The sequence below is a fragment of the Mya arenaria genome, chromosome 8, assembly GCF_026914265.1.
Source record: "Mya arenaria isolate MELC-2E11 chromosome 8, ASM2691426v1".
NCBI classification, from domain to species: domain Eukaryota; kingdom Metazoa; phylum Mollusca; class Bivalvia; order Myida; family Myidae; genus Mya; species Mya arenaria.
This window is the reverse complement of record NC_069129.1, coordinates 41,514,912-41,575,859: the sequence shown is the minus strand read 5'-3', so window position 1 is coordinate 41,575,859 and position 60,948 is coordinate 41,514,912. Positions and strand designations below refer to the sequence as shown.

At 39.5% G+C, this 60,948-nt stretch overlaps 5 protein-coding genes and 1 long non-coding RNA gene across 7 annotated transcripts; 4 read left to right on the top strand and 2 right to left on the bottom strand.

The window, feature by feature from the left end:
* Positions 1-205: 205 nt before the first annotated feature.
* LOC128242842 (uncharacterized) lies at positions 206-9,201 on the bottom strand. Its single transcript, XR_008262724.1, has 4 exons — positions 9,084-9,201; positions 6,080-6,167; positions 3,192-3,265; positions 206-326 (listed from the first exon to the last, which is right to left on the bottom strand). It is a non-coding gene; the product is annotated as an uncharacterized LOC128242842 (long non-coding RNA).
* A 6,738-nt stretch (positions 9,202-15,939) lies between these two features.
* On the top strand, positions 15,940-21,201 carry LOC128242835 (uncharacterized). The gene is made up of 3 exons (XM_052960193.1): positions 15,940-16,017; positions 16,408-17,302; positions 20,060-21,201. Exons 2-3 carry the CDS (start codon positions 16,408-16,410, stop codon positions 20,884-20,886), a joined length of 1,722 nt encoding a protein of 573 aa, XP_052816153.1. The 5' UTR covers positions 15,940-16,017; the 3' UTR covers positions 20,887-21,201.
* Positions 21,202-21,640: 439 nt separating this feature from the next.
* LOC128242841 (L-fucose kinase-like) lies at positions 21,641-32,121 on the bottom strand. Of its 2 annotated transcripts, XR_008262723.1 has the most exons (10): positions 32,042-32,121; positions 30,464-30,557; positions 30,070-30,221; positions 29,660-29,710; positions 29,014-29,139; positions 27,688-27,760; positions 27,103-27,197; positions 25,326-25,448; positions 22,645-22,718; positions 21,938-21,995 (listed from the first exon to the last, which is right to left on the bottom strand). XR_008262723.1 is itself a non-coding variant. In XM_052960201.1 (9 exons), exons 2-9 carry the CDS (start codon positions 30,537-30,539, stop codon positions 21,839-21,841), a joined length of 804 nt encoding a protein of 267 aa, XP_052816161.1. In that variant the 5' UTR covers positions 30,540-30,557; positions 32,042-32,121; the 3' UTR covers positions 21,641-21,838. The 2 variants fall into 2 exon arrangements, 1 of the variants encoding a protein (XP_052816161.1); XM_052960201.1 differs by lacking the exon at positions 25,326-25,448 and having other exon boundaries at positions 21,641-21,995.
* A 95-nt stretch (positions 32,122-32,216) lies between these two features.
* On the top strand, positions 32,217-37,327 carry LOC128242834 (E3 ubiquitin-protein ligase TRIM71-like). Its single transcript, XM_052960192.1, has 3 exons — positions 32,217-32,308; positions 32,734-33,613; positions 35,469-37,327. Exons 2-3 carry the CDS (start codon positions 32,734-32,736, stop codon positions 36,314-36,316), a joined length of 1,728 nt encoding a protein of 575 aa, XP_052816152.1. The 5' UTR covers positions 32,217-32,308; the 3' UTR covers positions 36,317-37,327.
* Positions 37,328-42,904: 5,577 nt separating this feature from the next.
* On the top strand, positions 42,905-49,533 carry LOC128244201 (uncharacterized). Its single transcript, XM_052962218.1, has 2 exons — positions 42,905-43,025; positions 48,707-49,533. The coding sequence occupies exons 1-2, from the start codon at positions 42,905-42,907 to the stop codon at positions 49,531-49,533; spliced, it is 948 nt and encodes a 315-aa protein (XP_052818178.1).
* A 3,977-nt stretch (positions 49,534-53,510) lies between these two features.
* On the top strand, positions 53,511-59,040 carry LOC128244200 (protein wech-like). Its single transcript, XM_052962217.1, has 2 exons — positions 53,511-54,405; positions 58,223-59,040. The coding sequence occupies exons 1-2, from the start codon at positions 53,511-53,513 to the stop codon at positions 59,038-59,040; spliced, it is 1,713 nt and encodes a 570-aa protein (XP_052818177.1).
* Positions 59,041-60,948: the final 1,908 nt, after the last annotated feature.

The following is a 60,948-nucleotide window of genomic DNA, read 5'->3' as shown; positions in this document are numbered from 1 at the left end:
AATTAAAGCCATCAACTACCGAGACTAGGATAAGCAGAATCTACATTCGTACTGTCTTGATCACCTTCATTTTTGTCAACTTTAAAACTATCATTGTCAATATAGACACCATTTTTAGAATCAGAAAGAGCCTTTCTCTTTTTTAAGTGTTTATGTCTTATTGACTATACGTGACGTCAATATCACATGATCTGAAGTGACAACTCCATGCCTCAGTAACATCATCATTTGGGCTAGTTACGTCTGGTTTTCTTCCGTCTTCTTCTCCAAGAACAGTAAGACCAACAATGGCAGCTGCCTCCTCTGCAAGCTGTTTAGTTTTCTCCCTGAAACAAGAAATATTTGTTGTAAAAAAACCCCGAAAACGACATAAGCCATTCTACAATGGAAATCACTCCGCGTTTGAGACCAACTACACTAAATACTAAAAAAAATCATAACTTAACATTCAGTCTTCAGCCTTGAAATGGACTAAATAATTTCTTAAATAAATTTAATTTGGCTTCCTAGGCTAAATTCAACTAAATTATTATTATCCAAGGCAAAATCAACTGAATTATTACTTCACTGAACAGCATACGGCGTTCAATGCCAAACAGGACAGAATTATTACTGCAATGAGCAACATACGGCGTTCAAGGCCAAACAGGACAGAATTATTACTGCAATGAGCAACATACGGCGTTCAAGACCAAACAGGACGGAATTTTTACTGCAATGAACAACATGCGGCGTTCAAGGCCAAACAGGATAGAATTATTACTGCAATAAACAACATACAGTGTTCAAGGCTAAACAGGACGGAATTTTTACTGCAATGAACAACATACGGTGTTCAAGGCCAAACAGGACGGAATAATTACTGCAATGAACAACATACGGTGTTCAAGGCTAAACAGGACAAAATTATTACTGCAATGAACAACATATTGCGTTCAAGGCCAAACATAATAGAATTATTACTGCAATGAACAACATACGGCGGTCAAGGGCAAACTGGACAGAATTGTTACTGCAATGAACAACATGCAGCGGTCAAGGCCAAACAGGACAGAATAATTACTGCAATGAACAACATGCAGCGGTCAAGGCCAAACAGGATAGAATTATTACTGCAATGAACAACATGCAGCGTTCAAAGCCAAACAGGACAGAATTATTACTGTTATTAACAACATACTGCGTTCAAGGCCAAACAGGATATAATTATTACTGCAATGAACAACATACGGTGTTCAAAGCCAAACAGGATGGAATTATTACTGCAATTAACAACATTCAGCGTTCAAGGCCAAACAGGACAGAATTATTACTGCAATGAACTACATACGGCGGTCAAGGGCAAACTGGACAGAATTATTACTGCAATGAACAACATACGGTGTTCAAGGCCAAACAGGACAGAATAATTACTGTAATGAACAACATGCAACATTCAAGGCCAAACAGGATAGAATTATTACTGCAATGAACAACATGCAGCATTCAAGGCCAAACAGGATAGAATTATTACTGCAATGAACAACATACAGTGTTCAAGGCCAAACAGGACAGAATTATTACTGCAATGAGCAACATTCGGCGGTCAAGGCCATACAGGATAGAATTAATACTGTAATGAACAACATACTGCGTTCAAGGCCAGACAGGATAGACGTATTACTGTAATGAACAACATACTGCGTTCAAGGCCAAACAGGATAGAATTATTACTGCAATGAGTAACATACGGCGTTCAAGGCCAAACAGGACAGAATTATTACTGCAATGAACAACATACGGTGTTCAAGGCCAAACAGGACAGAATTATTACTGCAATGAACAACATGCAGCGGTCAAGGCCAAACAGGATAGAATTATTACTGCAATGAACAACATGCAGCATTCAAGGCCAAACAGGATAGAATTATTACTACAATGAAGAACATACAGTGTTCAAGGCCAAACAGGACAGAATTATTACTGCAATGAGCAACATTCGGCGGTCAAGGCCATACAGGATAGAATTATTACTGTAATGAACAACATACTGCGTTCAAGGCCAAACAGGATAGAATTATTACTGCAATGAGCAACATTCGGCGGTCAAGGCCATACAGGATAGAATTATTACTGTAATGAACAACATACTGCGTTCAAGGCCAAACAGGATAGAATTATTACTGCAATGAACAACATACTGCGTTCAAGGCCAAACAGGATAGAATTATTACGGCAATGAGTAACATACGGCGTTCAAGGCCAAACAGGACAGAATTATTACTGCAATGAACAACATACTGCGTTCAAGGCCAAACAGGACAGAATTATTACTGTTATGAACAACATACTGCGTTCAAGGCCAAACAGGATAGAATTATTACTGTAATGAACAACATACTGCGTTCAAGGCCAAACAGGACAAAATTATTACTGCAATGAACAACATACGGCATTCAATGCCAAACAGGATAGAATTATTACTGCAATGAGCAACATACGGCGTTCAAGGCCAAACAGGATAGAATTATTACTGCAATGAGCAACATACGGCGTTCAAGGCCAAACAGAACAGAATTATTACTGCAATGAGCAACATACTGCGTTCAAGGCCAAACAGGACAGAATTATTACTGCAATGAACAACATGTGGCGTTCAAGGCCAAACAGGATAGAATCATTACTGCAATAAACAACATACGGCAGTCAAGGACAAACCGGACAAAATTATTACTGCAATGAGCAACATACGGCGGTCAAGGCCAAACTGGACAGAATTATAACTGCTATGAACAACATGTGGCGTCAAGGCCAAACTAGACAGAATTATTACTGCGATGAAAATCATGCGGAGTCAAGGCCAAACTACACAGAATTATTACTGCAATGAACAACATGCGGCAGGCAAGGCCAAACTAGACTAAGTTATTTTTAATATTTTAATGAACCTAACTTGAATGAACAACAGGACACGTTCAATGCTAAACTAGACTAAATTATTGCTTGAATGAACCACATGAATCATTAAAGGCCAAGAGGACTTGAAGCCTTCTAAATATTTCAACAAACTAGTTTTTTGCTGCTATATTCACATACGATTTTTTATGTTCTCAAAAAGTTCAAACCAAATTCATTTGTACAATGAATACACATATTTACAAGTTTATATGTCTCAATATTAATATATCCTTTCAAATCAAGCACTGCCTTACCAGAAACTGGCTGTGTATTTAGCTCCATCAAGCTCCATGACAGATTTGTAACACCGATCTTCAGATCTCTCGGCCTGAAATGAAGCATGTGAGTTTTGTGTTTAGCAAGAAGCGTTCTTAATAACTTCTTTTACCAACATTTCCTATGCAATTTGGAGGAATAATACGTATTTGTTGATGAGTCCTTTCCACCTGAAACCCTGACAAATTTTGCTAAATATTCCAATTTTGGCAATAATGAGTACCAAGAATTTGCCTTACACAATAAAACGCAACTATTGACTCCTTAGAAACACATTGAAAAAGATACTTCTTTTGCACTATGAAAGAAAATTTCACTCAGACTTTCAACACTTATTTGATGAACTTTTAAGCTAGGACCTATATACACATACAACAAGGACATACATACACTTACAGCTAGGACTGACTTACACATATACACTTACAGCTAGGACTCGTTAACATTTACACATATACACTTACAGCTAGGACTTATATATACTTACACATATACACTTACAGCTAGGCGATAAACACAAACACATAGACACATACAACACATTCCATTCAACATTAATGACAAGACCTACATACAATTCCATTGAGGACCTACAAACAATTACAGTAATGACCTACATACAATTACAGTTATGACCTACATACAATAACAGTCAGACCCTACATACAATTACAGTAATGACCTACATACAATTACAGTAATGATCTACATACAATAACAGTCAGACCCTACATACAATAACAGTAATGACCTACATACAATTACAGTAATGACCTATATACACTTACAGTAATGACCTACATACAATAAAAGTCAGACCCTACTTACAATTACAGTAATGACCTACATACAATAACAGTAATGAACTACATACAATAACAGTCAGACCCTACATACAATTACAGTAATGACCTACATACAATTACAGTAATGATCTACATACAATAACAGTCAGACCCTACATACAATAACAGTAATGACCTACATACAATTACAGTAATGACCTACATACAATAACAGTCAGACCCTACATACAATGACAGTATTGACCTACATACAATTACAGTAATGACCTACATACAATAACAGTCAGACCCTACATACTATAACAGTCAGACCCTACATACAATGACAGTAATGACCTACATATAATTACAGTAATGACCTACATACAATAACAGTCAGACCCTACATACAATTACAGTAATGACCTACATACAATTACAGTAATGACCTACATACAATTACAGTAATGACCTACATACAATAACAGTCAGACCCTACATACAATTACAGTAATGACCTACATACAATTACAGTAATGACCTACATACAATAACAGTCAGACCCTACATACAATTACAGTAATGACCTACATACAATTACAGTAATGACCTACATACAATAACAGTCAGACCCTACATACAATTAAAGTAATGACCTACATACAATTACACAAATGACCTACATACAATAACAGCCAGACCCTACATACAATTACAGTAATGACCTACATACAATTACAGTAATGAACTACATACAATAACAGTCAGACCCTACATACAATCACAGTAATGACCTACATCCAATAACAGTCCGACCCTACATACAATCACAGTAATGACCTACATACAATAACAGTCAGACCCTACATACAATTACAGTAATGACCTACATCCAATAACAGTCAGACCCTACATACAATTACAGTAATGACCTACATACAATAACAGTCAAACCCTACATACAATTAAAGTAATGACCTACATACAATTACAGTAATGACCTACATACAATAACAGTCAGACCCTACATACAATGACAGTAATGACATACATACAATAACAGTCAGACCCTACATACAATTACAGTAATGACCTACATACAATAACAGTCAGACCCTACATACAATTACAGTAATGACCTACATACAATTACAGTAATGACCTACATACAATTACAGTAATGACCTACATACAATAACAGTAAGGACCTACATTCAATTATAGTAGGGAACTACATTCATGTACAGTAAGGACCAACATACAATTACAGAACGGACATACATACAATTACAGTAAGGCCATACATGCATGAACAATGAGGACCTACATGCATCTACAGTAATGAACTACATACCTGTAAGAACCTACATGCATGTACAATAAGGACCTACATACAATTACAGTGATGACCTACGTACAATAACAGTAAGTACCTGCATACAATTACTGTAATGATCTACATACAATTTCATTAGACCTTCATTCAATTTTAGTTAGAACCTACATACACTAACAACAATGACCTAAAACACCACCAATGAGGACCTACATACACCAACAACAGAGACCTAAAACACCACCAACGAGGACCTACATACACCAACAACAAAGACCTAAAACACCACCAACGAGGACCTACATACACCAACAACAAAGACCTCAAACACCAACAATGAGGACCTACATACACCAACAACAAAGACCTAAAACACCACCAACGAGGACCTACATACACCAACAACAAAGACCTAAAACACCACCAACGAGGACCTACATACACCAACAGCAAAGACCTAAAACACCACCAACGAGGACCTACATACACCAACAACAAAGACCTAAAACACCACCAACGACGACCTACATACACCAACAACAAAGACCTAAAACACCACCAACGAGGACCTACATACACCAACAAAAAGTATGTATATAGACTACGACAAGGACCATTTAACTAATAATGACGTACATATACTAACAACAGGGACCTTTGAACACTATCAAGGACCTACATAAATATAGCTGTTTGTATACACGATGTACTAAATGTTTGACAAAAGTAAATGTAAAGTACTGACTGTATCATAAACTGCCTAGTCGTTTTAATGTTTGACCGTCCACATGTACACCATTGGTTTTGGGCGTATACCTGAGAGATAGTCCTTCCTGTAACATAAAGTATTATTCTTGCATACAGAAAATGGACTTCTGGCCATGCACGTGGCCAGTGTTGTAGGACTGCTTTACAATTGAAAAATAAAATAGACATGTCAGAGAAAAACAAAAACAAGAGCAATTTAAATGTAAGTATAATGTAAAAAAGAAGAGAACTGCAACAGATACCAATGCTCGTCTTATTTTCTCTATTTACAAAGGGGCATAACTCAACAACTAATTCAGCAAGAATGATAGGACTACTACACATGATTGATTATTTTTAATGACGTTGCGAATATATGTTCTAAGTGTTCTATTAATAAATTTTATGGATTTGTGCAGCTACAGCCACAGCAACGAAGACACCAAGGTTAAAAAATAATAAAACATAATTGTTACAAGCTAACTAGAATTCCACTTTATCAAAAGTGTTGTTTGTTGAGAGCGCCGAAATCAAGAGGGGCCACGTACAAAGGCACAAACAACGTATACATAATCTTGAAAAAGTCATTCAAAAGTTATTGATCAGAAATGAAAGTTAACGCTGACAGCCACTCCAATGTGCCTGCCATACTTCCAAGGTGACACAAAAATGTTGTTTTCATTAGAAAACATAATATTAATAATTTATATTATACATTGATTTACTAAGGATTAGAAAAAAAGCTATTAAGTATTAATTTATTCATAATATTGTTTTTACTATAACAAAAGCCCATTGAGTTTAAATATGTGAGCATGTGTATCTAAACAGAAAGATGATCACTCACTATTGAGTCGTTAATCTTTTTTTCTGAGATGTCAAGGGAGTGCTTGTTTATTTGGGTGAATGACTGCAAATTTTGAGCTACGGAGTGATTTTTTTTCTCGACATGAATAGCCCCGCCTCCTTTTCCCTTTAAAGACACCCATCTGAAAATATATAAACACAATCGTTAGATTTTTGCCTTATAATATCTAGAAATACAGAATTAGAATTACGACGACCATTTGCTATCAAGTATTAATTTATAAGACACCAAATGAACCTTTAAGTCTGCGAAGCCTTGTGATAGTAGGTCATACTTTAAAAAGATCGGAAATGATATTAATTCAGTTATTGTTAATTTTCATGTTATGAAATGCCTAAAGTTTTTTCACAATTCGTTTCCTACTAAATTACTATTCATGAGCACCACAACCTATTCATTGGCACCATAACGTTCAGAAAATCGAGCATAGTGCAGCATGTATAACAAATGAAGTTTTAATATTTGTAACGCGGCAACCTTTTGTCAATAAAAAGCCACACACATGTAAAGAAAATGCTTAAACCTAAGGTACGAGAACAATTCTCACGAAAATCCAGATTTTTACGTTGTCAACACTAACGTCTATCAAGTTATGCAAGTTCTAGACGATCAGATATTAAATTTAATTCAGAACTTTTACATTTAGAACAACTCATGGCCATTCCTATGTGGAACTACTTTCTCCAATTTTTTAAATTTACTCGTATAAACCTCTAAAAATGAAAAATAAGAAACCATACTCACTGTTTACATCCATATTCCACTCATTGGCACTATAACGGAAGACGCGTTGGAGCATTTTCAACACATAACAAAATGTTATGGCTTCAATGATTACCCGGCGTGAATATATGATGTATTCGCTGAGGTATTTACTTAAAAGTGGTAACAAGCAAAACCTTAACCAGAATTTCTATGTCTAAAAAAGGGGCCATTATTTGAATTAAATGCAAACTAGAGTTATATAACTTGGTTAATTAGGTAGGTTGGATGGTTGAGTACTATTGTATAAAGTCTTAATGCAATACCTCAAGTAGTTGTTGAGATATTAACCTATGTGTGCTTGCATGCAAAACCTTAACCAGAATATCTTAGTTGAATAATAAAGGGCAATTATTTATATTAAATGCAAACAAGAGTTATCTTACTTGGTTAATTAAGTAGGTTGGATTGTTGAGTACCATTGTATCAAGTCTGAATGCAATACCTCAAGTAATTGCTGAGATATTAACCTACGTGTGCTTGCACGCAAAACCTTAACCAGAATTTCTAAGTCGAATAATAAAGGCCTATTATTTGCATTAAATGCAAACTAGAGTTATCTAACTTGGTTAATTAAGTAGGTTGGATGGTTGAGTACCATTGTATAAAGTCTTAATGCAATACCTCAAGTAGTTGTTGAGATATTAACCTATGTGTGCTTGCATGCAAAACCTTAACCATGGTGTGACGCCGACGCCGACGCTTAGGTGAGTAGTATTGCTCTCCATATTCTTCGAATAGTCGAGCTAAAAATTGCACAAAATGCTACCATAAAAAATTCAAGGGTCATAACTCCAGAGCGAATAGATCGATAAAGCTGTTGATTGAATCTAGTCAAGATGCTTTACCAATAAACATTGCAAATAAGTATAGTATAGATTGGATAACAAATAAATAAGTTAGAGAGCTTCAAGTTTCACACCGAAGACAACACAGTAAATATGGCTTAATTTCATAAAAAAACAACAAAAAAATCTGATCAATTTCAGGTAGAATATTTTATTGCTACAAGAGAGTTTTTAAAAACTTGTACGACACACAATAAACAGCCAAAATAATAAGAGCTATCACAGTCATGATGAATAACCCCGGTATGACAACTGGACACTTAAATGGTGAAATGTCGATTTCTATTAACAGGTGAAATGTCACAGAAATGGCAGGTGCCCAATAGCAAATGCTGTTCAACATTCCTATAAGGTTTACTGAGTGTACGTGCAATATGTCTGGTGCTACGTGTGAAAAATGATTGTAGAGATTATCTTTAGTAAGTCAAGGGCCATTTCATGCGTGACATGTAAGCATTACTCATGTTAGACAGAGTGAAGTGTAACAGAAATGGCAATATGGTCAAATAATGCCAACATTGTACCTAACTATCCAGCTTGTAGACACCGTGTTGATGACAGTACATCGGAGATGATGGAACAGTTATGGCACAAACATCGCATTTTTCCCAAGGCACAGCTGCAACACAGATGCAAAGTAGTAATTTGGAACTTAAACACGAGCGCCGCAGAGTGAAACCAATGCTCATCTGTTATTGAACTGTCAAAAAAGAGACATAACTCAACAATGATTAATACCAGATTTATGTGAATTGCTATACATGTGTGTTGTCTCTTGCAACAGTGTACTTAGTTTCATTTAAATATCATAAAATATTTTTAAGTTATTTCATATCTTAACGATTTTTAACAATGACGCCAAAGACAACAACCCTGACAGCACCAACGCCATGGATAAACCTCAACCTTTTTTTGTATTTGTTGTGATTTTTTATTTAGTTTTCTTTTTTGGGGGCATTTCTTTACTTTTAAATTTGCCTTTCATTCATGAAGTTTGTAATCTAGTAATTACTCATTTTATTGTACAATGTATATAATCTGACAGAGAAAAACAAGTTGAAAAACTTAGTTCCAAAAATTACCCTCATTGTAAGGCAGAGACAGGATCATATCAAGACTGCTGACCCAAACACCAGCTCCTGAGTGAACCCCAATCTGAAATGTAGCACAGATACGAAGATGAACAATGTAAGGCAGGGACAGGGTCAGATCAAGACTGCTGACCCAAACACCAGCTCCTGAGTGAACCCCAATCTGAAATGTAGCATAGATACGAAGATGAACAGTGAAAGGCAGGGACAGGGTCAGATCAAGACTGCTGACCCAAACACCAGCTCCTGAGTGAACCCCAATCTGAAATGTAGCATAGATACGAAGATGAACAATGTAAGGCAGAGACAGGATCAGATCAAGACTGCTGACCCAAACACCAGCTCCTGAGTGAACCCCAATCTGAAATGTAGCATAGATACGAAGATGAACAGTGTAAGGCAGGGACAGGGTCAGATCAAGGCTGCTGACCCAAACACCAGCTCCTGAGTGAACCCCAATCTGAAATGTAGCATAGATACGAAGATGAACAGTGTAAGGCAGGGACAGGATCATATCAAGACTGCTGACCCAAACACCAGCTCCTGAGTGAACCCCAATCTGAAATGTAGCATAGATACGAAGATAAACAGTGTAAGGCAGGGACAGGATCATATCAAGACTGCTGACCCAAACACCAGCTCCTGAGTGAACCCCAATCTGAAATGTAGCATAGATACGAAGATAAACAGTGTAAGGCAGGGACAGGATCATATCAAGACTGCTGACCCAAACACCAGCTCCTGAGTGAACCCCAATCTGAAATGTAGCATAGATACGAAGATAAACAGTGTAAGGCAGGGACAGGATCATATCAAGACTGCTGACCCAAACACCAGCTCCTGAGTGAACCCCAATCTGAAATGTAGCATAGATACGAAGATGAACAGCGTAAGGCAGGGACAGGATCATATCAAGACTGCTGACCCAAACACCAGCTCCTGAGTGAACCCCAATCTGAAATGTAGCATAGATACGTAGATGAACAATGAAAGGCAGGGACAGGATCATATCAAGACTGCTGACCCAAACACCAGCTCCTGAGTGAACCCCAATCTGAAATATAGCATAGATACGTAGATGAACAATGAAAGGCAGGGACAGGATCATATCAAGACTGCTGACCCAAACACCAGCTCCTGAGTGATTCCCAATCTGAAATGTAGCATAGATACGAAGATGAACAGTGTAAGGCAGGGACAGGGTCAGATCAAGGCTGCTGACCCAAACACCAGCTCCTGAGTGAACCCCAATCTGAAATGTAGCATAGATACGAAGATGAACAGTGTAAGGCAGGGACAGGGTCAGATCAAGGCTGCTGACCCAAACACCAGCTCCTGAGTGAACCCCAATCTGAAATGTAGCATAGATACGAAGATGAACAGTGTAAGGCAGGAACAGGGTCAGATCAAGACTGCCGACCCAAACACCAGCTCCTGGGTGAACCCCAATCTGAAATGTAGCATAGATACGAAGATGAACAATGAAAGGCAGGAACAGGGTCAGATCAAGGCTGCTGACCCAAAGAGGGGCTTCAATGAGTCCATAGTGAACCCCAATATGAAATGTAAAACAAAAAGAGAGAATTACATTGTTTAATTCATTTAGTTTTGATTTGTTTATCTTATACTTACTTTTTTTAGCTCGAATGTGACAACAACTTTAAGTTGATCAAATCAGTCTCTAGTCCCTTTCCACATCGGTCATATTTCAGTAAAAAAAGGACAAAACACAAAATTTGCTATGCACCACATTACTGTCTCTACCAACATGTGTACCAAGTTTCATTTGAATACCTTTAGAATGTTTGTTTTCGTTATGGCTAAGATTGTTCATGTATTGGTATGATGATGACGTACACCTAATGACACCAAGGCTATCATAATACCCCAACTTGTTTCTCTGAAATATAGAGGAGCTAATAATGACCTTGGCATATATCTTGCACACCATTTTTGAACTTGAAACCTGAGTTTTCTGTAACAATCTTTAATCATGAGTACCTTTTCAGTAATCAGCTTGACTGTAAGATCCACCATGCTGACAATCCCTTCATGGTCCAACCCACACATCTTGACTGGTAAACTGGTGAATGGTCGGCCACAGCTGTCATAGGCATAGCCCCGCCCCTGTGTTACAAGTAACAGGAACAAAGGGACATAAATCATAACAGATGTGTACTGACCTCACAAGAGTACATGTTCATAACGCGACTATCATGGAGATGGTGCCAACACAGAACTTTTGACTTATGCATTAACAGCATCTTAATACAAACTTGCACAGTTAAACGATGCATAAAACACCATTTTTCTGCCTAATAAAAACTAATACACCTTTTTCTTGTTTGTATACACTACCACTTTTTAGGCTTTAAACAATAGATCAAGGAATAAGATATGGATAGAGACATCGGCATATAATTCATTTGATTATTAAAGCAGGGTTCATGGTTTACATTCATTTACGTGTAGGTGCTGGGTAAGGATAGGCAATATGCCATTATGATAACTATCATAATTATAAATAATATAAATACATAAATAAATTAAATTAAATTATTGTTCCACTAAAACATGTAGCTGCATACATGATGCTTGTAGCATTCGAATGCTATGAAACTTACATTGTGTAAGATAAGAATGCGAGCATCTTTCAAAATATCTGTGGTCAAAACCTGAAATGACAATAGTATTTATTATAAGTATCAATTGATTACATGGATTCTACCTTAAACTCCTTTTAACATAACTTCTATGTTTACACATATAACTGCAATGGTTAAAGGTAATATTCATAATATTAAACCTACATTTCCAGCCAATTGCCCTAATGGCCTTCAATAAGTAACACGCTTAATCATTAAGAATTGCATCTTGACATACAGACATGACGTCATAATTTTACCTGCGAAAAACTGGTTGTTATCCCAGTCAGTGTGAACATATCTTATAAAATCTTAATGACTAATAAGGGCTTGCTCCTTGCGCTCACTTTGAACTTCTAATCAAAACTATAACAACATTTATGACTGAAGCGCTGTTATTACATACAGTGAATCCCCTCTGGGCACTGATGTACTCTGCCACAGTCAGCAGGGCGTTGATTGTGGCCCCTCCGCTGCCGACATCTTGTTTTGGGTCCTCAACAGCCAATAAGAACACATCCTTGTCAATGTAACCCTTCGTCTGTCTAAACTCTAACTCTGAAGAAGTGATACATGTTCATGTTAAGTATAGTTCACATAATAACCTGTAACGCAAATTAGGAAATTAATTTGAAGGGAGTTGTACAGTCATGTAATTTGAAACCAAGGCCCATACACGTCTATGTGAATATAGGCTATGATACTTTTGGTAATTGTATGTTTTAGCCAAATTTAAAACCTAGCAAAATTGAAGTTGACCAAGCCAATCCCCTGTGTATACCTCTCTGCAAAATAAGTGACCATTCCTTCCTGGGACATGTGATAACAACAGCTGTCCACTTCACCTTTGGTGTCATTTCTCTCTTCTTTCAATACTGTAAGTATAAAACAACAGATGTATAACTAACACTCTAGAATGGCTTGAACTCAAAGCCACACCAACTCTTTGCTTTTTGCTTTTGAGGTTTACTGCCCCTATTTTGGAGAAAATGTAACTGCCATATTATTTACCCTCCCAAAAAGTTTTATTTGTGTAGAAATGTTGCTTAAAATGACATAAAAAATGTCATTATTTGTCTCTGGTGATTTCAGGTACTTCAAGAGGTATAACCACCTTGATAGCTCAGTGGTAGACCATACAGTATGTTTCAGGTGTTGTATGTACATTATAGGGTCCAATCCCTGACTGAATGTGGCAGATCAGTGGTAACTCACTTGACTGTCAATCCAGGGGTTACAGGTTCAATTCCCTGCCGCACCGCTAAAAAATACTTATCGCCTTTCGAGAGGGAAATTACATTGAAGACCTGTGTGACAGTGAGCACTATACACTGATACACGTAAAAGAACAAGGGTAGCTATTCTGTCCCGAGTACTTTGCTCCACTTATATGACTAACAATCTTACCCGAGCACTCATAAAATAGGCATTGCCGGAGTGGGAATAAAAATAAACTTACACACCCGAAAAACCAACTGCATCAAACCAAATGACATGAACAATTTTTGCCAGTAGCTCCCTTTTGCTTGGCAATAGAGGGATGTATTGGGAAATTCGGACCAGTGGATTTGATAATCATGCAAAGTGATCTTGGGGGTATTTCACACTCATCTCCTTCCATTATTTATTATAATAATTGAACTTCAATTTCAACAGACTGGTTTGCAAAGTAGATCAATAAGTAGAACAAAAGGAATAAAATTGTATGCCTTGTGTAGCAAAAAGGGACAAATAGCAGTGTTGAATTGCTGTAAATGTCACAAAATATGATTTTTAGCGAGCATTTATTTTGATGCAGATGTTTGGAAAACGGATTTAATTCAGAGCGTTGGAAAAAAAATTCGAGCAGTTTACCTTCAGCAGTGCTCAGCAGTTTTTTACAAACAAATTAAAGAACTTCCAAAATAGGTCATGTTATATGAATCATGAAAGTATTGAGAGCAATCTCCCTTATCAAAAGGTATTTTTAGACTTCGGGTTTTCCGGAATTTGGTTATTCATGGGTCGTGCTAAAAGGCTGACCAAATGGCTGCCAATATAGATATAGAGGGAAAAGGCTGACCAGGCCAGAAAAGGCTGACCAGAAAAATGAGAATGGATTTTTTTTAATATTATATTATTTATTTGTTGTTTTATTTATTTCTGTGTACTTGTTTAATTATTATAATTGATATCTTATTAAAATATTATAAATTATAAGAGCGTTTTGTAGAAGATGGATGACTTTTCGTAACGTTAATGTAAGAAATAGTATCCATCTTCATCCAGGCCACACCACGTGGAGGTGCTCTTGTCATGGCCCATGTGATTGAGTTGGTTAGTGAGTGAGTGAGTGAGTGAGTGAGTGAGTGAGTGAGTGAGTGCGGTAGGGAGTGGGATTGTGTGTGATTGAGTAAGTAGGTTGGTGGGTTAGTGAGTGGGTTGGTGGGCGAGTGAGTGAGTGATTGATTGATTGAGTGATTGATTGATTGATTGAGTGAGTGAGTGAGTGAGTGAGTGAGTGAGTGAGTGAGTGAGTGAGTGAGTGAGTGAGTGAGTGAGTGAGTGAGTGAGTGAGTGAGTGAGTGAGTGAGTGAGTGAGTGAGTGAGTGAGTGAGTGAGTGAGTGAGTGAGTGAGTGAGTGAGTGAGTGAGTGAGTGAGTGAGTGAGTGAGTGAGTGAGTGAGTGAGTGAGTGAGTGAGTGAGTGAGTGAGTGAGTGAGTGAGTGAGTGAGTGAGTGTGTTGGTGAGTTGGTGGCCGAGTGATTGATTGATTGATTGATTAATTGATTGATTGATTGATTGATTGATTGATTGATTGATTGATTGATTGATTGAATGATTGATTGATGTAATGGTTAAATTAATGAAAGAATGATGGATTGATCACAAGATTGAATGAAGGATCGATCGAGTTACTGAAAACGTAAATGTCTGAGCCTAAGTTGTAATTGTTCAGTCAGTTAACAGAGTGGGCATATGAATTCAATGTCAATCTGTGATATATTTAGTAGTACTTTAACTCACACTGGCTAATAGTCTGCAGCCAAGAAACTGACTTTGATAGCTCGCGCATCAGGGAGTTTGTCTCAACCGCGACCGCTTTCCAGTGGTCCAAAAACCATGTCTCGTACGCTACGCGAGGTCCTGTCTGCTCGTGGAACAGGTTCCGCCCTCTGGGAAGGATCTCCGAATGCAGTATCATTCCATGTGGACACATGATATGAAGGGTAAGACATAACTGTCTTATGTCCCGTACAATGGCAGCTGCTGACCTACGGCCAATGTCGTTGGCGCCAACAACAAGAGCAATGGTCTAAAAACAATATTAACAACCCGTGTTGGTCAGCGATAAGATATTACGCTATGTAAGTGTTCGAAAAAGGCTGACCGTGTTGGTCAGCGATAAGAAATACATGTTTCCGATTACACTAAGACATTAAGTTTCATAAATGTTCAACTGTATCATTCTATTATAGCATACATCTATTTACATTACTTTTTAAATATTTTATTTCCAAATTAAACAACATCTACTAACTACTATCGTTGTTAGTTAGAGTTTCGAAAAAGGCGGACCGTGATAGTCAGCGAATAACATAACACTAATTTGGTTACACATCACCATTATAAAGTATAAGTTTAACACAGTGATGTCCCCTGAAACCATTTTGTAACCCATACCAGGTAGAAAAATTAAATAACTTCCGGGTTAGCAAGTTTTGTCGAGCAATTAAAATCAAGGTAAACATTTTTGAATAACTTTTATTATCAGTATATTTATTGAGCTACTGACATTCCTGTTATAATAGCAAACACAATTGAAACATAACCTGCTATTTACATGTAAAGTGAGAACATAGAAATTAAATTACTTTCGGTTTTAAAATGTTAAAATAGGTAAACATTTGACTGTTATTGCAATAAAAGTCATTTTCTTTCTTAAACAGCCGTGTTATTGATATGTATTTGGCGGTTATTATGTCAGCTGTGTTTAAAGCTACGTCAGATAGTGACGAGGTGGGGCTCCATTCCCACTCTATGCAGTTTTGTGTTTACGTTTATCTGTATCAATACAGCTAGAAAACTCCGGGTATGTAATAATTTCGTCCTTTTTTTAATTTGTCTTCATAGATGGAAGTATCCGGAAAGAGACGTGACCCTGACATTGACAAGGGCTCCGATGACACAACTGTCTACTGTCAGCCGTGTGAAGAGGAAGGCAAATGCGTTGTAGCCCAGAACTTCTGTCAGACCTGCGAGGAGTACATGTGTGATCCATGCAGCAAGGCCCATAAGAGATTTAAGGTGACCAGGAACCACATCATGTTGTCTAAAGATAAGATGCCGTCTTTCTACCCGTCCACCAAGCAGTCTGACATCGGTGTAACTGAATATTGTAGAACACATCCGAAGGAGGTGATCAAGTTTTATTGTCCGACCCACAGCGACCTTGGTTGTGGTGACTGTATAGTCATTGGCCATCGCACGTGCAAAGTCGACTACATTGCTGATGTGTCTAAAGATTTCACCAATGGAAGTGAATTCAGGGAGTTTGAACCATCTATTAAACGAGCAGAAGATCTGCTATCTGGGTGCATAAGTAAAGTTAAGGAGCTTTTTGACGAGGTCGAACACCAGTCTAAGGATGAGATCGACAGGCTGAGAAGGTTCCGGACAGAAATCAATACCTACCTGGACCGACGCGAGAAGGAGTTGCTCGGCAACATCCAGAAAATGAAGACCGAGGATGAAAGCGTGCTGACTGAACTCAAGACTGATTGTGAGTTGGCAAAAAGCGGACTTGTGGCCACTAGGACAGAACTGACTTCCGGGGACGTCTCGGATAATCAGCGATACGTGACGGCAAGGAGGGTCCAGAAGGAGCTACGAGAGATTCATGACAAGATGGAGAAGATGGCTGGTAGGATGAAGGCCCGGAAGTATCGATTTGTTAAAGACCCGAACACGGAGGGGCTGCTGGGATCGAAAATGGGCCTTGGATCACTGGACGTGGCGGAAGAGTTTGGTAGATATAGTATTGTTAATTACATGTATCACTTTATCCTAAAATAGTTTGCCTTGTGATTATTTAAGTAAAACTCTACGTAATATCCCAATAAGTTGGCCTTAGCGTAGTATATTGTGTTCTTGTTCAGAATGGGCATACAGGGTTATTGCTAAAATTAATATACAATACAGTTTTATCTTTGGTTATTTTTTTTTTAATAAAAGCTTCCTTATCTTCAATAAGTTTGTGCTGGTCAATTTGGTAAACCAGTCTAGTTTCAAATACACTGTAAATTAAACAAAAGAGGGCATCCGAGCGAACGTCAACGCTCGTCTGTTTTTCCCCATTCGGTATAACTCGGCATTTATAACAGTTATTGACCTTGCTTAATCGGTGCTTATTGTCTGTAGCAACATTGAGTACTAAGTGTCAGTTCGAAATACTATGTTATAGGCAATTTTCACTGTGTTTTTATTTTAGTGCTGCATTTATATATCCAAATTTGTCCATGGAGTAAGTTTTTGACGCGTTTTTATGGCTAATGAAAAAATCAATATCTTGTTGAGTTTTTACTGTCCTTACCAAAACAAAAATACCACAGGGACGAATTAATACTTGCATTATATATGACAAGGGCAAATTTGTCCAACCTTCAGACATGGGTTTTTGCGTTTCTATGCAGATATAATTTGAACCTGCGCTAAATCGTGTCAAAGTTGACCCCGAGGTAAATCTCGTCATAAAACGTTGTTTAAAATAGCATATTATGCCTAAAGACTCTTGATCGATTTAACAGAAAATGTGTTGAACAAATTTAACAGCAAATATTGTTTAAAGATGGTATTTAAAAGAATACTTGTTGTTATACTGTTAAAGATCAGCACTCATTTATCTTTATAATCAACATGCACCTACATACTTAAACATTTGATCGATTTAACAGAGAATGTGTTGACCACTAAATATCATAAGAATCATTACAGTTTCTTTACCATATTTGATCATAAAATGTGTAATTTTGTTGATAAAAACTAACTTGGCGTTCACAATATATGCCATACGTGTGAGTGTGTGCGGGTGCAGGTGAGAGTGTGTGCAGGTGAGGGCGAGAGTGTGTGCGGGTGCAGGTGAGAGTGTGTGCAGGTGAGGGCGAGAGTGTGTGCGGGTGCAGGTGAGAGTGTGTGCTGGTGAGGGCGAGAGTGTGTGCGCGTGCAGGTGAGAGTGTAAGCGGGTACGGGTGAGAACGTGCGCTGTTGAGGGTGAGAGTGTGTGCTGGTGAGGGTGAGAGTGTGTGTAGATGAGGATGAGAGTGTGTGCAGGTGAGGGTGAGAGAGTGTGCGGGTGCGGGTGGGAGTGTCTGCGGGTGCAGTTGAGAGTGTATGCGGGTACGGGTGAGAGTGTGTGTTGGTGAGTGTGAGAGTGTGTGCGGATGACGGTGTGTGCGGGTGAAGGTTAGAGTGTGTGCAGGTGAGGTATGTGCGGGTTAGGGTGAGAGTGTGTGCAGATAAGGGTGAGAGTGTGTGCAGGTTAGGGTGGGAGCGTGTGCGGATGAAGGTGAGAGTGTGTGCGGATGAGAGTGTGTGCGGGCGAGGGTTAGAGTGTGTGCGGGTGAGGGTGAGAGTGTGTGCGGAAGAGGGTAGGAGTGTGTGCAGGTGAGGGTGAGAGTGTGTGCACGTGAGGGTGAGAGTGTGTGCAGGTGAGGGTGAGAGTTTGTGTAGGTTATCGTGGGAGTGTGTGCGGATGAGGGTGGGAGCGTGTGCAGGTGAGGATGGGAGTGTATGCGGATAAGGGTGAGAGGTTGTGCAGGTGAGAGTGTGTGCAGGTGAGGGTGAGAGTTTGTGCGACTGAGAGTGTGTGCAGGTGAGGGTGAAAGTGTTTGCAGGTGAGGTCGAGAGTGTGTGCAGGTGAGGGCGAAAGTGTGAACCGGTGAGGGTGTGTGCGAGTGAGTATGTGCGTGTATGTGTGTGCGCGCGCTTGTGTGAGTGTGGGGGGTCAAGGGTGAGAGTGTGTTCATGTGAGAGTGTGTGCGGGTGAGTGTGTGCGGGTGTGGGTGAGACTGTGTGCGGGTGCGGGTGAGGGCAGGTGAGAGTGTGTGCGGGTGAGGTCGAGAGTGTGTGCGGGTGTGGTAGACAGTGTGCGGGTGCGGTTAAGAGTGATAGCGTGTGCTGGTGCGACTGTGCATGGGTGCGAGTGAGAGTGTGTGCGGGTGAGAGTGTGCGGGAGCGGTAAGAGTTTGTGCAGGTGCGAGATTGTGCAGGTGCGAGCGTCAATGCCTTTATGAAGTGATTTTGCAATTATGCTTATTAGACAGTAAATATGATGTTTTCGTTAGCTTTATAAATATGTGTAAGAGGAAAACTGTACTCGGTTAATATCATGTTTCGCTGACACAATGGCATTTATAGTGAAGGGAACATTGACATGTTTTTAACACAATTATTTAATTATAATAACTTCTTTGTCCTCTTCAATGGAAAAAATAATACTCAATACATGTGCTTTTGATAAGAAATTAGTATTGCTTTATATTTTAATTCTCAGTATGCAAACGTCAATTGATGAAGCGAACATGTTTCTATGTCGAAACCCTCATCATAACATGTATTTATAATTATTTTTTTAATTATTAATTGCTGTTTATTCTGTGATGTCTGTCGTATTAGTTTATTTTAAACAAACTTGCTATTGAGGTTGTGACTTTGTACACGTGTGTACACTTACATTTATAAGATCAGAGTGACAAAAAATAAACATGTAGTCCTTTATCATTTTCAGTTCCAGTTCCTGACCTCTCCACTGTGACATGGAAGAAGGAGGCGGATATCAACGTTAGAATGACTCAGGACAAGGAAACCTGCTGGATCACGAGCTCAGCCCTGATCTCGCCTGGTCTCTTCCTTATCGCTGACTTCTGGAATGACTGTGTCAAACTGGTAGACGTTAGCAACCGCACCGTCACGGCCCGCCTACAACTGCCAGGCAGGCCCTGGGACGTGTGTGTGCTCGCTGATGACCAGGCCGCCGTCACTTTCACAAATAATTCCATGATTCAGCTGTTGTCAAAAAAAGGAGGACAGTTGTCGCGTGGAAAGGAAATAAAGGTATCACTTGAGTGTCGTGGTATTACGTCTTATGACAACAGATTGTACGTTTTGTACGCATTCAACCCGCGTATTGAAGTGATGACATTGGATGGTCACATCATAAGTACATTCCAAACAGATGATGGAAGACAACTTTTCCAAGCACCATATTACCTGACTGTGTCAGCTTCTACCCAACCGACCCTATACGTGTCTGACTACTCTGGCGACACCGTCCTCCAGCTGAACCTGGATGGGAAGGTCCTGCGGGAGTACCGAGACAAGCAGCTCAACATTCTCAGGTCCATGGTGGAGGTAGGGCCTAGTCAGATGCTCGTGTGTGGTCAGAACAGCAACAACGTGATGTTGCTGACGGAGAGGGATGGCAAGATGGTGAAAATACTGGGAGAGAAGGACGGAGTGACCAATCCCTTCTCCGTGTCCTTCTGTCCTCACACACGTGTCATAGTTGTCGGGATGTACGATAATGACTCACTGAAGGTCTTTAATGCAAATTGACAGCTTTTCTGCATCACTCGTGATTTGGATTTTCTCTGACATGAATTACCATGTACTCAATAATGTTTGAGCAAGTGAAAAGTAGATGCAATCATATTTATTTTTAAACAAAGGCTTATTTATTCGTTGTAAACGAGTTTTATCAAACTAAAAAAACACTGCTTTATAATTTTTTTTTGATATTATACAGTGTTTTACTTTGTTTGTTTTTTTCAAACAGGCAACACAATCAGTTCCGTGGACTTTTGAGTTCATGGTTCAAATTTAGTGGTTTAGTTTATTGTTTATTTTACAACGATTATGAAGTTACTGTCTTTGTAAGACTGAGTAAGTAAATAACACGTCGTGTCAGGTTCGATCCTTTTACTCAACTATCATAATTATATACAAAAAACAACGGAAGTGACGTCGACGTTAAGTCATAACGCCGCAACGTCACATTACGTAAGTTCGCGCGTAATACTATACAAATACAATTCATGACAGTTACTAAGACATTATATCAATCACTCTCACTGTCACACTTTTACGTGAGAGTGTGGTCTTGTGTTGTGGGGGAAACCTGGGTATTGGGAGAAAATTAGATTTTCCGGCTTTGTGACCACAAACCAAACACACACATACGGCAGGCCAAGAATCGAACCCGTGTCGAGTAAGTGACAAGCGAGTGCGCTGACCACTGCGCTTACCGGACACCCATTTATGTGGTTTAAAGTGGGATTCAACTGTAATCATAACTTTACATAACACCATATGAAAGACATTGCTTTATTTAAAATGGAGTAAACATATGAATGGAAATTAGTGCCATCAACCGAGACTAGGATAAACAGAAGCTACATTCATACTGTCCTGATCACCTTCATTTCTGTCAACTTTAAAACTATCATTGTCAATAGAGACACCATTGCTAGAATCAGAAAGAGCCTTTATCTTTTTTAAGTCTTTATGACTATACGTGAATATCACGTGATCGGAAGTGACGACTCCAAGCATCAGCAACATCATCATTTGGGCTGGTTACGTCAGGTTTTCTTCCGTCTTCTTTTCTAAGCAAAGTTAGACCAAAAATGGCAGCTGCCTGCTCTGAAAGCTGTTTAGATTTCTCCCTGTAACAAGAAATGTTTGTTGTAAAAAACGAAAAGGACAGAAGCAATTCTACAATGGAAAACACTCCGCGTTCGAGGCCAAACTGCACTTAATACTTCCTGAAAAGAACAATAGTCAGCGTTCAAGGCTGAACTGGACTAAATAATTACTTTAATAAACAATATTTGGCTTCCTAGGTTAAATTCGACTAAATTATTATTATCCAAGGTAAATTCAACTGAATTATTACTGCAATTAACAACATGCAGCAGACAAGGCCAAATTGGATAAGTTATTATTAATTCTTTAATGAACCTTACACAGCTTTAAAGGCCAAACTGGACTTAGTTATTCTTAATATTTTAATAAAACTTACGCGGCCTTCACGACCAAACTTGGGCAAAGTTTTACTTGAATGAACAACTGGACACGTTCAATGCCAAACTAGATTAAATTATTGCTTGAATGAACATCATGCATCATTAAAGGCCATGAGGACTCTAAGTCTTCTAATTGTTTCAACGAATTTGATTTTCGCTGCTATATTTACATACAATTTTTTATATTCTCATAAAGCTCAAACCAAATTCATTTGTACAATGAATACACATATTTACAAGTTTATATGTCACAATATTAATATTTCTGTTCAATCAAGCACTGCCTTACCAGAAACTGGCTGTGTATTTAGCTCCATCAAGCTCCATGACAGATTTGTTACACCGATCTTCAGATCTTTCGGCCTGAAATGAAGAATGTGAGTTTTATGTTTAGCAAGATAAATCCTAAATAACTTCTTTTACCAACATTTCCTATGCAATTTGGATGCAATTTGGAGGAATAATATGTATTTATTGACGAGTCTTTTCCCATTGGAACACTGTCAAATCTTGCTAAATATTTCAATTTAGACAAAAATAAGTACCAAGAATTTCCCTTACACAATAATACGCAATTATTGGCTCTAGGAATACATTGAAAAAAGATATTTCTTTTGCACTATAAAAGTAAATTTCCACTTAGACTTTTAACACTAATATAATTAACTTTTTAAGCTAGGAATTATATACACATACAACAAGGACATACATACACTTACAGCTTGGACCTATTTACTGTTACACTAATACCCTTACAGCTAGGACATATATACACTTACAGCTTGGACTTATTTACACTTACACTAATACACTTACAGCTAGGACGTATATACACATACAACATGGACATACATACACTTACAGCTTGGAATTATTTACACTGACACATATACACTTACAGCTAGGACGTATGTACACATACAACAAGGACATACATACACTTACAGCTAGGACTTATTTACACTGACACATATACACTTACAGCTCAGACTTATATACACTTACAGCAAGGAGCTTTATAAACTTACAACACAGTCCATTTAACACTTATAACAAGACCTACATACAATTACTGTAATGAGCTACATACAATTCCAGCGAGGATCTACATACAATTACAGTAATGACCTACATACAGTAACAGTAAGGACCCACAGACAGCTACAGTAAAGACCTACATTCAATTACAGTAAGGTCCCACATACAGTTACAGTAAAGACCTACATACAATTAGATTAAAGACCTTAGTATGGTTCTACATTCAATTACAGTTAGGACCTACAAACACCACCAACAAGGACCTACAAACACCACCAACAAGGACCTACATACACCAACGAAAAATACCTACATAGACCACGACAAGGACCTTTTAACTAATAAGGACCTAATTTATCAACAACAAGGACCTTTAAACACTAACACGGACCAACATAAATATGGCTGATTGTGTACACGAGGTACTCTAAATGTTCGACAAAAGTAAATGAAAAGTACTGTATCATAATATACGGCCTTGTCTTTTTATGCCCCCGAAGGTGGGCATATTAAAATCGCACCGTCCGTCCGTCCTTCCGTCCGTCCGTATGTCCGGCTCAATAACTCGTGTCCGGGCTGTAACTTTCCCTTCTATGGACAGATTTTAAAATAACTTGCCACATGTGTTCCACATACCAAGACGACGTGTCGCGTGCAAGACCCGTGCCCCTACCTCAAAGGTCAAGGTCACACTTAGTCTTTATTCACAATGGAGTGCTGCATATAGGACATAGAGTATAGGTTGTCGTGTCCGGGCTGTAACTTTCCCTTGTATGGACAGATTTTAAAATAACTTGCCACATGTGTTCCACATACCAAGACGACGTGTCGCGTGCAAGACCCGTGCCCCTACCTCAAAGGTCAAGGTCACACTTAGTCTTAATTCATAATGGAGTGCTGCATATAGGACATAGAGTATAGGTTGTCGTGTCCGGGCTGTAACTTTCCCATGTATGGACAGATTTTAAAATAACTTGCCACATGTGTTCCACATACCAAAACAACGTGTCGCGTGAACGACCCGTGTCCCTACCTCTAAGGTAAAGGTCACACTTAGTGTTTATTCACAATGGAGTGCTGCATATAAGGACATAGAGTATAGGTTGTCGTGTCCGGGCTGTAACTTTCCCTTCTATGGACAGATTTTAAAATAACTTGCCACATGTGTTCCACATACCAAGACGACGTGTCGCGTGCAAGACCCGTGCCCCTACCTCAAAGGTCAAGGTCACACTTAGTCTTTATTCACAATGGAGTGCTGCATATAGGACATAGAGTATAGGTTGTCGTGTCCGGGCTGTAACTTTCCCTTGTATGGACAGATTATAAAATAACTTGCCACATGTGTTCCACATACCAAGACGACGTGTCGCGTGCAAGACCCGTGCCCCTACCTCAAAGGTCAAGGTCACACTTAGTCTTTATTCATAATGGAGTGCTGCATATAGGACATAGAGTATAGGTTGTCGTGTCCGGGCTGTAACTTTCCCATGTATGGACAGATTTTAAAATAACTTGCCACATGTGTTCCACATACCAAGATGACGTGTCGCGTGCAAGACCCGTGTCCCTACCTCTAAGGTCAAGGTCACACTTAGATATTTATTCACAACAGAGTGCTGCATATAAGGACATAGAGTATAAGTTGTCGTGTCCGGGCTGTAACTTTCCCTTCTATGGACAGATTTTAAAATAACTTGCCACATGTGTTCCACATACCAAGACGACGTGTAGCATGACAGACCCGTGTCCCTATCTCAAAGGTCAAGGTCACACTTGGGTGTTTATTCACAATGGAATGCTGCATATATAAGGACATAACAGTGCCGGTTGTCAACTATGGACGGTATTTTTTATGTTTAGAGGCACTTTAAAATAACTTGCCATATGTATTTGACATGTAAAGGCAAGATCAACTTTTCATGTACTGACCTTGTTCATAGGTCAATGTCACAATCGGGGGCATTCGTCACATACTGTGACAGCTCTTGTGCACGTTTGACTGTCCAAATGTACACCATTTGTTTTGGTCTTATACCTGTGAGGTAGTCCTTCCTGTAACGTAAAATATTATTATTGCATGCAGAAAATGGTCAATATAGTGAAAAAACAAAAGAACTGCAAACAAATGCCAATGCTCGTCTTAATTTCTCTATTTACCAAGGGGCATAACTCAACAGCTAATTCAGCAATAATAATAGGACTACTACACATGATTGATTATTTGTATTGTCGTTGTGAATATGTGTACTTAGTGTTTCATTGATATCTTTAATGGATTTGTGCAGCAACAGCCATAGCAACGAAGACACTAAGGTTAAAAAATATTAAAACATACAAGCTAACTATAATTCCATGTTATCAAATGTGTTGTCTGTCGATAGCGCCGAAATCAAGAGGGGCCATGTACTTTACATGACAAAAGCACAAATAATGTATACATAATCTTGAAAAAGTCATTCAAAATGTATTGATTAGAAATAAAAGTTAACGCTGACAGCAACCCCAATATGTCAGCCATACTTCGCAGGTGACACAAAAATGTTGTTTTCAATATAAATCATAACGTTATACATTAATTGACTAAGGATAAGAAAAGAAAGCTATTTATTTATTCATAATATTGTTCTTACTACAACAAAAGCCCATTTAGTTTAAATACTGTGCATGTGTATCTGAACAATAAGATCCCTCACTATTGAGTCGTTAGGTCTTGGCCTTTAGTCAAAATAAATTATATAAATATGGTTGTCGATTAATAACTTTAAGACATAAGAAAACAAAGATTAGAATGATACTTTTAAGGACAGAGAAAAAAATAATTTCCAATTAAAAAAATCACAAAAAGTGGAATAAATGGCACTGAATAATAAACATTGAACATGGTATAATAGTTGAAAAGGGTGCAGTGTTTTTTCAGTCAAATAAGGGAGAACAACTCAACAATTATTATTGTCAATTAAGGGCCTTGATACTCATGTGCATACTGTCATTCAGGTGATATGGATTTTGGCAAAGGTATGTTTTTTGTACGAGGTCATCTACACTGACGCCAACAACAGTGACATCATGGCTATCACAAATGCACAATAAAAAGGAGTAAATGCTATATACAAGTTGAGATGTTTATGTCAGTGCACTGTTTACATTTTTTCCCATAAATATTAAGAAAAAACAACTACAACATATAAATATTGCACAAAATGCTTCCATAAAAAATTCAAGGGTCATTACTCCAGAGTGAATAGATCGATAAAAGGGTTGATTAAATCTAGTCAACACAGTAAATATGGCTTAATTTTATGAAAAAAACACAATCAATATATTGTGAAAATATTTTATTGTTACAAGAGAGTTTTTAAAAACTTGTACGACGCACAATTAACAGCCTAACTAATTAGAGCTATCACAGTCATGATGAATAACCCCGATGTGACGACTGGACACATAAATGGTGAAATGTCGATTTCTATTAACAGGTGGAATGTCACAGAAATGACAGGTGTCCAATAGCCAATGCTGTTCAACTTTCCTATCAGGTTTATTGAGCGTAAACAATATGTCTGGTGCTACGTGTGACACATGATTGTTCAGATTATCTTTAATAAGTTTAGGGCCAATTCATGCCTGGCATGTATGCATTACTTATGTTAGACAGAGTGAAACGTGACGGAAATGGCAATATGGTCAGATAATGCCAACATCGTACCTGACTATCCAGCTTGTAGACACCGTGTTGACGACAGTACGTCAGAGATGATGGGACAGTTATTGCACACACATCGCATTTTTCCCAAAGCACAGCTGCAACACAGATGCAAAAAAACTCGTAATTTGGAACTTAAACAAGAGCGCCGCAGAGTGAACACCAATACTCATCTGTTATGAACACCAATACTCATCTGTTATTTTACTGTCGAAAAAGGGACATAACTCAACAATGATGAATACCAGAGTTATGGGAATTTCTATACATGTGTGTTTTATCTCTGGTAACAGTGTACTAAGTTTCATTTGAATCTCTTCAAATGTTTTTGAGTTTATTTCCAATCTTAAAGATTTTGCCCAACAAAGACAAAGAAAACCATGACAGCACCAACGCCATAGCTAAACCTCAACCTTTTTTTAGAGTTTGTTATGTTTTTGTTTATTTATTTTTTTGTCATTTTTTTACTTAAAATTGCCTTTCATTCATGAAGTTTGTAATCTAGTAATTACTTATTTTATTGTACAATGTATATAATCTGACAAAGAAAAACGCAGTTGAAATTACAAATGTAGTTCCAAAAATTACCTTCATTATTAGGCAGGGACAGGATCATATCAAGGCTGCTGACCCAAACACCAGCTCCTGAGTGAACCCCAATCTGAAATGTAGCATAGATACGAAGATGAACAATGTAAGGCAGGGACAGGGTCAGATCAAGACTGCTGACACAAACACCAGCTCCTGAGTGAACCCCAATCTGAAATGTAGCACAGATACGAAGATGAACAAAGTAAGGCAGGGACAGGGCCAGATCAAGACTGCTGACCCAAACACCAGCTCTTGAGTGAACCCCAATCTGAAATGTAGCACAGATACGAAGATGAAGAATGTAAGGCAGGGACAGGATCAGATCAAGGCTGCTGACCCAAACCCCAGCTCCTGAGTGAACCCCAATCTGAAATGTAGCATAGATACGAAGATGAACATTGTAAGGCAGAGACAGGATCAGATCAAGGCTGCTGACCCAAACACCAGCTCCTGAGTGATCACAATCTGAAATGTAGCACAGATACGAAGATGAACAGTGTAAGGCAGAGACAGGATCATATCAAGACTGCTGACCCAAACACCAGCTCCAGAGTGATCACAATCTGAAATGTAGCACAGATACGAAGATGAACAGTGTAAGGCAGGGACAGGATCAGATCAAGGCTGCTGACCCAAACACCAGCTCCTGAGTAAACCCCATTCTGAAATGTAGCACGGATACGAAGATGAACAGTGTAAGGCAGGGACAGGATCAGATCAAGGGTGCTGACCCAAACACCAGCTCATGAGTGAACCCCAATCTGAAATGTAGCACAGATACGAAGATGAACAATGTAAGGCAGGGACAGGATCAGATCAAAGCTGCTAACCCAAAGAGAGGCTTCAATGAGTCCAGAGTAAACCCCAATATGAAATGTAAAACAAAAAGAGAGATTTACATTGTTTAATTCATTTAGTTTTGATTTGTAAAGCTGATACTTACTTCTTTTAGCTTGATTGTGACAACAATTTTAAGTATATCAAATCACTCTCTAGTCCCTTTCCACGTCGGTTATATTTCAGTTAAAAAACAAAACACAAAATTCAGAGTTATGGGCCTTGCTATGCACCACATTCCTGTCTCTGGCTACATGTGTACCAAGTCTCATTTGAATACATTTCGAATGTTTATTTTCGTTATAAGATTGTTCATGTATTGGTATGATGATGACGTACAACTTATGACACCAAGGCTATCATAATACCCAAACTTATTTTCGTTGAAATATGGAGGAGCTAATAATGACCTAGGCATATATTTTGCATACCATTTTTGACTTGAAACCTGAGTTTTCTGTAACAATCTTTAAACATCATCAGTACCTTTTCAGTAATCAGCTTGACTATAAGATCAACCATGCTGACAATCCCTTCATGGTCCAACCCACACATCTTGACTGGTAAACCAGTGAATGGTCGGCCACAGCTGTCATAGGCATAGCCCCGCCCCTGTGTGTTACAAGTAACAGGAACAAATTGACATAAATCATAATAGGTGTGTACTGACCTCACAAGAGTACATGTTCATAACAGGACTATCATGGAGATGGTGCTAACACAGAACTTTTGACTTATGCATTACGGTAACAGAATCTTAATACAAACTTGCACAGTTAAACGATGCATAAAACACCATTTTTTCTGCCTAATAAAAACTATTACACCTTTTTCCTGTATGTATACACTCCTACTTTTTAAGCTATAAACAATAGATCAAGGAATAAGATATGGATAGAGACATCGGCATATAATTCATTTGATTATTAAAGCAAGGTTCATGGTTTACATTCATTTACAAGTAGGTGTTGGGTAAGGATAGGTAATATGCCATTATGATAACTATCATAATTACATATACTATAAACACATAAATAGATTAAATCACAATTCCACTAAAACATGCAAAACATGCAGACTGTGGGTAGCTGTATACATGATGCTTGTAGCATTTGAATGCTATAAAACTTACATTGTGTAAGATAAGAATGCGAGCATCTTTCAAAATATCTGTGGTCAAAACCTGAAATGACAATAGTATTTATTATAAGTATAAATTGATTACATGGATTCTACCTTAAACTCCTTTTAACATAACTTCTATGTTTACACATATAACTGCAATGGTTAAAGGTAATATTCATAATATTAAACCTACATTTCCAGCCAATTGCCCTAATGGCCTTCAATAAGTAACACGCTTAATCATTAAGAAACATGATGTCATAATTTTACCTGCGAAAAACTGGTTGTTATCTCAGTCAGTGTGAACATATCTTATAAAATCTTAATGACTAATAAGCGCTTGCTCCTTGCGCTCACTCTGAACTTTTTAATCAAAACTATAAAAACATTTATGACTGAAGCGCTGTAATTACATACAGTGAATCCCCTCTGGGCACTGATGTACTCTGCCACAGTCAGCAGGGCATTGATTGTGGCCCCTCCGCTGCCGACATCTTGTTTTGGGTCCTCAACAGTCAATAAGAACACATCCTTGTCAATGTAACCCTTAATCTGTCTAAACTCTAACTCTGAAGAAGTGATACATGTTCATGTAAATTATAATTCCCGCAAAAACCGGCAACGCTAATTAAGAAATTAATTTGAAGTGAGTTATACAGTCATATAATTTGAAACCAAGGTCCATACATGTCTTTATGAATATAGGCTATGACACTTTCAGTGGTCATTGTATGTTTCAGCCAAAAACATTATTCTGCATATTTAAAACCTAGCTAAATAGAAGTTGACCAAGCCGATCCCCAGTGTATACCTCTCTGCAAAATAAGTGACCATTCCTTCCTTGGACATGTGATAACAACAGCTGTCCACTTCACTTTTGATGTCATTTCTCCGTTCTTTCAATTCTGCAAGAATAGAACAAGTCTTAGAGATGTACATCTAACACTCTAGAATGGCTTTAACTCACAGCCTCTACAAAATGGTATTGTGCTTTTTAGATTTTAACATTTACTGCCCCTATTTCGAAGAAAACGCCTCTACCATATTTTCTAGCCTCCACAAATATTTTTTTAGTAGATATGTTGCTTAAAATGACATAACAATGTCATTCTTTGTCTCTGGTGATTTCAGGTACTTCATAAAAGTATAACTGCCTCAATAGCTCAGTGGAACAGCATTGGTTTCAGGTGTTGCAGGTATATTATAGGGTTCAATCCCTGACTGAATGTGGCAGATCAGTGGTAACTCACCTGACTGTCAATCCAGGGGTTACAGGTTCAATTCCCTGCCGCACCACTAAAAATACTTATCGCCTGTGTGGAGGGAAATTACATTGAAGACCTGTGTGACAGTGAGCACTATACACTGATACATGTAAAAGCACAAGGGTAGCTATTCTGTTGTGAGTACTTTGCTCCACTTATATGACTAACAATCTTATCTGAGCACTCACAAAATAGGCATTGCCGGAGTGGGAGTTTAAATAAACTTACACACCTGAAAAACCAACTGCATCAAATCAAATAACATGAACAATTTTTGCCAATAGCTCCCTTTTGCTTGGCAATAGAGGGATGTATTGGGAAATTCGGACCAGTTAATTTTATAATCATGCAAAGTGATCTTAGATCTCCTTCCATTATTTATTATATATGTCCCTTTCCTCTATAAAAATGAACTTCAATTTCAACAGACTGGTTTGCAACACAGTTACTTGGTATTTGGACTGCATTTTTGGCCATTCGAGCTACACCTTATTCGAGCAATTGGCCCCTAGGGTGATCTCTAGGACTGAGAATCATCGTATATGTCGTATGAAATTTTAAAATATTTAATATGTAAAAATAAACGACCAAAAGTGGATTATTTGTTTATTATGTGTATCATAGAGTACTAAAACACATTTTTTTATGATTCTCAGTCCAAGAGATCACCCTAGGGACTAAATCGCTCGAATCAGGTAGCTCGACTGGCCAAAAATGCTGTCCAAATACCAAGTAACTGTGGTTTGCAAAGTCGATCAATAAGTAGAACAAAAGAAATAAAATTGTATGCCTTGTAGCAAAAAGGGACAAATAGCAGTGATGAATTGCTGTAAATGTCACATTCACTAACTCACACACTAGTAGTCAGTGATCACGGTCACAGTTACTTGGTATCATAAGAGTATTTGAACACGTTTTTTATGATTCTCAGTCCAAGAGATCACCCTAGGGACCAATCGCTCGAATGGCCAAAAATGCTGTCCAAATACCAAGACCAAGTATTTGTGATCACGGTCTTGCAAAACTTGTAAAAATATGATTTTTAGCGAGAATTTATTTTGATGCAGAGGTTTGGAAAACGGATTTTATTCAGAGCGTTGGAAAAAAAACTTCGAGCAGTTTACCTTCAGCAGTGCTCAGCAGTTTTTTAAACAAATTAAAGAACTTCCAAAATAGGTCATGTTATCTGAATCATGAAAGTATTGAGAGTAACCTCCCTTATCAAAAGGTATTTTTAGACTTCGGGTTTTCCGGAATTTGGTTACACATCACCATTATAAAGTATCAGTTCAAAACAGTGAAGTCCGCTGAAACCATTTTGTAACGCATACCAGGTAGAAAAATTAAATAACTTTCGGGTTAGCAAGTTTTGACGATCAATTAAAATCGAGGTAAACATTTGTGTATAACTTTTATTATTAGTATATTTATTGAGCTACTGACATTCCTGTTATAATAGCAAACACATTTGAAACATAACCTGCAATTTGCATGTAAAATGAGAATTTATAAATTAAATTACTTTCGTTTTTAAAATGTTAAAATAGGTAAACATTTGACTGTTTTTGCAATAAAGGTCCCTTTCTAACTTAAACAACCGTGTTAATGTCTATTGATATGTATTCAGCGATTATTATGTCAGTATTGAGCTGTGTTTAAAGCTACGTCAGATAGTGTCCGCTTGCAGATCATACCGAGCGAGGTGGGGCTCCATTCCCACCATATGCAGTTTTGTGTTTACGCTTATCTGTATCAATACAGCTAGAAAACTCCGAGTATGTAATAATTTCGTCCTTTATTTAATTTGTCTTCATAGATGGAAGTATCCGGAGAGAGACGTGACCCTGACCTTGACAAGGGCTCCGCAGACGCTACTGTCTACTGTCAGCCGTGTGAAGAGGAAGGCAAATGCACTGTAGCCCAGAACTTCTGTCAGACCTGCGAGGAGTACATGTGTGATCCATGCAGCAAGGCCCATAAGAGATTTAAGGTGACCAGGAATCACGTCATGTTGTCTAAAGATAAGATGCCGTCTTTCTACCCGTCCACCAAGCAGTCTGACATCGGCCTAACTGAATATTGTAGAACACATCCGAAGGAGGTGATCAAGTTTTATTGTCCGACCCACAGCGACCTTGGTTGTGGTGACTGTATAGTCATTGGTCATCGCACGTGCAAAGTCGACTACATTGCTGATGTGTCTAAAGATTTCACCAATGGAAGTGAATTCAGGGAGTTGGAACCATCTATTAAACGAGCAGAAGATGGGTGCATAAGTAAAGTAAAGGAGCTTTTTGACGAGGTTGAACACCAGTCTAAGGATGAGATCGACAGGCTGAGAAGGTTCCGGACAGATATCAATACCTACCTGGACCGACGCGAGAAGGAGTTGCTCGGCAACGTCCAGAAAATGAAGACCGAGGATGAAAGCGCGTTGACTGAAATAAAGACTGATTGTGAGTTGGCGAAAAGCGGACTTGTGGCCACTAGGACAGAACTGACTTCCGGGGACGTCTCGGATAATCAGCGATACGTGACGGCAAGGAGGATCCAGAAGGAGCTACGAGAGATTCATGACAAGATGGAGGATGGCAGGATGAAGGCCCGGAAGTATCGATTTGTTAAAGACGCGGACACGGAGGGGCTGCTGGGATCGAAAATGGGCCTTGGATCACTGGACCTTTCGGAAGAGTTTGGTAGATATAGTATTGTTAATTACATGTATCACTTTATCCTAAAATAGTTTGCCTTTCCATTATTTAATAAAATTCTAGGTAATATCCCAATAAGCTGGCCTTAGTGTAGTATATTGTGTTCTTGTTCAGGATGGGCATACAAGGTTATTGCTAAAATTATGCAATACAGTTTTATCTTTGGTTATTTTTTTTTAATAAAAGCTTTCTTATCTTCAATAAGTTTGTGCTGGTCAATAGGGTAAACCAGTCTGGTTTCAAGTACACTGTAAATAAACAAAAGAGGGCATCCGAGCGAACGTCAACGCTCGTCTATTTTTCCCTATCGGTATAACTCGGCAATTATAACAGTTATTGACCTTGCTTAATACGTGCTTATTGTCTGTAGCAACATTGAGTACTAAGTGTCAGTTCGAAATACTATGTTATAGGCAATTTTCACCGTGTTTTCACTGTAGTGCTGCGTTTATATATCCAAATTTGCCCATGGGGTGAGTTTCTGACACGTTTTTATGGCTAATGAGAAAATCAAGATCTTGTGTTATGTTGAGTTTTTACTGTCCTCACCAAAACAGAAATACCACAGGGACGAATTAATACTTGCATTATATATGACAAGGACAAATTTGTCCAACCTTCAGACATGGGTTTTTGCGTTTCTATGCACATACATGTATAATTTGCACCTGAGGTAAATCATATCCAAGTTGACCCCGAGGTAAATCTCGTCATAAAACGTTGTTTAAAATTGCATATTATGCCTAAAGACTCTTGATCGATTGAACAGAAAATGTGTTGAACAAATTTAACAGCAAATATTGTTTAAAGATGGTATTTAAAAGAATACTTGTTGTTATACTGTTAAAGATCAGCACTCATTTACCTTTATAATCAACATGCACCTACATACTTAAACATTTGATCGATTTAACAGAGAATGTGTTGACCACTAAATATCATAAGAATCATTACAACTTCTTTCCCTTATTTGATTATAAAAAGTGTAATTTTGTTGATAAAAACTAACTTATCGTTCACAATATATGCCATAAGTGTGTGTGTGTGTGTGTGTGTGTGCGTGTGCGTGTGCGTGTGCGCGTGCGCGTGTGCGGGTGAGGGTGAGACTGTGTGCGGGTGCGGGTGAGAGCAGGTGAGAGTGTGTGCGGGTGAGGTCGAGAGTGTGTGCGGGTGAGGTCGAGAGTGTGTGCGGGTGAGGTAGACAGTGTGCGGGTGCGGTTAAGAGTGATAGCGTGTGCTGGTGCGACTGTGGGCGGGTGAGAGTGTGCGGGAGCGGGTGAGTTTGTGCGGGTGAGAGTGCGTGCTGGTGAGAGTTTGTGCAGGTGCGAGATTGTGCAGGTGCGAGCGTCAATGCCTTTATGAAGTGAAGTTGTAATTATGCTCATCTGACAGTAAAAACGATGTTTTCGTTAGCCTTATAAATATGTACAAAAGGAAAACTGTACTCGGTTCATATCGTGTTTCGCTGACATAATGGCATTTATAGTGAAGGGAACATTGACATGTTTCTTAACATAATTATTTGATTTGAACAACTTCTTTGTCCCCTTCAATGGAAATTAATACTCAATACATGTACTTTTGATCAGAAATTAATTTATTAATGCTTAATATATTAAATCTGAGTCTGCAAACGTCAATTGTTGAAGCGAACATGTTTCTAAGTCGAAATACTATCATAACATGTATAAATTTATACTTACTGTTTATTCCGTGGTGTCTGTCGTGTTAGATTACCTTAACCATACTGGATATTGAAGTTCTGACTTGAAACAAGTGTGTACACATACATTATAAGATCAAAGCGACGAATATACATGTAGTCCTTTATCATTTGCAGTTCCTGTTCCTGACCTCTCCACTGTGACATGGAAGAAGGAGGCAGATATCAACGTTAGAATGACTCAGGACAAGAAAACCTGCTGGATAAGTAGCTCAGCCCTGATCTCACCTGGTCTCTTCCTTCTCGCTGACTGCAATAATAACTGTGTCAAACTGGTAGACGTTAGCAACCGCATCGTCACGTCCAGCCTGCAGCTGCCAGGCTACTCCTGGGACGTGTGTGTTCTCCATGATGACCAGGCCGCCGTCACTATCACGAATAATTCCATGATTCAGCTGTTGTCAACAAAAGGAGGACAGTTGTCGCGTGGAAAGGAAATTAAAGTATCACAGTGTTGTGGTATTACGTCTTATGACAACAGATTATACGTTTTGTACGCATCAAACCCGCGTATTGAAGTGATGACATTGGATGGTCACATCATAAGTACATTCCAAACAGATGATGGAAGACAACTTTTCCAAGCACCTTATTACCTGACTGTGTCAGCATCAACACCACCGACCCTGTACGTGTCTGACTCTGATGCCAACACCGTTCTCCAGCTGTCCCTGGACGGGAAGGTCCTGCGTGAGTACCGAGACAAGCAGTTCACCTGTCCCAGGTCCGTGGTGAAGGTAGGGCCTGGTCAGATGCTCGTGTGTTGGGTGAACAGCAACAACGTGATGCTGCTGACGGAGACGGATGGAAAGATGGCGGAAATACTGGGAGAGAAGGACGGAGTGACCAATCCCTTCTCCGTGTCCTTCTGTCCTCACACACGTGCCATAGTTGTCGGGATGTTCTGTCATGACTCACTGAAGGTCTTTAATGCAAATAGACAGAATTTTCTTTACCAGTCGTGATTTTGTTTTCTCTGGCATAAATTACTTTGTATTCAATGATGTTTGAGCAAGCGAATAGTAAATGCAGTTATTTTTGTTGTTCAACAAATGCTTATTTGCTCATTGTAAACGAGTTTTATCAAACTGAATGAACATTGCTATATATGCGGAACAAAAAAGGGAAGAATGGTAGTATAGTAAAATGTGTCTCCGAAGTTTTGTAAATAGCCAAAAAATCATAGATGCTTAATGACATATACATGTGCCTTATAAATACTATTAGTATTTTGCAGTTTTATTTTGCAAAAAAACTAGGATAACGAATTAGTGTATATGATGTAATTCTATAAAGCACTGATTCAATCATATTTTTGGGTGACACCGTGTTTATTACTTTTGTTTTTTATGTTCTTTATATAGATCTTTGATTTTACAAAATGATCATTACCTTTATAAATCTAAAACTTCTCTAAACAAAAGTCTTGATGTAGATGTATATTCCTCATGGTTATGCAGTAAAAAATATATGTTTGACTTACTGTAAAACCAATATTTTGGGTGAACTTTCTTATTCAAATATTTTGGGTGAACTTTCTTATTCAAATTTTAGACTTTATATCAGAATTGTTTTAAATATGTTAAACCTGACCTCGCATAAAATACGACTACATTTTACGTTAATGCAATGAATTTTGAAGATTCTATGCTGAATATTTAAAAAGAAAATTTCCAAGTTGAATCCAGCCTCCATTAAAAAAGCTTATATTTCTTAAAAACTGACAAGCATGTCTTTAGACTTTCAGATTATCTTCTTTTAGAAGAATATTATTGACAATGTCTGTAATCTGTCTAAGTTAGGCATAGAATGAAAATAACCGTATATTTCCCTTACAATGGATTCTTGGGTGTTCTCACTTTCACAACAATTTTGTATTATTATTTACTTTTCTTTCTTCTCTATTGTGGAACTAGTTTTCTGTATTAACCTTTAACCAATAAATGTATTTAAAAACTTTAACTCATCTTACTATGGATTTGTTCAAAACTGTAGCTTATGTTTATCTAAATTATTGATTTTAAAATTTGAATTTATCTGCAACAAAACTCAACCAGCTTTCAATGATTTTGCATGTATGTAGTAAACAGGTTATAAACATTTTTGCCAGTTTCAATTTCAATGAGCTGTTTGCAGGTTCAACTGATGATTATTTCCGAAACAAGTTTAATCAAGGGACATGAACTTGTATAAGTCTCATATCAATTACGTGGTTATGAGGTCATGAGGTTATACACATTATCACATCAATTACGAAGTAGTGATTTCATAAGGTTATACACATTCTCACATCAATTACGAAGTTATGAGGTCATGGGGTTATGCACATTCTCACATCAATTACGAAGTTATGAGGTCATGAGGTTATACGCATTCTCACAGCATTTGCGAAGTTATGAGGTCATGATGTTATACGCATTCTCAAATCAATTACGAAGTTATGAGGTCATGATGTTATACACATTCTCAAATCAATTTCGAAGTAATGAGGTCATGGTGTTATACACATTCTCAAATCAATTACGAAGTTTTGATGTCATGATGTTATACACATTCTCACATCAATTACGAATTTATGAGGTCATGAGGTTATACACATTCTCACATCAATTACGAAGTTATGAGGTCATGAGGTTATACATATTCTAATATTAGTTACGAAGTTATGAGGTCATGATGTCATACACATTCTCACATCAATTACGAAGTTTTGAGGTCATGAGGTAATAAACATTCTCATATCATTAACGAAGTTTTGAGGTCATTCACACATCAATTACGAAGTTTTGATGTCATGATGTTATGCACATTCTCACATCATTAACGAAGTTTTGAGGTCATGAGGTTATACACATTCTCACATCAATTACGAAGTTTTGATGTCATGATGTTATGCACATTCTCACATCAATTACGAAGTTATTATGTCATGATGTTATGCACATTCTCACATCAATTACGAAGTTATGATGTTATGCACATTCTCACATCATTAACGAAGTTTTGATGTCATGATGTTATGCACATTCTCACATCAATTACGAAGTTATGATGTCATGATGTTATGCACGTTCTCACATCAATTATAAAGTTTTGAGGTCATGATGTTTTGCACATTCTCACATCAATTACGAAGTTATGAGGTCATGATGTTATGCACATTCTCACATCAATTACGAAGTTATGAGGTCATGATGTTATGCACATTCTCACATCAATTACGAAGTTATGAGGTCATGATGTTATGCACATTCTTACATCAATTACGAAGTTATGAGGTCATGATTTTATACACATTCTCACATCAATTACGAAGTTATGATGTCATGATGTTATGCACATTCTCACATCAATTACGAAGTTATGAGGTCATGATGTTTTGCACATTCTCACATCAATTACGAAGTTATGAGGTCATGATGTTATACACATTCCCATATCAATTATGAAGTTATCAGGTCATGATGTTATACACATTCTCATATCAATTACGAAGTTATGAGGTCATGATGTTATGCACATTCTCATATCAATTACGAAGTTTTGAGGTCGTGATGTTATACACATTTTTCCAATGAGCTGCTTACAGGTAATATATTCATTGCATAAGTTCAACTGCATGCATTTGTCTCCTACCAATTACGAAGCCATTTGCCATATGATGAAATCCAACTTCTATCTTTTTGTGTCATATGTAAAGGCGATATATAGGTAGTCAGTGGCAGAGTCGTCAAAATCGTGTGCAGACAAGTATATATTATCCAACCATGAGGCAACTCGGTCACAGTGTTTGTTTGTGGGCTTCATGTTTCGGTGAAGTTTGATCGTGGGGTTATTCGCTCTAGTATATCCAGAACTATGCCCGTTTTACGTTAAAAAATAGAAGGTTTATATATTTTGCAGGCAGTTCCTTAAGTTTTTACTACCAAATAATGATGAAACAGCATTCATGTATTGTCCAAGGTCAAAGTTACATATATGTACTGGGAAGTCGAACTAGTCTGGATTGAAGGAAAACAAACACCGGTTGAATGAAAAATGGGCATTTATTAAAATGCCATAAATGTTGATAAGTTACTAAGAAGGTATTTTAGAAAAGTTTTCCGAAAAAAACATATCAGCATCTGTGGGCAAGTCTCCGTCCTGTTCCATCTTGGAGTGAATCATGTCAGTAACTCCAGAGTTATGCTCCTTTAACATTAAAGAAGAAGGTTTATAATATTCTGCAGGCAGTTCATTCAGATTTTACTATCAAATAATGATGATACTCGCTTACAGCATTTGTAGGCAAGTCTCCGTCCTGTTCTATCGTGAAGTGAATCGTGTCAGTAACTCCAGAGCTATGCCACGTTAACATTAGGGAAAACAGTTCTTTTAAGTATTCGGCAAAAACTAACTTAAGATGTATTCTCCAGTCATGATTAAACTTGGTGACAATGTTTGCGGACATAATTTCTTCGGGATAAATCACACAAGTAACTCTCATTGGTTATTCTGCTTTACTAGAAAAGGGGCAGTGTTTTAGCTCAATCAAGCTCCACGACAGAATTCTAACTCTTTAGATCTTTAGATCTCTCTTTTTCTTAGTTTACACCAGTGCCGAGTACTGAGTGAGTTATACAAGTTGATATCACTGAGCCTTCAGCTCACCCTATATATTCCTCTGCCTTGCGAGATAAGCTTACTCAATCCACGGCACTAACCTAGTATGCTCTATGTAGGACTGTGCATATAAAGCACACTATGGTACATGTTCTTTGACTCTTTTGCAACAATCAGTTCTCAAATTGTGCATAAACTAGCATCAGGTGAACATGGAGGTGGTTAAATAATTTTTTAACACCATGGAGGTTGAAATACAGCAATAACACATTCAGGACATAAAACCAACACTTAACACCAACACTTAACCAAGAGAAAATGTTGCTACATAGTAACCACAGCAAACTAAGGCAATAAAAGAACAAGGTTCTTGACTTCCACAAATCAACATTGTAGTCAATGATATCCCCTAGGTAACCTTTTTGTTCCGGCACGAACTCGAAAAAAGTACACACCAGAGAAGCCTAAAGACGGTAGAGCCGGTGTTGTTAGTTTTGGGAAAATATTACTCACAAGGTTGTACATGGCAACACACATGTTGATATCGGCTAAAAAAAAAGATTTATACCGCCGCAGACAAAAAGACAAGAAAACATTATAAAGTGAAAATGCTGTGGTAAAAAAGTCCTGCAGGGCAAAACTGAAGATCCTTCGTTCTTTACCAAATTGTAATAAAATATGTAATAGCAATTCAGATTCAATGATCACTTATAGTAGAAGGGTAAAATACGATAATGCAATGAAAATAACAGATACAAATACGTAAATTTTATTATGGTAGCATAGAAATGCCGTAAGATAGCCTGTTAACGTTCGCGTATTGTCGTGTTAACCACTTCATTTTCGCGATAATTATCTAGCTAAAGTTAATATTTGCGAAACGTTTTCGGTAAGATAAATATCATTAGACTAAAAACTGGCTTGAAAGTGCCTAGAAATGCCACATGTAACCGTTTTTCAGCTGTACAACATTAACAGGTTAACTAGTTATGGTTTGCAAATTCCACTTAATAAGTAACATAATTGAAGTACTATTTTCGCGAAATGTCGCATTTGGTGATGTTGGCGTTCGCCAGCGAAAATAAAATAGCTCATCAAACACTTATAGCGTATGCCTATAACAAGGAAAAATCAGTTACCTGTAAATTGCATTCTTCTGTTGATTCTCATATCAACGTATAGTAATGAGGGTATCTTAGTTATGTATATGTATATGAGATTCATAAGACTACTTTGTCCCTCTTGGAAACATTTATCAACCTATTTATCTAAATGTAATATAACCCTGATATATGTAGATAAATGTTTTCAGTGCATCAGGGCTTTTTATTGTACTAGATTCATTTGCGGTGTCAGAACACAATAACAGAACACAACATATACATTCAATTATTATACGTAAAATATAGCCTGGCCTGTCAGAAATCGGTTGTGGTTTGATGGCTTAGCGGATAGTGGGGACGTTTTTTTGAAAAAAGGTGGTGATGATGGTGGTGGTGGTGATGGTGGTGGTGGTGATGATGAAGATGATGATGATGATGATGATGATGATGTGGTGTTTTAAATAGTTTTCTTTTAAATAATTTTCTCACGTATTGTTCATAGATTAAAAAGTGGACGCTATATTATGAAAACATTAGAACGTGTATCTTTATTATCTATTCTATCCTGATATACGATGAATGAGATAAACCTGTCAATGTGATCAACGGTTTAAGGCCAATTGAGGATACTCAGCTAAAGTCAAAAGGAGACTGGAAATGACCACTTAAAAGCACAGGTGGATTAATAAGAAACGGAAAAGAAACAAGGTAATATAATATGAGACAAAACTATGGTGAATATGTGTTCGTTTAATCTGGGAAACGAATTTATTTTTTTTCGATCTACTACTTAAGCGCCAAAATGTTTTTTTATTATAAAAGTTACTTTTTTCTATTACACAACTGTGTTATTGATATGTTTTTAGCGCGGGTTATTATGTCAATATTGAGCTGTGTTCATAGCTACGCGAAAGTGTCCGCTTGCAGATCATGCTGGGCGAGGTGTCATGGGCGCCATTTCTACAAGATGCACATTTGTGCAGCTTGTCACACTAACGTACACATCTATCTGTATCAATACACCCAGAAAACTCAATGTTATTATTAAGTCCTATATTAAATTTGTCTTCATAGATGGAGGTATCTGGAAAAAGACATGACCCTGACCTTGACAAGGGCTCCGATAACACAACTGTCTACTGTCAGCCGTGTGAAGAGGAAGGCAAACGCGCTGTAGCCCAGGGATTCTGTCAGACCTGCCAAGAGTACATGTGTGATTCCTGTATCAAGGCCCATAAGAAATTCAAGGTGTCCAAGAACCACATTATGTTGTCCAACGATAAGATGCCGTCCTTCTTCCCGTCCACTAAGCAGTCTGACATCGGCGTACCTGAATATTGTAGAAAGCATCCGAATGAAATGATCAAGTTTTACTGTCCGACCCACAGCGACCTTGGTTGTGGTGACTGTGTAGTCATCGGTCATCGCACGTGCAAAGTCGACTACATTTCTTATGTGTCTAAAGATTTCACCAATTGAAGGGAATACAGGGAGCTTGAACCATCTATTAAACGAGCGGAAGATCTTCTATCTGGGTGCATAAGTGAAGTAAAGGAGCTTTTTGAGGAGGTCGAACACCAGTCTAAAGATGAGATCGACAGACTGAGGAAGTTCCGGGCAGATATCAACACCTACCTGGACCGCCGCGAGAAGGAGTTGCTCGGCAACATCCAGAAAATGAAGACCGATGATGAAAGGGTGCTGGCTGAATTGAAGACTGATTGTGAGTTGGCGAAATGCGGACTTGTGGCCACTAGGACATAACTGACTTCCGGGGACGTCCCGGACAACCAGCGGTACGTGACGGCAAGGAGAGCCCAGAAGGAGCTACGGGCGATTCATGACAAGATGGACAAGATGGCTGGTAGGATGAAGGTCCGGAAGTACCGATTTTTTAAAGACGCGGACACAGAGGGGCTGCTGGAGTCGAAAATGGGCATTGGAACACTGGCCGTGGCGGGAGAGTTTGGTAGATATAGTATTGTTAAATGCCATTATGTCCTTAAATAGTTTTCCTTGTGACTATTTGAGTAAAACTCTAGGTTATAACCCAATAGATTGGCCTTAGTGTAGTTTATTGTGTGTTTTTTCAGAATGGTCATACAAGGTTATTGCTGAAATTATGAAATACAGTTTCATACTTTGGTTAACTGTTTTAATACAAGCTTACTGATCTTCAATAAGTATCTGCTGGTCAATTGGGTAAACCAGTCTGGTTTCAAGTACACTGTAAATAAACACAAGAGGGGCTCTGAACGAACACAAACGCTCGTCTGTTTTCCCATTCGTCATAACTCGGCAATTATAACAGTTATTGGCCTTGCTTTATAGATGCTTATTGTCTCTAGCAACATTTATTTAGTACTAAGTTTCAGTTCGAAAAACTATTGTATATACATTTTTCACTGTGTTTTCATTTTAGTGCTGCGTTTATATATCCAAATTTGTCCATGGGGTAAGTTTCTGACGCGTTTTTATGGCTAATGAGAAAATCAAGATCTTGTGTTATGTTGAGTCTTTACTGTCCTTACCAAAACAGAAATACCACAAGGACGAATTAATACTTGCATTATATGACAAGGACAAATTTGTCCAAACTTCAGACATGGGTTTTTGCGTTTCTATGCACATATAATTTGCACCTGAGGTCAATCGTGTCACAGTTGACCCCGAGGTAAATCTCGTCATAAAACGTTGTTTAAAATTGCAAATTATGCCTAAAGACTCTTGATCGATTGTACAGAAAAGAATACTTGTTGTTATACTGATGAAGATCAGCACTCATTTACCTTTATAGTAAACATGCACCTACATACTTAAACATTTGATCGATTTAACTGAGAATGTGTTGACCACTAAATATCATAAGAATCGTTACAGTTTCTTTACCATATTTGATCATAAAAAGTGTAATTTTGTTGATAAAAACTAACTTATCGTTCACAAAGTATGCCATAAGTGTGTGTGTGTGTGTGTGTGTGTGCGTGTGTGCGTGCGTGCGTGCGTGCGTGCGTGCGTGCGCGTGTGTGTGTGTGTGTGCGCGCGAGTTAGAGTGCATGCAGTCGCGAGTGACAGTGTGTACAGGTGAGGGTGAGAGTTTGTTCGGGTGATAGTGCGATTGTGTGCGGGTGAGAGTGAGAGTGTGTGCGGGAGAGGGTGTGTGAGTTCGTACTGTTGGAGTGAGAATGTGTGAAGGTGAGAGTTTGTGCGGGCGAGGTTGTTTGCGGGTGAGGGTGAGAGTGTTTGCGGGTGCTTGTGAGAATGTGTACAGGTTCTTGTGAGAGTGTGTGCGGGTGAGGGTGAAAGTGTGTGTGCTGGTGAGGGTGAGCGCAGTTGAGAGTGTGCATGTGAAGTTGAGAGTGTGTTCGGGTGAGGGTGAAAGTATGTGCAGGTGAGGGTGAAACTGTGTGCGGGTGAGGGTTAGAGAGTGTGCGGGTGAGGGTGAGAGTGTGTGTAGATCAGGGTGAGAGTGTGTGCAGGTGAGTGCGAGAGTGTGTGGGGTGCAGGTGAGAGTGTATGCGGGTACGGGTGAGAGTGTGTGCTGGCGAGGGTGAGAATGTGTGTAGATGAGGGTGAGAGTGTGTGCTGGTAAGGCTGAGAGTGTGTGTAGATGAGGGTGAGAGTGTGTGTAGATGCGGGTGAGAGTGTGTGCAGGTGAGGGTGGGAGTGTGTGCAGGTGAGGGTGAGAGTGTGTGTAGATGCGGGTAAGAGTTTGTGTAGATGAGGGTGAGAGTGTGTGCAGGTGAGGGTGGGAGTGTGTGTAGATGAGGGTGAGTGTGTGTGTGTAGATGAGGGTGAGAGTGTGTGCAGGTGAGGGTGAGAGTGTATGTAGATGAGGGTGAGAGTGTGTGTAGATGAGGGTGAGAGTGTGTGCAGGTGAGGGTGAGAGTGTGTGCAGGTGAGGGTGAGAGTGTGTGTAGATGAGGGTGAGAGTGTGTGTAGATGAGGGTGAGAGTGTGTGTAGATGAGGGTGAGAGTGTGTGCGCGAGTTAGAGTGCATGCAGTCGCGAGTGACAGTGTGTACAGGTGAGGGTGAGAGTTTGTTCGGGTGATAGTGCGATTGTGTGCGGGTGAGAGTGAGAGTGTGTGCGGGAGAGGGTGTGTGAGTTCGTACTGTTGGAGTGAGAATGTGTGAAGGTGAGAGTTTGTGCGGGCGAGGTTGTTTGCGGGTGAGGGTGAGAGTGTTTGCGGGTGCTTGTGAGAATGTGTACAGGTTCTTGTGAGAGTGTGTGCGGGTGAGGGTGAAAGTGTGTGTGCTGGTGAGGGTGAGCGCAGTTGAGAGTGTGCATGTGAAGTTGAGAGTGTGTTCGGGTGAGGGTGAAAGTATGTGCAGGTGAGGGTGAAACTGTGTGCGGGTGAGGGTTAGAGAGTGTGCGGGTGAGGGTGAGAGTGTGTGTAGATCAGGGTGAGAGTGTGTGCAGGTGAGTGCGAGAGTGTGTGGGGTGCAGGTGAGAGTGTATGCGGGTACGGGTGAGAGTGTGTGCTGGCGAGGGTGAGAATGTGTGTAGATGAGGGTGAGAGTGTGTGCTGGTAAGGCTGAGAGTGTGTGTAGATGAGGATGAAAGTGTGTGTAGATGCGGGTGAGAGTGTGTGCAGGTGAGGGTGGGAGTGTGTGCAGGTGAGGGTGAGAGTGTGTGTAGATGCGGGTGAGAGTTTGTGTAGATGAGGGTGAGAGTGTGTGCAGGTGAGGGTGGGAGTGTGTGTAGATGAGGGTGAATGTGTGTGTGTAGATGAGGGTGAGAGTGTGTACAGGTGAGGGTGAGAGTGTATGTAGATGAGGGTGAGAGTGTGTGTAGATGAGGGTGAGAGTGTGTGCAGGTGAGGGTGAGAGTGTGTGCAGGTGAGGGTGAGAGTGTGTGTAGATGAGGGTGAGAGTGTGTGTAGATGAGGGTGAGAGTGTGTGTAGATGAGGGTGAGAGTGTGTGCAGGTGAGGGTGAGAATGTGTGTAGATGAGAGTGAGAGTGTGTGTAGATGAGAGTGAGAGTGTGTGCAGGTGATGGTGGGAGTGTATGCAGGTGAGGGTGAGAGTGTGTGTAGATGAGGGTGAGATTGTGTGCATGTGAGGGTGAGAGGGTGTGTAGAAGCGGGTGGGAGTGTTTGCAGGTGAGGTTGAGAGAGTGTGCAGGTGAGGGTGAGAGAGTGTGCAGGTGAGGGTGAGAGTGTGTGTAGATGAGGGTTAGAGTGTGTGCAGGTGAGGTTGAGAGAGTGTGCGGGTGCGGTTGGGAGTGTGTGCGGGTGCAGGTGAGAGTGTATGCGGGTACGGGTGAGAGTTGGTGAGGGTGAGAGTGTGTGCGGATGACGGTGTGTGTTGGTGAGGGTTAGAGTGTGTGCAAGTGAGGGTGTGTGCGGGTTAGGGTGAGAGTGTGGGCAGGCTAGGTTTGGAGTGAGTTTGGATTAGGGTGAGAGTGTCTGCGGATGAGAGTGTCTGCGGATGAGAGTGTGTGCGGGCGAGGGTTAGAGTGTGTGCGGGTGAGGGTGAGAGTGTGTGCGGATGAGGGTAGGAGTGTGTGCAGGTGAGGGTGAGAGTGTGTGCACGTGAGGGTGCGAGTTTGTGCAGATGAGGGTGAGAGTTTGTGCAGTTAATGGTGGGAGTGTGCGCGGATGAGAGTGTGTTCTTGTGAGGGTTAGAGTATGTGCAGGTGAGGATGAGAGTGTGCGCGGATGAGAGTGTGTGCAGGTGAGGGTTAGAGTGTGTGTGGATGAGGATGAGAGTGTGTGCAGGTAAGGGTGAGAGTGTGTGCGGGTGAGGGCAATAGTGTGAACAGGTGAGGTTGTGTGCGAGTGCGTTTGTGCGTGAATGTGTATGCGCGGGCTTGTGTCAGTGTGGGAGGTCAAGGGTGAGAGTGTGTGCATGTGAGAGTGTGTGCGGGTGAGTGTGTGCGGGTGAGGGTGAGACTGTGTGCGGGTGCGGGTGAGAGCATTTGAGAGTGTGTGCGGGTGAGGTCGAGAGTGTGTGCGGGTGTGGTAGACAGTGTGCGGGTGCGGTTAAGAGTGATAGCGTGTGCTGGTGCGACTGTGTGTGGGTGCGAGTGAGAGTGTGTGCAGTTTAGAGTGTGCGGGAGCTGGTGAGAGTGTGTGCGGGTGAGAGTGTTTGTGGGTGAGAGTGAGTACGGGTGAGAGTGCGTACGGGCGAGAGTGTGTGCAGGTGAGAGTGTGTGCAAGTGCGAGATTGTGCAGGTGCGAGCGTCAATGCCTTTATGAAGTGAAGTTGCAATTAAGCTCATTTGACACTAAATACGATGTTTTCGTTAGCCTTATAAATATGTATAAAAGTTAAACTGTACTCGGTTAATATTATTCATTTCACGCGTTTCGTTAGTATAGCGTGAAATATTTGTCTTGGCGAAATGATATTTTAATACAGTAGTGGTCAGTCTTGCACGAGGAGTTCGTGCTATATTGATATTTTAGCGTGTAGAGTCATTCTACCAGTCGACTTCACTCAGTTCACTTCGTAACCTAAATTTACACTTCAATGTTTTTAGTGATTTTGTTTCACTGTTTTATATCCATATTTGAAACCAGACAAATGAATGAGGTTCGACATTCATACTTTGTGGATCGACACTAGGCAAACGAACACAGGTTTCCAGAGTTAACCGTCTCTGGTTTTTCCTGGCCGGTCGGTTGTACTGTATAGGACTTTATTAGCCAGTGAATTTTATTGTGTTGTGCTCTACATAAATACATGTGCTCGTTTTATACTTACTTAACCTGGCTGCACGTCATCATCTAATAAACAACTCGTCTGGTAATTGCACATTTGTTTTTATGGTAAGTATTGCAAAGACCGCGTTTCGCTGACATAATGGCATTTTATAGTGAAGGGACCATTTACATGTTTCTTAACATAATTATTTGATTTGGACAACTTCTTTGTCATTTTCAATGGAAAAGAATACCCAATACATGTACTTTTGATCAGAAAGTAATTTATTAATGCTTAATATTTTAATTATGAGTCTGCAAACGTCAATTGTTGAAGCGAACATGTTTCTAAGTCGAAATCCTATCATAACATGTATTTATAATTACTGTTTATTCAGTGGTGTCTGTCGTGTTAGATTACCTTAAACAAACTGGATATTGAAGTTCTGACTTGAAACAAGTATGTACACTTACATTATAGGAATGACGTCACCATTACGTCATATGTACTTCCGTTGTGTGGAAAATTCTCAATAAAAAAAATGTTCTTATGATTGATATACATGTTTTCACATGCTCAATACACTGTAAATCAAAACTATCATTATTCCTGAAACTTTTATACCTTAAGTATCTATTCTTGCTTGATTTATTATTTAGAGTAGAGATTAAAGCATAAACCGCTGCCCTATAGTTGAAAGGTAATTTTGGAAGATCTGTCATGGCGGACAGTGCAATTTTTAGAGTTTGTTTTTCAAGTGGAGTGATTTTTCTTATAGGAATAACTTGACCCCCCCCCTTTTTTTATTGGCTTAAAAGGTAATTTAAAGCTTGTACTTTAAGAATATATGTGGTTATCATAGCCTGCATTCGCTCGAAATGCCTTTAAATGTTGTCTAAAAATTATAATTTTACATTGAATTATATAGGGAATAACAATGGTGGTGTGTAACCTATAAGATCAAAGCGACGAATATACATGTAGTCTTTATCATTTTCAGTTCCAGTTCCTGACCTCTCCACTGTGAAATGGAAGAAGGGGGCAGATATCAACGTTAGAATGACTCAGGACATGGAAACCTGCTTGATAAGTAGCTCAGCCCTGATCTCGCCTGGCCTCTTCCTTCTCGCTGACTGCAATAATAACTGTGTCAAACTGGTAGACGTAAGCAGCCGCACCGTCACGGCCCGCCTCCAGTTGCCAGGCCAACCATGGGACGTGTGTGTGCTCGCTGATGACCAGGCCGCCGTCACTTTCGCGATTAATTCCATGATTCAGCTGTTGTCAACAAAAGGAGGACAGTTGACGCGTGGAAAGGAAATAAAAGTATCACCTAAGTGTCGTGGCATTACGTCTTATAACAACAGATTATACGTTTTTTACAAATCAAACCCGCGTATTGAAGTGATGACATTGGATGGTCACATCATAAGTGCATTCCATAAAGATGATGGAAGACAATTTTTCCAAGCACCATATTACCTGACTGTGTCAGCATCAATATTACCGACCCTGTACGTGTCTGACTCCGATACCAACACCGGTCTCCAGCTGTCTCTGGACGGGAAGGTCCTGCGGGAGTACCGAGACAAGCAACTCATCCGTCCCGAGTCCGTGGTGGAGGTAGGGCCTGGTCAGATTATCGTGTGTGGGCGGGACATCCACAACGTGTTGCTGCTGTCGGAGAGGTACGGCAAGATGACGGAAATACTGGGACAGAAGGACGGTTTGACCAAACCCTTCTTCGTTACCTTCTGTCCTCACACACGTGCCATAGTTGTCGGGATGCGCGATAATAACTCCCTGAATGTCTTTAATGCAAAATGACTGCTTTTTCATCAGTCGTGATTTGGATTTTCTCTGACATGAATTACCATGTATTCAATAATGCTTGAGCAAGTGAAAAGTTAATACAAGCATATTTATTTTAAAACAGAGGATTATTTATTCGTTGTGAGCGAGTTTTATCAAACTGAACGAACATTGTTATATATTTGAAACAAAAATGGGAAGAATGGTAGAATGTTGTACATGTATCTGTCTTTGAAATTTTGTAAATAGCCAAAAAGTCATTGATGCTTAATAACATATATATATGTATCTAATAAATACTATTAGTATTTTGCAGTTTTATTTTGCAAACAAACTAGGATAACGAATTAGTGTAAATATTGTAGTACTATAAAACACTTATTCAATCATATTTTTGGGTGTTTATTACTTTTGTTTTTTATGTTCTTTATATTGATCTTTGATTTTACAAAATGATCATTACCTTTATAACTCTAAAAATACTCTAAACAAAAGTCTTGATGTAGATGTATATATCTCATGGTTTTAAAGTTAAAGTTATATGTTTGACTTAATGAGTGTAAAACCAAGCTTTTGGATGAATTTTCTTATTCAAATTATATAGATTCAACTAGATACCAGAATTGTTTCAAATGTGTTAAACCTGACATCGATCAAAATATTACTACATTTTACGTTAATGCAAAGAATTTTGAAGTTACTATGAAGAAAGGTTTAAAATGGAAATTTCCAAGTGTAATATTCCAGCCTCCATTGGAATAGTAGAAATAAAAGATCTTCTATTTCTTAACAATTGACAAAGATGTATTTACACTTGCAGACTATCGTTCTTTTGAGGTTTGCCTACTGAATATGTTAGTGTATTGTTATTGACTGTAACGGTCCGCTGTAGGCGGCGGATGTGCGTTCATAGTGTAACGTTCCGCTGTAGGCGGCGGATGTGCGTTCATAGTGTAACGTTCCGCTGTAGGCGGCGGATGTGCGTTCATTATATTCCGTATAAAACGGAAGTACGTTCGTAATACGCATGTAAACTTGGTTGGTAATATGCAAATAAGCAAAACCCGGTATCTGTAACAATAGAGAAGTTAGTGTATATAAAGACCGGTGGAACCCTTCAGGGTCGAGCATGGTTTTTCCAGAAGGGATCTGTTGGTGTTTCATTGACGTCGCACGTTACATTGACAATGTATGTAGTCTGTCTTAATTTAGACATAGAATGAAAATATATTCATTTCCCTGATAATGATTTATTTAATTTTCGAATGCTTATTACTATTTCTTGAAATGTCCTTTGAGAAATCCTGCAAACATAACGCGAACGCTAGCGGAAAGCCTGATATTTTGACTAAATGAATGCAAACATAACGCGAACGCTAGCGGAAAGCCTGATATTTTGACTAAATGAATGCAAACATAACGCGAACGCTAGCGGAAAGCCTGATATTTTGACTAAATGAATGCAAACATAACGCGAACGCTAGCGGAAAGCCTGATATTTTGACTAAATGAATGCAAACATAACGCGAATGCTAGCGGAAAGCCTGATATTTTGACTAAATATTTATGCGAAAAACTACAAAAAGTAGCAAAAAGTTTAAACATAAACCCGGTTTAATGACACTGGGTAACCGCCAGGACTCAGGCAAATTTGAGACTCAGACGCTATGAGATTCAGACAAAATTTTCGATGAAATAAACCACATTTAAAGTATATCTAAGTCATGATAAGAAAGTTATAAATCTTTTTAAAAACTTTAAGTCATCTTATTTTGGATTTCTTCAAAACTGTAGCTTATGTTTATCTTAATTATTGATTTTTAAAATTTGAAAATAATCTGCAACAAAACCAGGTTTCTATTATAACTGGATTTCAGTTATACTGGGAGTAGGATTATTGGTCTCAATTTTAATCAAGAAGTGTTTCCAATACAGAATTAATGTTGCTATGTACAATGAACTAAAATCTCGTGATATTTGTTTCATTTACTCTGTGTATCTTTACAAATTCATATTTTATACCAAATCATTTTCTTTTGATCCGCCGATTAATGTATCATGCAGAAAGAAAATGTGTAAAATAAACCTGGTAAATCGTATAATTACCAATATGTCAACTAACTGGGTTGCGTATTAAGAATCTGGTTCCAAGTAGCACGTAAACTATTCTATGTAAAACCGTGACGTATTCACATGTACTTCATGTCCGCAAATGTATATCAACAATATTTAAAGACACCTTTTCTGTTTTGACGTACTTGTTTGTATTTACGAAATAAGTAATTAACTACAATCGGAACTCCTCGGCTAGTATCAAGATATGGCTATCTCGAAGCTTGCCGGAGATGGCCGAGTTGTTACGATTGTAATTAACTATTGATTTTATTAGGCTTCTTGAACACTATTTATTAAACTTCCGATTTAAAGATGCACTCTTACTCCTAAACAAGATATATTAACCACAATTAACAATAATGTTTTAATATTCAAAAAAGATGAATTCATGTCGAAAACAATGGTCCTTATGAAGGATGTCGAGTTTAATTTGAAAGGAATGAGCATAAAACACGGAATTTGAATTACCTTATGGGACTATAGTAGACAACAGTAAAACTTTTAGCATTCACCAATCATTTATTTATTTGTTTACATTATATTTAAAAACAAGGTTAAATCTTGTATCAGTAATTAATATTTTCCATAAATGCATTTTTTAGTAAGTACTTTAAGGTTTATCACTCAAGTTTGATGTTTATTTTACATTTGTATGTAGTGATTTTGAATATTTGTCACTTTAAAGCGAAATGTTAAGCAACCTACGGAGCATGGAAATTAATATTAAATGTAATCAACGTTTGCTCGAATGTTTACAAAGTTTTAAAGTTTTGTAGTTAAATTTTATTTACATGTATATGTTTCAAAAATATTATGTAATTAATTCAGTGTGTGTATACCACCTGATAAATTAAGTCATATATGCTACGTCGGAAGGCAATATTTTGCTTAAAATAAATACTTAAATCAAAGATAACTTTTCGCTTACTTCACCATTTTAAATGAAACAAAGGCCAGTCTATGCAGCTTAAAGAGCCCCACCTTTGTGTTATAACCGGAGTTTGATAAGGTGATTAGTTTCATCAAACACTTGGACAAACCTGTTTCCCAAACAATGTTTTGACAGTGCTCCGTCAGACGGCCGTATCGTGAAAAGGTTTGTCGAAGTGTTATAAGAAACTAAACTCTCAATCAAAATTTGGTAAAAAACCGAAGGCGGGGCTCCCTAAGCTGCACAGACTGCGCTATGTTTCATTTAAAATGGTGAAGAAATAGTGAAGTTCTCTTTGTTTAAAGTCTTTTATCAAATCAAAATATTGCCTTCCGACGAAGCATTTATGACGCAATTTATCACGTGGTATACACACACTGTAATTGTAACAGTAGTCTGTAGTGGATACAGTCTCGTCTGCAGACCAAGAGGAACCCGATTCGCTCCCTACTTCCTTCGCAACATTTGTTAGTGTTGGTCTTTATTCCGTATTTTCCTTTTTTCTAAATACATATATGAATATAATTTACGTCACCACATATAACATTGAAATATTACAAAGTCAGTTATATTTAATTTCATCAAAATTACAGCGTATAAGACTTTAAGAAGGAGCATGCGGAAAGGAGGACATCAACTTACTTCCTTATTGGTTTCTATGATCAACAAACATCAAGGTAAATATAATTTGTATTACTTTATTTGTGTGTTTTCTTCAGTTATCGACACACCATTGCTAGGTTCTATGGATTATTTAAATAAAACATATTTAAAACGTCATTTAAGGACTTCTGAATGTGGATTTCGGTTATAACATATACTTTCGATTTAGACAAACATAATGTTAGATTCGTGATTTGGACGCTCTTAGCTGGTTTACTGATTTATTATGAAATGACTTATTGATGTATTAATATCTCGTGAACTGTCTAATTCGTAATTATAGATGGAGGTATCTGGAAAAAGACGTGACCCTGACCTTGACAAGGGCTCCGCTGGCACAACTGTCTACTGCCAGCCGTGTGAAGAGGAAGGCAAACGCGCTGTAGCCCAGGGATTCTGTCAGACCTGCCAAGAGGACATGTGTGATCCCTGTATCAAGGCCCATAAGAAATTCAAGGTGTCCAGGAACCACATTATGTTGTCCAAAGATAAGATGCCGTCCTCCTACCCGTCCACTAAGCAGTCGGACATCGGCGTAACTAAATATTGTAGAAAGCATCCGAATGAAATGATCAAGTTTTACTGTCCGACCCACAGCGACCTTGGTTGTGGTGACTGTGTAGTCATCGGTCATCGCACGTGCAAAGTCGACTACATTGATGATGTGTCTAAAGATTTCACCAATGGAAGGGAATTCAGGGAGCTGGAACCATCTATTAAACGAGCAGAAGATCTTCTATCTGGGTGCATAAGTAAAGTAAAGGAGCTTTTTGACGAGGTCGAACACCATTATAAGGATGAGATTGACAGACTGAGAAAGTTCCGTGCAGAAATCAATACGTACCTGGACCGACGCGAGAAGGAGTTGCTCGGCAACATCCAGAAAATGAAGACCGAGGATGAAAGCGTGCTGACTGAACTCAAGACTGATTGTGAGTTGGCGAAATGCGGACTTGTGGTCACTAAGACAGAGCTGACTTCCTGTGACGTCTCGTATAACCAGCGGTACGTGACGGCAAGGAGAGCCCAGAAGGAGCTACGAGAGATTCATGACAAGATGCAGAAGATGGCTGGTAGGTTGAAGGCCCAGAAGTATCGATTTGTTAAAGACGCGGACACTGAGGGGCTGCTGGAGTCGAAAATGGGCCTTGGATCACTGGACGTGTCGGAAGAGTTTGGTAGATATAGTATGGTTAATTACATGTATTACTATATTCTAAAATAGTTTGCCTTGTGACAATTTAAGTAAAACTCTACGTAATATCCCAATAAGTTGGCCTTAGTGTAGTATATTGTGTTCTTGTTCAGAATGGTCATACAAGGTTATTGCTAAAATTATGCACCAGTCAAGTGTAACCACGCCCCCCCCCCCCCCAGGTCCGGGGGTATACCGGGGATAGCCGGGGAAATGGGCCGTGTTTTTACCTTTCAGGTGGCCCCGCAGTGCCGGGTGAATGCGGTGGTTTTGTCTTCGCTTTAAATATAGCGGGGAATGGGCCTTACCTAGGGTCCCTGGGGTGTGGGAGCATTTGGCGGGGATTTTACCATCTCTTCGTCCCCGCAGGGCGGGGATTTTAGCCGGGGTTGGCTGGACCGAAAGTCAAAGTCCCCGCTATTCCCCGGACCTGGGGAGGGGCCGTGGTTACAATTGACTGGTGCATTATGCAATACAGTTTTATCTTTGGTTATTTTTTTTAATAAAAGCTTCCTTATCTTCAATAAGTGTGTGCTGGTCAATTTGGTAAACCAGTCTGGTTTCAAGTAAACTGTAACTAAAACAAAAGAGGGCCTCCGAGCGAACGTCAACGCTGGTCTGTTTTTCCCCATTCGGTATAACTCGGCAATAAGAACAGTTATTAACCTTGCTTAATCGGTGCTTATTGTATGTTGCAACATTGAGTACTAAGTAACAGTTCGAAATACTATGTTATAGGCAATTTTCACTATGTTTTCATTTTTGTGCTGCGTTTATATATCCAAATTTGCTCTTGGGGTAAGTTTTTGACGCGATTTTATGGCTAATGAGAAAGTCAAGATCTTGTGTTATGTTGAGTCTTTACTGTCCTTACCAAAACAGAAATACCACAGGGACGAATAAATACTTGCATTATATGAAAAGGACAAATTTGTCCAACCTTCAGACATGGGTTTTTGCGTTTCTATGCACATATAATTTGCACCTGAGGTAAATCGTGTCAAAGTTGACCCCGAGGTAAATCTCGTCATAAAACGTTGTTTAAAATAGCATATTATGCCTAAAGACTCTTGATCGATTTAACATAAAATGTGTTGAACAAATTTAACAGCAAATATTGCTTAAAGATGGTATTTAAAAGAATATTTGTTGTTATTCTGTTAAAGATCAGCACTCATTTACCTTTATAATGAACATGCACCTACATACTTAAACATTTGATCGATTTAACAGAGAATGTGTTGACCACTAAATATCATAAGAATCATTACAACTTCTTTACCATATTTGATCATAAAATGTGTAATTTTGTTGATAAAAACTGACTTGGCGTTCACAATATATACCATCAGTGTGTGTGTGTGTGTATGTGCAAGTACGGATAAGACTGCGTGCGTGTGTGTGCGGGTAAGAGTGAGTAGGTGCGTGCGTGTGTTTGTGTGTGTGCGAGTTAGAGTACATGCAGTCGCGAGTGACAGTGCGTGCGGGTGAGGGTGAGAGTGTGTTCGGGTATTAGTGCGAGTGTGTGCGGGTGAGAGTGAGATTGTGTGCGGGGAGGGTGTGTGAGTATAAGTGTGCGTACTAGTGGAGTGAGAATGTGTGAAGGTGAGAGTGTGTGCGGGCGAGTTTGTGTGCGGGTGTTTGTGAAAATGTGTACAGGTTCTTGTGAGAGTGTGTGCGGGTGAGGGTGAAAGTGTTTGTGCTGGTGAGGGTGAGCGTGGTTGAGAGTGTACATGTGAAGTTGAGAGTGTGTTCGGGTAAGGGTGAAAGTATGTGTGCTGGTGAGGGTGAGCGTGGTTGAGAGTGTGTGCGGGTGAGGGTGAAAGTATGCGTGCTGGTGAGGGTGAGCGTGGTTGAGAGTGAGCACGTGAAGTTGAGAGTGTGTTCGGGTGAGAGTGAAAGTATGTGCAGGTGAGGGTGAAACTGTGTGCGGGCGAGGGTTAGAGAGTGTGCGGGTGAGGGTGAGAGTGTGTGTAGATCAGGGTGAGAGTGTGTGCAGTTGAGGGCGAGAGTATGTGCGGTTGCAGGTGAGAGTGTTTGCGGGTACGGGTGAGAGTGTGTGCTGGTGAGGGTGAGAGTGTGTGTAGATGAGAGTGAGAGTGTATGCAGGTGAGGGTGAGAGAGTGTGCGGGTGCGAGTGGGAGTGTGTGCGGGTGCAGATGAGAGTGTATGCGGATACGGGTGAGAGTGTGTGTTGGTGAGGGTGAGAGTGTGTGCGGATGACGGTGTGTGCGGGTGAGGGTTAGAGTGTGTGCATATGAGGATGTGTGCGGGTTAGGGTGGGAGTGAGTGCGGATGAGGGTGAGGGTGAGAGTGTGTGCGGATGAGAGTGTGTGCTGGCGAGGGTTATAGTGTGTTCGGGTGAGGGTGAGAGTGTGTGATGGTGAGGGTGAGAGTGTGTGCAGGTTAGGGTGGGAGTGAGTGCGAATGAGGATGAGAGTGTGTGCAGATGAGAGTGTGTGCGGGCGACGGTTAGAGTGTGTGCGGGTGAGGGTGAGAGTGTGTGCACGTGAGTGTGAGAGTTTGTGTAGGTTATGTTGGGAGTGTGTACGGATGAGAGTGTGTGCTTGTAAGGGTTAGAGTATGTGCAGGTGAGAGTGAGAGTGTGTGCGGATGAGAGTGTGTGCAGGTGAGGGTTAGAATGTGTGCGGATGAGGGTGAGAGTGTGTGCGAATGAGGGTGGGAGTGTGTGCAGGTGAGGGTAGGAGTGTGTGCGGATGAGGGTGAGAGTTTGTGCAGATGAAGGTGAGAGTGTGTGCAGGTGAGGGTGAGAGTGTGTGCAGGTGAAGGTGAGAGTGTGTGCAGGTGAAGGTGAGAGTGTGTGTAGGTGAGGGTGAGAGTGTGTACAGGTGAGGGTGAGAGTTTGTGCGACTGAGAGTGTGTGCAGATGAGGGTGAGAGTGTGTGCAGGTGAGGTCGAGAGTGTTTGCGGGTGAGGGCGAAAGTGTGAACAGGTGAGGGTGTGTAAGAGGGAGTATGTGCGTGTTTGTGTTCGCAAGCGCTTGTGTGAGTGTGGGGGTCAAGGGTGATAGTGTGTGCTTGTGAGAGTGTGTGCGGGTGAGTGTGTGCGGGTGAGGGTGAGACTGTGTGCGGGTGAGAGCAGGTGAGCGAGTGTGGGGGTGAGGACGAGAGTGTGTGCGGGTGTGGTAGACAGTGTACGGGTGCGGTTAAGACTGATAGCGTGTGCTGGTGCGACTGTGCGTGGGTGCGAGTGAGAGTGTGTGGGGTTGAGAGTGTGCGGGAGCGGGTGAGTATGCGGGTGAGAGTGCGTGCTGGTGAGAGTTTGTGCAGGTGCGAGAGTGTGCAGGTGCGAGCGTCAATGCCTTTATGAAGTGAAGTTGCAATTATGCTCATCTGACAGTAAAGACGATGTTTTCGTTAGCCCTATAAATATGTACAAAAGGAAAACTGTACTCGGTTAATATCGTGTTTCGCTGACATAATGGCATTTATAGTGAAGGGAACATTGACATGTTTCTTAACATAATTATTTGATTTGTACAACTTCTTTGTCCTCTTCAATGGAAAAGAATACTCAATACATGTACTTTTGATCAAAAAATAATTTATTAATGTTTAATATTTTAATTCTGAGTCTGCAAACGTCAATTGTTGAAGCGAACATGTTTGTAAGTCGAAATCCTATCATAACATGTATTTATAATTACTGTTTATTCTGTGGTGTATGTCGTGTGTTAGATTACCTTAAACAAACTGGATATTGAAGTTGTGACTTGAAACAAGTATGTACACTTACATTATAAGATTAAAGCGACGAATGTAGTCCTTTATCATTTTCAGTTCCAGTTCCTGACCTCTCTACTGTGACATGGGAGAAGGAGGCGGATATCATAATTAGAATGACTCAGGACAAGACCACCTGCTGGATCACGAGCTCAGCCCTGATCTCGCCTGGTCTCTTCCTCCTCGCTGACTGTTATAACAACTGTGTCACACTCGTAGACATCAGCCACCGCACCTTCACGTCCCACCTCCAGCTGCCAGGCATGCCCTGGGACGTGTGTGTGCTCGCTGATGACCAGGCATCCGTCACTTTCCCGTATAACTCCATGATTCAACTGGTGTCAACAAAAGGAGGACAGTTGTCGCGTGGAAAGGAAATTAAAGTATCACCTGGGTGTCGTGGTTTAACGTCTTATAACAACAGATTATACGTTTTGTACAAATCAAACCCGCGTATTGAAGTGATGACATTGGATGGTCATATAATAAGTACATTCAAAACAGATGATGGAAGACAACTTTTCAAAGAACCATATTACCTGACTGTGTCAGCTTCAACACCACCGACCCTGTCCGTGACTGACTTCGGTACCAACACCGTTCTCCAGCTGTCTCTGGACGGAAAGGTCATGCGTGAGTACCGAGACAAGCAGCTCATCCGTCCCGAGTCCGTGGTGGAGGTAGGGCCTGGTCAGATTATCGTGTGTGGGCGGGACAGCCACAACGTGTTGCTGCTGACGGAGAGGGACGGCAAGATGACGGAACTACTGGGACGGAAGGACGGACTGACCCAACCATTTTCCATTGCGTTCTGTCCTAACACACCTGCCCTAGTTGTCGGGATGCTCAATAATGACTCACTGAAGGTCTACTGAATGAATAGTAAATGGAATCATATTTATTTTTAAACATAGGCTTATATTTTCGTTGTAAACGAGTTTTATCAAACTGAATGATTATTGCTATGTATTTGAAACAAAAATGGTAAGAATGGTAGAATGTGGTGCATGTATCTGTCTTCGAAGTTTTGTAAATAGCAAAAAGCCATTGATGCTTAATGACCTATACATGTACTTAATAAGTACTATGAGTATATTGCAGTTTTATTTTGCAAAAAAACTAGGATAACGAATTAGTGTAAATATTGTAATACTATAAAACACTAATTCAATCATATTTTTTGTGTTTATTACTTTTGTTTTTTATGTTCTTTATATTGATCTTTGATTTTACAAAATGATCATTACCTTATCTAAATATAATCATTTAAACAGATGTATATTTTTTTATGGTTTTTAAGTTAAAATAAGGTAAAGAGAAATTTAGTAGGTTTTCATTATCATATGATCAGTATTTCAACGGTGGGCAAGTCTCAGTCAAGTTTCATCGTGAAATGAATCATGTCAGTAACCTCAGAGTTATGCCCCTTTTACATTAAACAATAATATGTTTATATATTACGAAGGCAGTAAGTTAAATTTTTTACTATCCAATAATGATGAAACTCGATTACAGCATGTGTGGGTTAATCTCAGTCCAGTTCCATCGTGGAGCAAAGCATGTCACTAGATCCGGAGTTCTTCCTCTTTAACAATAGGAAATAGATATTTTAAGCATTTGGCAGAAAATTAATAAGTTGTTTTGTCCGAACATGATGGGACTTGATGAAGGTGTTTGTGTCTCGGGGTTAATCGCACCAGTAACTCTCATTGGTTATGGGCATAAAGTCCCGGGGTAAATCGCAGCAGTCACTCTCATTGGTTATGGTCATAGTGTCGCGGGGTAAATCGCACCAGTAACTCTCATTGGTTATGGGCATACTGTCTCGGAGTGAATCACACCAGTAACACTCATTGGTTACGGGCATACTGTCTCAGGGAGAATCGCACCAGTAACTCTCATTGGTTATGGGCATAAAGTCTCGGGGTAAATCGCAGCAGTAACTCTCATTGGTTTTGGTCATAGTGTCGCGGGGTAAATCGCACCAGTAACTCTCATTGGTTATGGGCATACTGTCTCGGAGTGAATCACACCAGTAACACTCATTGGTTACGGGCATACTTTCTCAGGGTGAATCGCACCAGTAACTCTCATTGGTTATGGACATACCGTCTCGGGGAGAATCTCACAAGTAACTCTCATTGGTTATGGGCATACTGTCTCGAGGAGAATCACACCAGTAACTCTCATTGGTTATGGGCATACTGTCTCATGGTGAACCGCACCAGTAACTCTCATTGGTTATGGGCATAATGTCTCGGGGTGAATCGTACCAGTAACTCTCATTGGTAATGGGCATAATGTCTCAGGGAGAATATCGCAAGTAACTCTCATTGGTAATGGGCATACTGGTCTCGGGGTAAATCGCATCAGTAACTCTCATTGGTTATGGGCATACTGTCTCGGGGAGAATCGCACCAGTGACTCTCATTGGTTACGGGCATACTGTCTCGGGTAAATCGCACCAGTAACTCTCATTGGTTACGGGCATACTGTCTCGGGGTAAATCGCACCAGTGACTCTCATTGGTTACGGGCATACTGTCTCGGGGAGTATCGCACCAGTGACTCACTGGTTATGGGCATACTGTCTCGGGGTGAATCGCACCAGTGACTCTCATTGGTTACGGGCATACTGTCTCGGGGAGAATCGCACCAGTGACTCATTGGTTATGGGCATACTGTCTCGGGGTGAATCGCACCAGTAACACTCATTGGTTACGGGCATACTGTCTCGTGGTAAACCCCACCAGTAACTCTCATTGGTTACGGGCATACTGTCTC

What these genes read in the sequence shown, in the direction of transcription:
- LOC128242835 (XM_052960193.1), top strand. Translation starts at nt 16,408, where the DNA reads ATGGAAGTATCCGGAAAGAGACGTGACCCTGACATTGACAAGGGCTCC. An exon ending in GGACGTGGCGGAAGAGTTTG is followed by an intron (nt 17,303 to 20,059) that starts GTAGATATAGTA and finishes TATCATTTTCAG; the next exon opens with TTCCAGTTCCTGACCTCTCC.
- LOC128242841 (XM_052960201.1), bottom strand. Translation starts at nt 30,539, where the DNA reads ATGACATCAAAAGTGAAGTGGACAGCTGTTGTTATCACATGTCCAAGG. An exon ending in GCATTCTTATCTTACACAAT is followed by an intron (nt 29,140 to 29,659) that starts GTAAGTTTTATA and finishes TGTAACACACAG; the next exon opens with GGGCGGGGCTATGCCTATGA. An exon ending in AAATACACAGCCAGTTTCTG is followed by an intron (nt 21,996 to 22,644) that starts GTAAGGCAGTGC and finishes TTCTTGTTACAG; the next exon opens with GGAGAAATCTAAACAGCTTT.
- LOC128242834 (XM_052960192.1), top strand. Translation starts at nt 32,734, where the DNA reads ATGGAAGTATCCGGAGAGAGACGTGACCCTGACCTTGACAAGGGCTCC. An exon ending in GGACCTTTCGGAAGAGTTTG is followed by an intron (nt 33,614 to 35,468) that starts GTAGATATAGTA and finishes TATCATTTGCAG; the next exon opens with TTCCTGTTCCTGACCTCTCC.
- LOC128244201 (XM_052962218.1), top strand. Translation starts at nt 42,905, where the DNA reads ATGGACAAGATGGCTGGTAGGATGAAGGTCCGGAAGTACCGATTTTTT. An exon ending in GGCCGTGGCGGGAGAGTTTG is followed by an intron (nt 43,026 to 48,706) that starts GTAGATATAGTA and finishes TATCATTTTCAG; the next exon opens with TTCCAGTTCCTGACCTCTCC.
- LOC128244200 (XM_052962217.1), top strand. Translation starts at nt 53,511, where the DNA reads ATGGAGGTATCTGGAAAAAGACGTGACCCTGACCTTGACAAGGGCTCC. An exon ending in GGACGTGTCGGAAGAGTTTG is followed by an intron (nt 54,406 to 58,222) that starts GTAGATATAGTA and finishes TATCATTTTCAG; the next exon opens with TTCCAGTTCCTGACCTCTCT.